Source organism: Poecile atricapillus, chromosome 8, assembly GCF_030490865.1.
Source record: "Poecile atricapillus isolate bPoeAtr1 chromosome 8, bPoeAtr1.hap1, whole genome shotgun sequence".
In the NCBI taxonomy this organism is placed as follows: Eukaryota; Metazoa; Chordata; class Aves; order Passeriformes; family Paridae; genus Poecile; species Poecile atricapillus.
Window position 1 is genome coordinate 3,019,478 of NC_081256.1, and position 65,261 is coordinate 3,084,738.

The 65,261-nt window shown below is 41.6% G+C and overlaps 1 protein-coding gene across 1 annotated transcript; it reads left to right on the forward strand.

Annotated features, from left to right (window-relative positions):
- Nucleotides 1–503: 503 nt before the first annotated feature.
- On the forward strand, nucleotides 504–42,027 carry CAB39 (calcium binding protein 39). The gene is made up of 9 exons (XM_058843861.1): nucleotides 504–639; nucleotides 21,604–21,760; nucleotides 29,160–29,324; nucleotides 33,126–33,244; nucleotides 35,235–35,403; nucleotides 36,108–36,167; nucleotides 37,566–37,631; nucleotides 38,454–38,597; nucleotides 39,421–42,027. Exons 2-9 carry the CDS (start codon nucleotides 21,647–21,649, stop codon nucleotides 39,607–39,609), a joined length of 1,026 nt encoding a protein of 341 aa, XP_058699844.1. The 5' UTR covers nucleotides 504–639; nucleotides 21,604–21,646; the 3' UTR covers nucleotides 39,610–42,027.
- The last annotated feature ends 23,234 nt before the right edge of the window (nucleotides 42,028–65,261 follow it).

Below are 65,261 nucleotides of genomic sequence, written 5' to 3' on the forward strand. Positions count from 1 at the left end.
TGTTTGGTCTCCAGGAGCTCAGGAGGGACCTCCTTGCTCTGTACAGCTCCCTGGCAGGAGGCTGTAGAGAGATGGGGCCAGTCTCTTCTGCCGTGTCTGCGGTGAAAGGACCAGAGGAAATGGCTTTAAGCTGAGGTGGGACATTCAGATTAAATATTAGAAACATATTTTTCCCTGTTCGGGAGGTCAGGCATCGGAGAGGCTCCAGGGAGGTGGTGGTGTCCCCTCCCTGGAGGTGCTCAGCAGGCATGCAGACCTGGGGCTGGCTGGTGATGGGGTTTAGTGGCTTAGCGGTACAGTGGCAGGGGGTGATGGTTGCACCGGATGATCTGAAAGGTCCGTTCCAACCTCGGTGACTCCACGGCTGTAACAACGCTAAAAAGCGCCGTGAACAATAAAAGGGGAGATGAGGAAATCGTGAGGGGGGCCCGGCGGCGCCCCCGGTCCTCCGGGCCGGCAGGGGGCGCTGTGGCGCGGGCGCGGGCGGAAGCGCGGGCGGGAGGGCCGGGCCGGTGCGACGCCGTGAGCGCGGGGCGGGGGGGACGGGCCGGGCGAGCCGGGGCCGCGCCGCCTCTGCCGCAGCCGCAGCGCCGGAGCCGAGAGCCGCCAGCGGGCCGGCGGGGCCCGCCGGACGCACAGGTACCGGGGCGGCCGGGGCTGTGCGGGGCGAGAGCCGCGGGCATTGTCCGGCGCGGGGCTGGGCCGTGCCCTGAGGGCCGCGGGTAGCGCGGCCCGGCCGGTGCCCGCCGCGCACCGGGCCCGTTTCTCCGCTCGGCGCTGGGAGGGACCGGCCGAGTCCCGGCGGCCCGGGCAGAGGGCAGGTCCGGGGATCGCAGCCGCCGCTCCGGGGGTGCCGTGCGGCACAGCCGGGCAGCCCGAGGGGAAGGGCACGGCCGGGGCCGCGCTTCCCGTGCGGCAGCGCCCCGGTCCCCGAGCTCCTGGAGCGTCGAGCCCGGGGAACGATCAACGTAAAGCGGCGCTCGGCTCGCCCCGGAGCGAACCGCAGCGGCCGGGCCGCCGCCGAGGAGGGCGGAGGGGCAGCGGCTGTCCCGTGGCAGGGCCCGGCCGGGCCGGGGGCGCTGCCGGCGCCCACCGCTCTTTGTTCGGGCCGCGGGCGCACGGAGCGGCCGGAGCTGCGGAGCCCGCACTGCCTTCGGCGGCCTCGCGGGGTCCGGCTCCCAGGCCTCTTCCTACAATTGTTGTTCCTGTAGGGAGCCCCGATAGGCCTCCGCAGCTGTGGCGGTGCGGGAGGGCTGCTCAGAGCCTGCTTGCTTTGCCGACTGCCCCACAGACAGCTAACGCAGCGTGATCTCTCTGTTCTGTGTGAAAAGAAAAGTTTTGACATTGGTTTTTTTTTTTTTTTTCCCTGAAAATCCTTGGACTGATACCGGTACTGCGACTAGGATGTATCCGGTTTTGGTGTTCTTTAAATTTTTTACATTTTAATTTCTGGTGAGGGATCATGTAGGTGCCCAGGATTTATTTAAAACCTATATGCTGTCTTGTGGGAATGGTGTGATTTAATTTGCATGATGAGTCAAAGATTAAATTACATGACCTAGGCTCTTCAGTTTCAGTGAGGCAAATAACAATGCGTGGAAGAACAGTTTCAATGTAGATCAGAAATGAAATTTGATTAACATCAAAATGTTGAGAAGTTTTGCCTGCACGCGGGTTTTTTTGAAACTCACCTGTCAGAAACTCTTTAATTCAAGATCCTCAGCAGTGTGGTTCATCAGGAAGTGAGTCTTACTTTCTAGCACCTAGGGTTCATGTAGTCAGAGGAAATTAAACATCCTGAGCTTGCACCTTTTTATCGAAGCTTTTAAATAATAGATTTTTTTACTATTTAAAACACTGTGTACCTTTAATTAATAGCGATTACCTAATACCTGTTGATGTGGCACATGTCTTTAACTGCAGAGATAAAAAAGAGGCCACGAAATATTTTGTGAAGTAGAATAATCATGGTTCCTGTAGTGGGTGCAGGAGTAACTTGATTTTTTTGTTGTTTTCAGTTGTCCTGTAGAAATTGGCAGCTAACGTGATCTGTAAGTGGCATGGTGATGTCTCGATAGGTTTCTGCCTGCCTGGACTGTTGTAAGAATATTGTATTTCACAGCTAGCTTCATGGCTTTCCTGTGGTGTGAGAAACTGTTGGGTTGGCCAGCTAGCATGCACTTGGCTTAAATTTATTTGTATTTAGCGTGGATCTCATTTGTGGTGTAATATCCCTGTTGTTGGGGCTTCCCTTGGTCAGACAGAAGCACCTTGGGACAGGAGGAGGTCGTGTCTGGTGGTGTTGGGACCAAGCAGAATAATCTTAGAACATGACTTTGTACATATGGACTAGCACGCTGCTGAATTTTTCTGAATGCTGACAGCATAGATTTATTTTTCTCCTAAGTTTAGTGACATTCTCTTCTATATGTTGACACATTGTTCTGAAATTTTGATATGCTCTGTGTGTGTTGAACGCACAGTTGTATAAAACAGAATTAATATTTTTAAAAATATATGTATTTATATAGAAAAGGAGACCAAATAAAAGTAGCAGTTGAGTAATACTTTTTGACAGTATGTCTTTGAGAGATAATTATGCTCTTTTGGGTATTATCAAACCCAGACAAATGAATATTCCCAGTGGGGTGTGATAATATTAAAACTGCACCTCTTGGAATTCCTTGATTGGTTTATTCAGGAGGGGATGGTATTTATTTTGCATTTTATCATGTAGCTCTTATTAATTAATGGCTGGTAGTTGAATGAGACTTCACTGTTGCCCTGTATGTGCTGAACTTCATAAGGTTTTTTATGGCATTTTGGTGAAAATGAGAATTACTGGCCAGTGTCTTCCCTTCTGAGTCATTTCTTTGTTCAGATTTTGCTGATTTTTTTACATTAATTGTTTGCAGGCTAATTTTTTATGTAAATTATGTCTGAAAACTCACCATTTCTGTATGTATTTTAGAGGCTTTAGACACTTGCTAAAATAATGATTTTTTTGGTGGAGTTTCAGAAAGGGGCTGTAATAGCTGGTGCTGCTTTGAAGCAGGGGGCAGGAAGAAGCCTGGTGGCCTTTTGAAATCCCTTCTGGCCCTGCTTTTCTATACTTGTGACACTGTGTAATATGGTTTAATGACAAGAGCAGCTATTAAAGTATGATTATCTTTGTCTAATTGGAGGCATCTTGCAGTTACCTATCAAAAATAAGGTTTGACTCATCTGCTCCTTCAAAATTAATAGTTCCACAACAGCCTGCAGCTATTTATGTAAATAATGCACAAAGCAAAAATGTGAGTTGAATATTTTTCAAATATTATCATTTTTGCATTGTACAGTTGAAATTTTGTGTGTTTAATTCTCTCTTTGCCCATGTTTTCTTTTGATACCATGCTTGTGGCAGCACGAGGTGCAGAGGTGTGAGCCAAAAGGAAGCTGAATGTGCAGTGAGAAGGTGAAACTTTATGCTAAGATCCCTCCCCACCCCCCAAGTGCAAACACAAAGGTTAAATTAGAAGATGAGGCTGTCTTGAATTATTTTAAAGGACTTGAGCTGGGCTGTTAAATGCACGATTGGGAGTACCTAAGGCTTACTGTGGTGTCATGTGAGTTTGGGCTTTCTTTAGCCTGAGCAGATTTATGTGCTTTCCTTATTGCACCTTGTGATAAAATAACACATTCATTTGCCCCTATTTAAATACTCCTTATAAAAGCTTGAATTCAGGACTGATCCAAGCTGGAAGCAGCCAAAATTCTGTGTGTTTATGGGAATAACTGTGGTCGTTCCTCAACAGCCTCTGTGGCCTCTTTTTTTTTCAGACAGTGTTAATTTAGGAAGTAAATGGCTTAGGTTAAATAAACAACTGCAATTTGCTTTCTAACTCCCTTGGTCTGAGTATTCTAGCTATGCTTGATATAATCAAAAGACACTACAAAAAGTTCCTGACTGTTGACTTCAAATTTGCTAAAAGGAAATAAATATTAATCCTATCCAGAAGGACATAAAATTCTGGGGGTATTACTGAATGTTGTAGCTAATCTTTCTGTTTATTGAAATTCTGATACTTGTAGTTAAATTCCAAGTTCCTTTCTAAAGATCCATTTCCTCTGTAATCCTTCCCTCCCCTTCAAACACTTAGAGAATTCATCACTAAAAAGTTAAATATAGCAAGACAGTTCAAAAACTGGCGAGTTATAATTTGTAGAGAACTGTAGTGTTAGTGTAAGATGTTTTTCTAAGTTCACAAACATCTTTGGATGAAGATATTTATGAGTTACTATGTAGATGTCTAAAACACTGGATATTTTAAAACATTCAGGTATACTGCCAAGTGTGGGAAATGGCTGCATCAGTGAAAAATTACACTGTGCTGCTTTTGATCCTTGCACTGTTGTGTATTTTTCAGTCAGTCTTTTATTGATAACAAATTGTTTTTTCTTACTAAGAGGATGTAACAAATTGTTTTAACTGCAAACCCTGCAAGATTTGAAACGTGAGATTTAAAAACAGCTGAGATAGAACTTGGCTATAAATTAAATAGAATTAATTTGTCAGCTTTTCAGGGAATTGAATGTATGCTGTAATGTAATCTGTGAGAGCAGTACTTATGTTCAGTCACTCATGTGAGAAATGCCTTATCTCCTTTGAAGTTTATCTGTGTTAAAACAGAATGAAAAAATGGAGAAGCATTTCCAGAAATGTGGAACGTGTGATCATTTTCTGGCTGCTAGAGCTGCCCAGACAAACAGCTTGACATCTGAAGAAACACCTTTCTGAAAAGTTTTCATTGTTTTATTTACTGACTTTTGAGTAAAGCATGGCAGTGCATAGATTTGGGAGGACAGGCAGCTGCACAGAGTTGGAGAAGGTCCCTGTGACACCCCAGCCATTTCTTGCAGCCAGTCTTGCTTTGACTGTGCAACTTTTCTCTGTCATTTTCTCTTTACTCTCCTGGCCACGTGTACCTGGGAAGCTCCTCATGGATATATTTAAATTTCGTTCAGAGCCACAGCAGCTTCTCAGCTCATCTGCTAAGGAGTTTGCTTTGAGAAAAAGTCTGTAGACCCCGAGTTAGGAGTGGTAAATGTGTGTGCTGCTCACACCCATTCAGAACACCCTGCTGCAGTGGAGCCTCTGGGCTCTTCCCCTGGCTAAGCAGTTTCAGGAGGTTTTGCTACACTTGTTGAAATGAGACAAAAGTTACTTGTGTCATCATATTTTACTTTTGACTGTTACATCTGAAGTTACTGCTCTGGCAGATGATACCCGTTTTAATAGATGTCAGAAGATTTTTATTTTTTTTTTAATGTATTGCAATAATTTATAAAATTACCCATCAAATTAACCACTACATAACATTATGAATTTATTGAATATCATGTCTATACAAAGAATAAGCAAAAGTAAAGTCTGTTCACAGAGACAAAATTTTAGCAGAGAAAATGTGGGGGATTTTATTGTAAAAGAGACCTTTTACAATAAAGAGTGATGCAGACATGCACTGAGTGTAACACAGGGATGTCTGAGAAGTCTCTCCCACATAGTTTATGAATGCATGGTTCTTCTAACCTGTCACACCTGCTATTCAAGTCCTAAGTTTCTTCTGACTGGAGTTTGATAGTGATGGAGAAACTTCGCAGGAGAATTTAAAGAGGTACCTTGAAGGAGGTCACTTGAGGCATTATTCTTGATGAAGACTTGGTATGTGCTTGGTACTACATTAGCTTTGCTTTCTCAACATTTGTCTAATTTTTCAAAAATCAGCAAATATCCCAAACTTTGCTTTGCTTGTGCTGATTTGGTACAAAAACCTTGCGTGATTGTTTTTCAGCTTGGTGCACGTAACATCCTTTGAATGCACTTGTTTAGTTGCAGTGTATTTGGTCTTTTGCTTTACTGCAAAAGAAGACAGGAGGATCCAGGTCCTTGGGGGTTTTTCTTTGGTTCACAGATACTCATGACAATACATTTCAGTGTTCTTCAGCAGCAGCTTCCCTTTTTTCAGGGAATGATGCTTACACACAGAGAATTTTGTCCACTCTTTGAGTATGTGATATTTGTTGTGCGTGTTGTCTGCTGGAGGACTTGACAAACACACACTTCATAAACATTTTTTTCCAGTGACACCCATTTGTGGTGTGCAGTTCAGTTGCCTAAACATAGATATCTAGTTTTATTTTAGATGCTCAAAGGCACCTGCCCTAGAGGTTTGTGATTTTCTGAAAGGGCAGGTGGAGACCAGCTGTGCTGTTTCAGAGCTTTCACAGTGGGGTTCATCCATCAGGTGCCTGAATTGATGCTGTGATTGGTTGTTAGCTGTGGAATCTCATTTTGGCCTTCCACAAGAGGATGAACACTCAAGCAGTGACCACGTTAGAGGTACCTGGGTTATGTGTTGCCTTATGAGAAAGGAAGATTTGGGATCAAATTCTGCTGCCCCAGTCTTGTCCAAGAGACCTGGTTTTGCTGCTGTGTTGCCTGCTTTCCAGCTTTAAAAAGGGAAAAGTTCATACAGAAATTTTCATTTCTGTAATCTAGTAATAGTTTACCAGTGGAATGAGTGAAGGCTTCTGTTAAGTATAACTGAGAAAACCTAAAATAATCAAAATAATTGGAAAACCTTAAGTGTTGGCTGTTGGATTTGAGGGTTCAAATATGAACTTGAGAAGTTCTGCTTGTCTTAAAATATGATTGAAAGCAAACACAAGCTCCAGTCACCAGGGCAAATCAGTCTTTTTCCATGAATTACAGAGGTAATGACTGACAGCAAAGACAGTTTATTGAAAATAGTCTATGTTGGCTAAACAAGCACTGTTCTTGATTATTTAGATTTGTAATCTCTACGAAAAGCAGTAGATTGACTCATCAGAATTGACTAACATAGTTCCGTTTTATGTCTGTAATTGACATTGAGCAATATCCAAACTACAAACTCTGTAATAGGGTGGAGCTGGAGTAAAGAGTTTTTCTCTGAGGAGCTGCATCCATTCACAGAGCATTTTGGGCAGTCCTGGCATAGCTGTGCTGTCTGACTGGCGTTACCCTTAACTCCTGTTATAGTGATGGATTTAACATCATTAGATCCAAAAGAGCCTCTTCATTGCAGGGTTATGGAATATTTTCCCAAAAAGTCACAAAAACTAAAGGGCATTTGTGCATGCTGAGAAACTTATGAATGTATTTAAGTTTTAAATTCTCTGAGAGAATTTTGTGTCAATTTTCTTCATTCTTTTAACCTGGAAAAACCAAACAACCTTCAACTCCCCAGCTTCTGAATTTGTGATTGTAGTTATTAGTTCCTGCCTGTATATACATTTTTTTTTCCTCTCAGAAAGATAAATAAACTCCATTTAGTGAGTTTTCCTTCTTGCTCGGGAACTTCTGTATGTGTGTGTATATGTAAAAATAAAAAAAATGTTAACAGCCATATGGGACTGGATTTATCTTTTACATCCAGCAAAGATGGATTAGATTTCTGCTCTGGGGCTGACCGTGCAGGGCTCTTTGCTTCCCTTAGGAATTGTACTGGGTAAGGTCTCAGAGTTGGTGGGGTTTGAAGAGTAGTTCTGCTCTCCCTTGAGCACTGGCAGTCACTCCCTGTGCTGATGCAGGCTGAGGACTTAAAACTATCAAATGTAGGAAGAGATGTCAAATCTGTGCTTCAGAAGTAGCTGTCCTTGAGCTCTTTAGTGAACTAGGAGAACAATTGTTGGCCAGAAATACAGAAGCTTTTCTCTTGAAATAGGATGTTTTTAATTTCAGAATTACTAGCAAGCATTGAGAAATGTTAGTAAGCACAACAGAAATTTCTACACCTTGTCTCTTGTATTCATTATGGTACTCTAATTTTCAGTGTTGTGGATTGATGCCTCTGAGATTTCTACCAAAACTCAGAAAATCCAGACTTTGAGCAAGTCCCTAAATTAGATAACCAAGCTAAACTAATTTCAAAATGACTGTGAAGGGAAAATTAAAATCTATATTTTAGGAGCTAAAAGGGATACCTTGAAAATCCATAAATTACAGTGTCTCTCACATTGTTTATTTAAATCTTGTTTGACTTAATAGTGAAGAATTTTTTTAATAGATTTCAATACATCTGAATTCTGTGAAATCCCCTTATTTACTTCTGTTTCTAATGGATGGTTGGTCAGGTTCCAAAATTCTCACTGCATGCTTTTTATTTTTGTAATTTTTGGGGAATGTAAAGGTTGGATTACAGTTTATGGGCTGCATCACAAGCGGTGAGGGAGGGAATTTTGATTTCTTGACCATTTCTTAATTTGATTTAAGAGCTCTTGTTCAGTTGAAGCCCCTTAGTGATACTGAAAGTGATGATACTCCTATTTAAGTAATTTTTGTAATCCCTAATTAAATAAAACTATGTTAAGCTCGTGCACCGATTAATAATTGCAAGGATTGTGGGGTTTTTGTTGTTTCTCCACATACCCCATAGGATACAGACACTTACCAACACAGCTGAAATAAGTGAAAATGCACAATGTTAGGAGTATAGATGTCAGCTAAAATGCAAGTAGTTTCACCTGAGCTTGGTGTCAGCCCTTTAGAAGAGCTACTGTCCTGCAGAATATTTTTTTCAGTCATTTCAGATATGATGTGTGATCATTCCTTGGGTAAACTTGTAGAGAGGGAAACTTCTTTTGCAGTGTTCAAATTTTTCTTGGTAGCATTGCAAAGTACTTGCATTAGAGGAGAATCAGGAGTGCTTATTTTAGTATTGTGAAACAATTTGTTAGTTCCCTTTTCCAGTCCAGTCTTATCAGATTAATTAAGGAAACTGTCCCTCAGAGGTGCTTCCCACCATAGTTGACCTAATATTAGTCCCCTTAGTCATTTCTTGTTCCAAACCTTGTTTTTCACGTGCTGTCTGTGGCCAGGTAGCTCCCAGCCAGTTTTTCACCCGTGGCCCTGTCTGTTTTAGGGGAGGTGCTGACTCCTGGATGGGACATATCAGCAGTGCTGGTTTGTTACATTTGTGAACCCTCAGGGCTCTGCTGCCTTGGACAGTCATATCCTCAGCAGCTATTGCGATTGCTTTGAAGTCAAATCAATTGGGAAGTGGTTCTTTTGGAAGGGTGGTTTTGTGCTGTGGTGTTCCCTCCAGCCTCCTTTTCCTTTAAATGCAAACATCCTTTTAGAAACTTTTGGTCAACAGCAAGCAGGAACTGTAAGGTACTGTCTTGTGAGTTTTGGCTGTAATAAATTTCAATGTTAAACGTTTTATGAAGACTTTTGGAAGAACCTGTCTGTTCCAAGGTTGTTATTTTCTTGTATTTGTTAGTCTCATCGAAGCAGAGAAGTTTGTTTAGCACAATGTGATCCACCTGGAAAGAGAACTTAGGTGTGCCTGAAAAGAGAAGGACAGATGGAAAGTAGCATGTATCAGCACAGACATCTGACACATTGTTTATCTTCTGTTTTCTTTAATATACAATAACTTTGTGCAACTGAAACTCTGGGGTGCTGTCAGGAGGGAAAAGGATTTTGATTTGACTGGGGTTTTTCGGGAATGGCTGGCTTTTCAGAGTGTGTATGCTGAAGTATCCTGCTGTAACAGAGATCTTGGGACTGGGTTCTTGTGAGTTATCAGAAGGACTCTTAATTAGGTTGCCATGGCAAGAGCTTGAGCACATTTTGGGAGCAATCTAGATCATTCCCCCTTTTTGATTCCTGTGCTGCAGAGCATTTCATAACATGGAGTTCATGGGTTAGCTGAACCTCTTCTCCCTCTGCCTCAAATCTATAAAAGTAAAGTAAAATGGCATGGTGTTAAATGTTATGACTCTCACCTCATCTCTCCTGAAGGTTTGTGACTTTGATAGTTCTCATAATCCTGGGATGCATCACCTCTGCCATTAAATCTCTTTTTCTATGCTCTGTGTTGCCCCAAAGGAGCACACCTATCTTGGCAGTTGAGATGTGGTGCAGTTTATGTACCAGGAATTGAATCCCATTAGTGACTTTGAAGATTTAGACCAAAATATTTAAACTGGCACTGGAAAGAGAGGTTATTTAGGGGAACTGTGCAAAGTACACTTTTCTACAGCCACTTAAGGTATATTGTGATGTTGAAATTATTTATGTGAAATTTCTGTATTGCAATGGCTTGTTCTTTTCTAGGGAGAACAAAGTGAATTATCCTTTAAGATCTAGGGGTTCTTGCTTGTTTGTTTATTATCTTGGCTCAAAATCTGATCACTTATTCATTAATGGTTTGCTGTTTAATTTTAAAGGGAGATAAATTTACCACAGAATCATTGAATAGTTTGGATTGGGAAAGGACCTTAGACTGTCCAGCTCCAGCCCCCTGCCATGAGCAGGGACAGATTTTACTGGATCAAGGTGCTCAGAGCCCCATCCAGGCTGGCCTGGGACACTTCCAGGGATGGGGCATCCAGAGCTCCTCTGGGCAGGCTGTGCCAGGGCCTCTCCACCCTCACATGGAGGAATTCATTCCTAATACCTTACTGCTCTTAGTTTGAAGCCATTCCCCCTTGTCAGAAGCCCTTCTGCAGCTCTCTTGTAGCCCCTTTGAGGACTGGAAGGTGCTTTAAGGTCCTCCCCCTTTCTCTTCTCCAGGCAGAACAGCTCCAGGTCTCTCATGCTGTCTCCATTGCAGAGGTGCTGATGACCTTTATGTCTGGGCTGGGCTCGCTGCAGCAGCAGGTCCATGTTCCTCACGTGCTGGGGGCCCAGAGCTGGTGCAGCACTGCAGGTGGCTCTCAGCAGGGTGGAGTAGAGGGGCAGAATCCTCTCCCTGTTTCCCACACCACTCGTGATGCAGCCCAGGACGTGGCTGGCTTTCTGGGCTACAGTGTACATTGCCACATCATGTTGGGCTTCTCATCAGTCACCATCCCCAAATCCTTCTGGGCAGGGATGCTCTCAGTCCGCTCTCTGCCCAGACTGTGTCTGTGCTCAGAGGACAGGGCAGGACCTTGCAGCTGCTGAGCTTGTTGGGCTTCATTAGGCTTCCACGAGCCCACATCTCACTCTGTGCAGAGCCATCTGAGCAGTGCCAGTCCAGCTGTGAGCCCTGAGGAACACCACTCCTTGTGGGGGATAACACATTATCAAAGTGTTGTCTCTTTCCTGAGCCTGGGGTGTCAGGGATAGAGCCAGCTGGTTTTCATTAGTTTATTTCTCACTCTGGTGTCTTGATAGCAGTGAGGTAGATGTGTACCTGAATATCACAGATGTGTTATGGCCTGTAATGCACTGACTTTTTTTTTTCTTTTATCTTTCAAGTGATGCCCATGAAATTAATTCTTGGTCATGAGTAACTAGGGAAAAATTTCTCCTGGCTAGCCTCTGATTTTGCTGTTCTCTGTGATGTGTTCCCCTTTGCTACACTGTCCTCAGTACAGCATACCCGAGAAGAGGCAGGGAGTTTCCTCTGAGAATGAGCTGAGTGAGAGTTCTGTACTAAAGGCACCTCCACACAGCTGACTTGGGGAGAATTGGACACTTGATTGCTGGTGTACTGATGGGTGCTGGCAGTGTGAAGGAAAGAGCACTCTTTATAAAAAGTACTTTCCCAGTAAAGCCCTAGCACAGCTGCAGTTATCATGCTCAGAGGTTGTGGTTTTACTAATCCAAGCTGTATCTGCACTGGTAGGATTTGCTAGCAGAGCTGTGTCAGTAAACCCTTTGTATTGTCATCAAAACTGTCTTTTAAGTGCCAGGGACCATGGCAAAAAAAAATAAAAATAGTGTGAGAGAAAGCAAATTTGTCAGATGGATAATGACCTGTGGATCAGCACAGATATTGCCTGTGCTTCAGCTGCTAATGCTGGATAAGAGACAATTTAAGGGAAAAAGCCCTGAACAGCTCTTTTCCTTTACTGGGTGAGGGTGTAATGAACTAGAGGGAGAAGATTCCCAGTAATGGTGGTGTCATGATTCTGTCATTTATTGATTGTCCTCTCCTGCTTTCTCTGTGAATCAGTACATAACTCCTGTAGGTTATTTGTCAGCAGCTCCCTTTTGTAGAGGAGGAATGTGTGGATCACTGGATCACACACCAAATTGTCTTGGTTTCCTGTAGCAAGAATCAGCTCGGATTCATGAGAACTGATCTCCCAGCGATTTACATTTTAATCTTTGTGTCACACTCCAGGGATGTCACAGCAGAGGTGACAGTTGCAGAACAGAGGTGTCAGCTGTGGTTTCAGCCACCTCTGTGGAGTGTGACTTGCTCTTTGTAGTGCAGCTTGCTGTGCTCCTTGGGTTTCAGTTTCAGCCCTGCCTCTGCCCAGCTGATGCCCAAAAGTGAACCCAAGTAGTTCCTGTCATGCCAGCTGGTTTGTAAAGCTTATGGAACTGAGGTGAACTCCACTAACATCAAGAGTCTTTAGTTGTGAGCTCCCAAATGGATTATTTTGGAGGGGAAGCCTCCACATGTGCAGTGTGGCAAAGCAGAGATGGATGGAGAGCGTGGGCCAGTTGTAATCACTATGGGGACAGGGATACTCCTTGCTGTGTCTTCCCAGTTCCTAGGCCAGTGTTTTCAGGATGTTCCTGAGCTATGTCAAGGTCACTGTTTTACTGATTAGAATCATAGTGCTTTAATGTTGTTGTTCTTTAAGTGATCTTATTCTTTTGTAAGTTATGTTTGTTAAAAATTTGTTGATCTTAAGGTAAATTAGATGAAATGTGTTGAACTTTGATAAACTTAGGTTGAGCATTAGAAGTTTTTAGCAGGCCACAAAATATGGTCTCCAAAGAGAGTAAGGAAACCATGGGAAAAATATTGTTGAATTTTTTTAAAGTTAGTTTTAGAAGTGATACATTTCTCATTGAAATTGTATTTAGGTAAATACTTCATTAATTTTGATTTTTTTTTTCCTAGCTTTGTTTTTTGTACTACTAGAGAATGGCTTTTCTGAGTGTAGGTTTTTGTTTGAGAGAATATTCTCTAAAGAAGATTGTGGCTGGAGCAGTCCCAGAGCCATCCTTGCAGTTTAATTGGTCTCAACTTGTGTTCAAAACAAAACACCCGAAAGCGCACACGCACTTCCCTTGTGCTGGTACTTGGAATTCTCATCCTCCTTCCTTACGTAACCAACTCGTGTTGAAGTGATGTTTTCCCCCTGCCCATTGCACCACCTTTCTGCTTCACTGCTGATGTTGTGGTGCTGGTGGGCTTTCCTGTCCTTCACCTGGGTGCTTTCTCACACTCAGCTGATTCGAGTTTCTGAAATGTGTGAACTCTAGGTCATATTTCACAATGTGAAATAAATCAGAAATGAAACTACGGTGTCCTTGTGCCTTCACTTTTGCCACTACTTCACTCTTAAAATTGACCTTTAGAAATATAACAGAAAATGTGGTATAAAGAGAACCTCTGGAAAGGAATGGGAATAATATATGCAAAGGACTAGGACTAGTTACAGAGGAGACTCCTGCTTTGCATTTTTGTTTCCGGGGTGGCTAGAATGGCACGTACAGAATTGCAGCATTTTTTGTCATGTAACAAATATTCTGAGGTTTGTGATGATGCAGTACAGGCAACTGAGCCAACAGGGGATTGACTGTAACACCAGGTCAGGAGCAAATGATTTCAGCTTCTGCCTGGGCACAAGTGGGCATATTGTCTCACAACTTTTCTTGAAGCTTCAGGTAAGTTCTCTGGTTTTTGGTGCACAGTGTGCTAGAGATAGTAGTTGCTTTTAGTGATGAAATTATTGTTGAAATAGTGATGATTATTATTGTTTTCATTAATTTTTAAGTATAGTTCCCAAGGAGTGGGTGAGGCACTCACATGCCTGTCTGTATACCATATTGCAGTAGAGCAGTAAGGTTTGTGGGGAAATGGATGGGTGGGGTAACTCTGAACAGCACACCAGGGAAAGAGGCTGAGTCAGAAGATTTCCTTCAACATGGAGACAGGCTGGGATCTCGCATTCTAAGCTTTGGTATTAGCAAGATTTCTGCTCATGCTGGATCTCTGAAGCCCCTTAAAAGCAGCTGTACTATTTAAAATCAATTTCTACTTAGTGTTTCTATAGCTGTGAGTTAAACTGCAGTTTCTGTAATAATGGACAAGTCACAGAGTACAATGTAGTTTTCTTTTCCAGTGTGGTTCAGGTGTCTGCTGGAGAAGGAGGCTCTTGAAGAGGCAGAAGGATCAGTAAATTGATTGAATGGCAAGAGAGAAGCCTGCTTAATGAATCAGATGGCATTTGGTGCTAACAAAACAAGCAGGGCTATGAACTGCCAGGCTTCTAATTGCTTGGAAATTTTCAGAAAGTAAGAAGCTATGTCACTATTAATTTCATTTTTATGTAGAAAATAATTTTCCAATTTTACCCTTTTTTGTTCTGAATCCAATGAATTAATTTTTTTTGTTCACTTCACTGTTCTTCTGTGTTACAGGAGGAATTTTTTTTCCTTCATGATTTTCATTTTTCCCTGAATTAAGTTGCCATTTTTAAGGAGGGGATTTTTTTAAAATTTTAATCATTGAGTGGGTCACACCACAATTCTGTGATGTGGAGTTGTGAAACTGCTTTTGAATCACATTAAAGCTTTTACATGCTGCAAACTTGATAGAACAAATTTATAGTGAATTTTAAGAAACATGCTAGTGTTCTGTGCTGGGTGGGTCATGTGAGGTTTGAGATAAACATGCCTGTCCTTCAAGAAAACTTGTATGTATGAATTATATTCCTCACAAAATCATCACAACAGATCCAAACAGATCATTGGTGTAATTCTTTTATCCCCATCTTAAAGTTACATTGAAAGAATTACTGAAAAGGTGTGTGGGAGTATTTAGAGGATAACAAAAATGCCCTAGACCTGGATTATACCTTTAAATTTTGCCAGTAATTACCATTTACAAGCACAGCCATGCTCTGCCACAGAGCCATGGTTACACTGAATAGTTCATGCTAGAGCCCTGAAATCCATTGTGGTGTATTGTGCTCTGTTGTGCTCTTTATCAGTCTCATTTCCTTTGTGATAGGAAAGGTTTGCAGGTGAGCTTGTGTTAATAAACCACACTACTTAGACACACATTTTGGATGAGAGGCTGCTGTGTTTCAGTTTGTTTAACGTATCCAAAAGAAAAATAAAGAACTGCTTTGGTACAATACTGAAGCTCTGGAAAATCTTTTAATCTAGTGAGAAGCCATATATCCAGAATGAGAATACTGACACAGCACACGAAAAATGTGCAAGAGTCTTTTAATGAGGACTGTGAGTACTCAGTTTAAAGAACACACTGAAGGAAATGATGGATGCTGCCCTTGGCCATTCTGTGTGTGCAGTCAGAAGGGGTAAGGCCTTTCAGGAAGATGTGCTGTAGGCAGGAATTTGCAGTGATGAGCTGGCAGCAATATTCCAGATGCTTCCCAGTGGCACCTGGCTGCTGTCCTGCCGTGCTGCAGCTGCTGCTCCACGTGTGTGGAACAAACCACGCTCACAGAAAGGACAGGCAGCAACTTCATCTGCCTAAATACTCTGGTAACTGGTGACATTTCAGAATCTTGTACAGGAGGGTTGAATAGCTAAGAAGGTGCCGCTTCTGGCTTTGAAGTACTCAAGTTCTGGGATTTTTTTTCCCAAGGAGCATGGTAGCTTGCATAAAAAATGATTCTTGGATCAAAGGCATGGCTGTCAGTCTTTCTTTGGGATGCTGGGCATGTCTGAGAGTGAGACAGTGCTTTTAAAAATGTATAATTTCTCAACCTGTTTCTGGTTTTATCATTCCAACCAGACTTCACAGTGGTGAATTCTAGCTGAGCTAACAGCCGCTTGTAGCAATTACACCTGAAGAAAACTGATTTATGTTATTGTTTTCATTACTGGCTTAATGGTCCCTGTTAATCCAAGAAGCATGAAGCAAAAGATTTCTGAGGGAAATCAGGTCTATCAAGACAAACATGAGCTTGCTGCATTATATCTTTTTAATAACAATATGCCCCTTTTTAGCAAGATGCAACATGTTGTGTCAGCAATAGGCTGATAAATTGTCAATTTAAAATTCAATAAAAAATGCAGTGCAGCCCCAATTGTTTATTTTGAAATTAGGTATTTTACCTTTGTAGACTCATTAGTTTATCTAAGTGTATTTGCCTAAGCCATTCTCCTAGGTGTCATTGGCACTGTGGAAGGTAATTGACACATGATATGATTTCAGGAGAGAAGTTGGCAGCTTCCCTCTACCTGGAGGAGGAGGAGAAGCTGGTGTGCCCTTCCCTCCTGACTGCCTCAGCCCTCTCCTCCTCCCTTCCTTGGGCTGGGTCTGGCTCACAACTCAGGGTGCCTTATTTAAGAACCTTTCAGAATTTTTTTTTTTATTTGTTGTCTCTCATTTTTGTTGGCTTTGTCTTCTACCATTTTGGTTGGTTCAGTCAGCTGGGCACTGGTACAAATATCAGGCTTCTCAAAATAACTGATGGAAAGTGACCTTGCCCCTCCCACCCTGCTGTTGGTTCAGCTCCAGCCTTACCATGAAGTGTTCTTCTGGAGACACCAGGAGCTGATTGAGAACTACTTGCTTCTCAAAGGGATGTTTTTTCTACATTCCCTATACTACTCATAGTTTATTTTCCTTTTATATGTTAGTTTACTGGTAGCTTGGTGAGTGGCTCAGCTCATGGATGGGTCAGCTGGTCCTGGCATAAAACAGGGGGAAGGGCTGTGGTGGTGCTGGGAGCAGAGGGACAATGGGACCTCCCCATCAGCAGTGGCCAGCTCTGGGGTTGGCTCATCCGCCCTGGGGAATCTTACTGGTAATTATTTGGCCTTACTAAAATTATGTTGGTTTTGTTTGATTTGCAGCAGTTTTCTTATGTGCACATTAAATGGATGTTACATGGGCTTTCTCACTGAGTTGGGATTCTTTTAACATGTGCAGTTGCAGCCAGGAAATAGCTGAAGGGCTTTTTCCTCCTCTTTTCCTCATTGGGAGCTTGCAAAAGCAGTCACCTTAAATTCTTGGTGTGTACAAACAGGGCAGCAAGATGCAGCTGAGGACTTAATGTAGTGCAATGAAATGGTGAGAGCCATAATAGAATAAGGATTAAGTTCATTGCTCCTGTTTGTTTCACAAAATTGGAAATGTAGGGATTTTGTGCATTGGTTTGCATGGGGATGGGTGGTGCTTTGCTCTCTGGAGCTGGAATAGTGTGAATACCTAAATTGTGCTTTATTTATGTATTATACTTCTGTGCAGAGAACAAAAAAGTTTAAACTATATGTTGTGGTAAATTCATGGTATGTCTAAAGTAGAAAGGCTTAAGTTTGCCTTTGTGTCCTTGTTTATGCTGCTGGTATGGCTTTCCATTCAATTTAATCCCTTTCCTTTCCTGCCTTTAGAAGTCTGTGCTGGTGAGACTTTGGTGCCACAAATTCATTTGTCAGTGGAATAACTCTACACATGTTAGTGCAGTCAGGAGTGTAATTGTACCATTTCTTGTACCAATTTTGTTCTGAAAACAGTAGTGAAGGCATCTCACAGTAACAAAAATGTACTTTCTTCAACAGAAAAAAACACTTTTACTAGTTAGAAATTAGGTTTTAAACTGTGGCACACACTTCTGTTTTAGAGGTAGCATTTTTCCTGACCCTTCAAATTAAAAAAACGCAGCTACATGAGAGACCATAGTCCAGGCTAGTGTATCGATTCTTTAGAGAATTTAAATTAATTAAAGGGAAGGAATTTGTGTATCATGCTTCTATACTTGTTCCTGTGTTTTGTTTTGTTTTGTTTTTTTCTGCAGGAGGGTTGTCCTCACAGAGAAATGCTGGGTTTCTTCTAACTCTGCATACACTTTAAAATCTTATACATGGAATGCATTAGATTTAAATTGGACATTATTGATTGTGCAGTCAATCCAGTGAATAAAAAAATACAAAGCCTTACAGATAAAGCAAACTGCATGGATGCCTGGTGCATTGACAGAAGTGGAAGTTATATATTGAAACAGGGAGGCTACTATCTGTGCTTATCTCAAAAGGCCAAATGTCCCAGTGTGCCTGAGTGTGTCAGTGGAACCTCAGTCTCTGGGTGTTTGGCCGTGTGCCACGTTGTTGTTTGATGGTCCAGTGGGATTGATAATGTCACTTCAGATTTCTCATTGTGCCTGTGACCCCAGTGCTTTGAGGACCTCACATTTTGTTACCTTTGGTCTCCCTGAATTCTAGTGAAATGAAATGCATACCTGAGAAAGGCCAGGGTTTGTATAATATTGTCCATGGCCTCTTTTAACAAATGGATGAACATGGGAGTTCTGGGGGGATAAAGCAAAGCAGAGCACAGAGCTGTCCATGTACTTGTTGCAGTTTAACTCTTGGGGAGTCCTGTGATCCTTTGTTTAGCCACAATCAGTGTTTTATCCGGAATTTGCAAGTCAACCAGGTGCTAGTATTGTGAATCAGTTATCATTTGACATGATGTAAGGCCTGTTCTTATTTACAGAGAATGTCATTTGATGTTGTTCCCTTTTTTCTTGTGTTGCAGATGTGGGTGGTGGCAGCTCTTTCCGATCCCACACAGATGTTGTCATTGTCCATTGTGCACAGAGTGCTGCTGGGGGTAGTTTTGCTGGGCTGAAAAAGGAACAGCCTGTCTATGTTCCCCTGCATGAAGTACAGCTTTGAGAGACAAAGTGCTGCTCCTCCTTTTTCTTTTTTCTTTTTTTTTTTTTGGCAGGATGTGGCACAGGTTTTTCAGTAACAGAATTTTGCTTCAGGGTTTGTGGGATCTTCAGTTTTGAGGCCCCAGATGATGTTCCCAGCAGTGCCATTGCATTCCTTCCAGTAATAAAATTGAAATGGCATAAACAGTGTATTTACTCCATTTTATATAAAAAAAGAAATACTTTGAAGCAAAATGTCACCTTCAGTAATCAAGGATGTAGATTTCCTTCTTAGAGGTGCTGACAGTCATTCCTGATTTTTCTAAATTGCTTATGAGAGGTTCATACAGGAACTTGCCTGAATTGGGAGAAAATGTTTGATATAAATGTATGCTAGTGAGCTGTTATTAATTGATTATTTTCTACTAGATATGCTAGTACATGGAGTGAAGCTTTGTATGACTTGAGTGTGAGTGAATGTGTAGCTGATTTCCACAGAACCTGCAAGGTTTCAGGAATGGATCAAAGCTACAGACTATTGTTAATTTAAAGAAAAAACTTGGCACTGTCCAGAGCAAAAGCAAATTTTGCAAACCTAGACCTTGGATGCACGTGAGAACAGTTGTTTATCAATCTCCTACATTTCCATAGGTTTTGTGTTGTCCATGTAGTCTTTTAGACTTTAGGAGTAGCATAGTTCTGATCCAAAATATGAGTGTGCAGAGCTTTTTTCTTTGGTTTTAATTATTTTCTTTGTATAATGCTGTCATACCAGATTTTGTGGTTCCATATGTTTTTGTTCTCTCAGCTGTTTTAATTCCTAATGGATTTGCTTCTGTTTTAATGGATTATGATCCAAGGAATTAGAACTGGCAATTTCTCGAGCCAGTCCTCTGTTACATGGGTATAGCCATCTTCCAGGATGAATAGGAAAAGTAGTTGTTAAATACTGTTATTATCAGTGATGATATGCAAACATGAAAGAATCCAGATTTGTTTTCAGGGCTCATCTTAATTTGGCAGAAGTAGTAATCAAAGGAAGAGATAAAGAGAACATTTAAAATGTTGCTGTGATGCTCGAGGTCTGTCATTTCTGTTGTGGGGAAATTGTGCTTATTTTCACACTGTCTCTTTCTAGGAAAAAAAAAATCCTGTGAGAAAATATCATACTTTTCCTTAAATATAATTTAAATGCCATTGTTATTTTCATTAAATAACAGTCAGTTAGTGGTGCTTTTCTTGGCTGTAGGTTTCTGTTCCACTAGATGTGATAAAGTTTGAGGCATAAAATTCTCTTGTCAAACAAATGACCTGTGGGCACTTTTTGATCTCTTTCTATCTCCTGCATTTGTAATTTCAGTGTTACAGCCCCTTCTTTGCACAGATTGTGAATGAGAGATTACTATAATGGCACATACTACAAAATAAATGCAGCAGAAAGTCCTTGTGATATATTAAGAATGGAAATGACTGGTGGAAGGTCTTGTTTCAGCCTTCCTGCTGATACTTTTGTCTGGAAGCAATGTAATTAAAAATTACCTACCTTATGCTGTGTTCCAGGCATGGAACAGTGAACGTATGATCTCTGTACTGCTTACCTGAAATCTCTATTTATGGAAATTTACTTGGCTAAAGATCCAACTTCTGTTCTTACCCTTTGAATTGTTGCCCTTGGGCCAGGCAAACTTCTTTGTTAAAAGAATAAAAATAACTCAGAAATAGCATTACATTGGGATTTTTCATCCCTGATCAAAACTCTGTTGAATGAGATCAGGAGTAATGTTCTGGAGTTCCTGGTGGATGAGCTGGCATTTTAACCAAGGAGCAAAGTGCATTGTGTCAGATAAGAAACTTCAACATGTACTGCTTAGAGTTGATTTATTACTCACTACACAGACACTGCAGGGAGACAGAAATTCAACTTTCAGTGTAATACCCCTTCTTTGAAATGACAATGCAGGCTCTGCTCTGCTCTGACAGTTTCAGCTGTCTTTTGTGTCCGGCAGAAGTAGCACTGTCAGCATTTTTAATGGAGGATTTCCTGTTCTTTTCTGTCTAGATTAGAGTTGTAGAAATATGCTTTATGGAATTCACTTATAAGGTTTTATTATTGTTTAAATGGGGGTGTATGTGTTTAGTAACAAAAGCTTCAGTACACTTGTTTATTCCAGTAGTACTTTTCTGGTTTGTACAAGAGAGTATATATATATATATATATATATATATATATATATATATGTGTGTGTGTGTAAAAGTAAATACATGTAAATATACAGAGGAATAAATGCATTTTGATTCAAGAGCCAGATATTTTTAGGGAAGAAAACTTTCTCCTTTAAGACATGTTTTATATTTTTGAGAAAGATACACATCAGGTGTTGTTTTTAATGTTTTCAAGTGTTGTATATATCCCTGCTAGGTGTCAAATTTTATTTCACATAAAATGTGTGAGGGTGAGACTGTATTTCAGTGTTGTTACAGATACAGAAGTGCCAGGTGTTGTGACAGGAATAGGCTGCTTTCTGTGTTTGTAGGTCCTGCAGTAAGGTGTAGGCTTTGGGGTCTCTTTGGCATTTATTCATTATGGAATGAATCTGGGTAAAGGCACGTACCTGGGCTGGGGAGCTCTGTGTCAAACACCTCATGTGGGAAGGCATTTTGCTTGACAGCATTAATTGGAATAATTAATCCTTGTAAGTCTTGCCCATATGGGGCATGTGTGGATTACGTGGTTTTGGATATAATTAATGTACTCTTTAATTTGCTCCTGAAATATGACAATTTTAATGTGAGTTCTTTGATTGTGTATCTTGTGTTTTAAAAGAAAAAGAAATATAAGAATTTATATTTGTCATGGCAGGCTCTAGTTCACCTGTCAAGGATCATTATTCCATGTATGAATACCTTGCTGCTCTCTCTTGATTTTTGTGTTTTGTTATACAGAGCTCAAGTTTCTATTCTTGATGTGCTTTCTTTCTCCTCCTTTTCCAGGTGAAGCAGGAGCCATAGAAGGAAGACCTTGTGGTTTGCAATCATGCCATTCCCCTTTGGCAAGTCCCACAAGTCTCCTGCAGACATAGTGAAAAACCTGAAGGAGAGCATGGCAGTTCTAGAAAAACAAGACATCTCTGACAAAAAGGCAGAAAAGGTACAGTTGTGATGTTCCAGTTGCTAAACTGTATTTGAAAGTGGGGGAGAGGGGAATTTACAGCCATTAAAACTGAATCAATTAGGAATTATTTTGGTGGTTTATACTCTGATAAAGGGTAATTTATGTACCTTTGAACAGGTGTGTGTGCTGTTGGTGGTTGGCTTAGGCCCTGGCAGCTGATAATGATATTTAAAATTATTTGGAACTGTAGGACAATGCATTCTTTTAATAAGCAGCTCACAGCTGTACAGTGTTCTGGTGCTTGTGACCATCAGAGTGCCTTCACTACTGCACAGGTAGTTCTGTCTCTGCTTGTCCATGCAAATCTTTACAGAGCAGAGTGTCTCTTATTGCAGCTGAAGAACTTTGCCTTCATAGATAGAGAATATATTATGGTTTTCCTGCCTCTTCTTCAGCCCACAGTAGATGTGGTAAGTTCCTGTGCTAGTGCAGTTTCCTTTAGATAGATGTCTTGCTACATCAGGCTCTGTATCTGTCCGCAATCATTTACGTCTCAGCTGGCACTCTTGATTTTACAGCTTTACAGGAACTGGCCTCAAAGTTCAGCCTGTGTGCAGCTGCATCCCACCTAGTGAATTGTGTGGCAGAGGTTTAGATGAGCACCCTCCTTGGAGCCTCTCCCAGCATTATTTTACTATTATATGCTATTTTTTAGCATCCATAGTCACAATCTATTCATGTTCACCAATATTTTTAAGCAGAGTATGGCCATCTCTTCTGCATTCAGCTTCACCTAGATTTGGCACTACTACTTCTAAGGGTCTTAATTAAATTGCCATCTTAATTCTGATATTTTGAATAATCAGCATCTTCTACCCCTTTGCCATCATGTGGTATGTTCCAGGTGTCTTGAAGTGTATGATCCTCTAATGCTTTTCCTCTCTTGTTGGAGAGGAAAATGTTACGTTCTGTTATGGAGGCTTGTGTGAAGGTTGGGAGGATTTTCATTTGCTGCTGCTTTTTTTCTTTCTCTAAAAGAGCCTTCCATCAGGAGAGGAGGGATAGGTGCATTCTGAAGAGTCTCTGATGAGACTTGGCACTGCCTCTTGTATCTCAGCCTCATTATTAGTAACTGGAGATGTGGCCTGATCTTAAAATGTGTGTTCTTTTGTGTCCTCTTTTTTTGCTGAGACCCCTAGTGGGGTCCAGAGCAGCCCATGCCATTGTGTGTAGCTGTGTACTGTAGCACATGCCTGTGTTCCTGGTGCTGTAGCTGAAGGTTGGTATGTACCATTTCTTCTTGCTGGCCTTTAATCCCACACCTCCATCTTTTTCAAAGACCTCATTTATGTGAGGCTGCTGCTGTGACAAGGAGTAATGTGCTAAGCCTGTGGAGTGGTTTTTCCTGTGTCATACAGAAGGTAACACATGGTGCCTGCAGGAGAGCAAAGGCAGCCCACATTCACTAGGTTAAGTGTGAGGGGGGCTAAATCCTGCCATGCAGGGGAATGAGCCTGGGTATGGTAGTTCTGTTCCCTGTCATCCTTGCTATTCACAAAGGAGCTGATGAATCTGAACTCACACCACCAGTGCCCACATCTCCATGCAGAGATTACCAGGAAGTATTTGTTTCCTTGGCAAGCCAAGATTTCAGGAAGGGGATTCTGGTTGTGACTGTTTAGCTCAGCTGGTTTGCTGGTTTTATAGAGAAAGTTCTTCAATATCTTATGGACCAATCATCAGATCTTTGAGGGCACAGCTCTGAGTAGACACCCTGAGTTTGTGCCCTCTTCCTGTCCAGGCTGTAGAAATGACTGGAGTGAAGTTGGAGTTAAAAGACAGGAGTCTGAGCAGTAGCCTTTATTGGAAAAGAAGAAACATTTCTTCATGCCCATATCTCTGTATTTAGGCATCTTTTTCTCTTTCATTGTCCCTTTTATTATGATGATCCTTTCTGCAAGGTAACTTTTTGGCCTTTGGAGAATTCTGTGCTGGTGGCAGGGTGGGTTCTGTGACTGGTAGTGGAACAGAAGTGGAAAAACTCACTCTCTACATGAAGCTGCACTTTACAAAAATTGCTCCCTGGTACTAAAAGGGGAGAAGGATGCAGAAGTTGTTCTTGTTTTTATGACTTCATTTTATTAGTGATCAGATGTGTATAAAATATGGTGTGTCTCAGTAATTTTGTCTTTGTTGCTGTTTGATGCAGGGGTATGCACGGTGTAATTTCAGTGCTGGGTCAGCATGCTAAATTCTCAATATTGCTTGTAAAAGTACCCATTTGGGTTAAGGGACTACCTACTTTTCTTACACTATTTTGTTTCTTTTGATATTGAGACTGCTACTACATTGAGAATGCTCTGTAATAATTTCGTTGCACAATTGGAAATACAGATTTATAGGAAAATTAGATAAATCATTTTCCCTGGAAGTTGTAAGTACAATTATGTTTGAACAGAAACACTTATTTTTTTTCAGTGCTTAGGCTGAAATTTAAAATCATTAATGTTTTGTGAGCAAAAATAAAAAAAATCAAAGGATGTAACAAAGATTTTTAAGTCTTGGACAGCATGTGTTCCTATCCATTCATTATAATCAAATGGAAGATATTCTTCAAAGTAAAAGATGTAAAACAATTGAAATATCTTGTTCAATTATGAAACATTTTGCCATGTAATACTGGAAAATTGGTTTTATAACCAAAAATCTGAAATTCAGGTATATCCTAGTTACATGTTAATCTACCTTTTAGAGCTCTGTGAAGATTGGGGAAAAATTAACCAGGTAGTTGTTTCTCCAGGTCATTTGAAATGTCCTTTAAGCGTGTGGTGCTCGTTTTGGAGCTGTGCTGGGGGAGCTGGGCTGTGGCTCACTGCTCCCATCTTTGTGTGCCACAGCTCTGCTGCTTGCTGGCTGCCATGCTCTGCTTAGCACAGTGGCTCGCTGTCTGTCAGTATTTTGGAAGGGAAATGAGATGTCAGGTGCTTTATAGCTGAAATGTTCATCATTGATGCTGTTTGTTCTCCATTGCTGGTGCTTTCTCCAAGGGGGGCTAAAGGGAAGGGAAAGGAAACCTCCTTTCCTGTAAGCTGGACCTACCCATGATCTAGTCCATTAGTTAGTCTTTATTCACATCCCTTCCTCCTCTTTGGCTGATCCCAGCATTTTTTTCATACTACAGTTCACTTGGTGTGTGGCACACATTTACTGTCATGCAGGTAAATATTTACTCATGCAATCAAGCTGTTCTTCCCTACCCTCTGACCTTGGGCTGAGCTGGTCCCAGCAGTTCCCTTGGGGCTGCTGGGTGATTGATTGATTGTTTGAGCCCTGTTGTTATCCCAGGCAGGTTGGCCTCTCTCCTTTACGTCACAGCACCTTGAGGAATGGGGCTGCACCGTGAGCTGCTTGGCTCAGCTGGCCCAGGGTGATGCTGTGCCATGTTGCCATAGGTCACATTTCATCCAGGGAGTTCATGCTGTCATTCATAAAGCAGTAGAATCTTAGATTTGTTACGCATGTGTGTGTACCATTAATCTGTGGTTGAAAGAAGGCTGAAGGTTAAGTAATCTGCCTGGCCTCCAGTGTGGGGCTGTTACTCAAGGGGTAAAGATTAGGCTTCTTCAGGAAATAGAAGGTGAGAGGACATGCTTCTCTTCTAATGGAACTTAACTCTTCTGTGGTGTCTGCGTGCTAAATGTTTACTGGAAACTCATACAGTCGTTTTTGGCCTTTAAATGTACTACTGCACTGATGTAGTTACTGATACATTTATGGAATTGTATGTTTTTGTAAGCATTCTGAAATCTGGCCAATTTAAATAGTCATTAAAATGATGCTTTTTACTTGTGATAGATACTGCTCTAGACTAGTAAAATTATTCAACCAGTACAGGCTCAAAGCTATGTCTGGTTTATCTTTTTGATGGATGTTTTCATTAATAGTGCAGTTTCTGTAACTGCATTATCCATGTGCAGAGAACCCCCAGCCACTGGGGTTCCGTAGGTCTGGAGACTGCCAAGCTCACTTGGAAATATTTCAGGACTGGCCATATGTTCTTTATCTTTTTCTACTGCTCATAAACCCCAAATAATGCAGCTGTACAACAAGATAGAGTATTTGGGGTTTGCACTGCTTACCATTAAAGGACCATATCTACTAAATTTTAGGGTATTTCACTGATCTTTCCAGAAACTGGAATAAACCATAGCTATAAAGACATTCAGCTATTCTGGTGTAACAATGATATGTGTGACTTCATGGTGTCTGCTTTTATTTTAAAATAGTATCTTCCTGTCCTTCTTCAACATAGAGAAGTGAGTACTTTATTTTCCTTGCTTTACATTTATAGTGTGGCTTGTCCTCAGATAGTATTGATTTTCCGGCACCATTGAATTTCAAATATGACTTGCCATGAAATTTTTCTCTAAAATTCAAGTTGCTCCTTCTCAGTTTTGAGAGCATATTAATAGAGATGTTAATACTTAACAAAATATAAATTTTAACATATATATACTTAGAGACTATAAAATATATAGAGAGTATAGATATTCTGTATATATAAAATACAGCAATCCTCATACATTGTAATGGGATATATTTTATGTATTGATACATATGGTGTCTGATTGTTAGTTCCACTTTTGATCACGGGTTTTTGGATGAACCTCATTGTGTATTTTGATCTTTATCTCTTGAGATTTTTTTCCCCTGTTTTAAAAGAAAGCAGTGCATTTAGATCTCAGTATCTTAGAAAATCTTGCAAGTGATGCTAGCCAACCTTCTCTTATCTTTCTTGTTTTTAGTGGTTTTTTTCTTAGCTCTTCACATCAATATTTAATTTAGCATTATATTTTTCAGTGTAACTATCTAAATTCCATTCTGCATCTGAAATGGCAAAAATAAGTCTGCACATCTTGTATTTGGAATATGTTTGAGAGTTCATGGAATACATAAGAGTAAGGAGGCTCTAGAAATTTGTCAGACAATTTCTAGTCCTTTTGATGTTGTATTTTAGATTAGAAGTATAAGGGTGTTGCATTTTATGAAAATAGTGCATCGAAAGACACTGGTTACTGATATAATACTTCCTGAAAACCTCATAGTTCTATTTCCAGAAGATCCCAGAGATGATAGCTGGAGTGAGGCAAGGCTTTGGTGCTGCAGGTGGTCAGCCCCTGGTACAGGTTGCCTGGAGAGGTGATGGAGTGTCCATCCACGGAGCTGCTGGGAGCAGGGCTGGCCATCAGCCTGCTCAGCTTGGCAGGACTGAGGTGGCCCTGCCTCCAGCAGGTGGTTGCATCCTGATGGTTTCCTGAGGTACCTTCCAGTCTGAGCTCTGCTCCTTCTTAAAGGTGTGGTTAGTGGCAGCCTTCAGCTGAAGGGTCCTTTCCAACCTCAGCAATTCCTTGTCTCTAACTGCTGCTTCCCACTAAAGCTTCATGCCATGCCAAGTTCAGTGAAGCACATTCAGGTGCTCTTGACAGTTGTGAAGAACACTGAAGTCCAACTGTCTCTTACTGAAGTTCTCTTATTGATGTTCATGCTGGGCTAGAAGGCTTTTTGGTTTTTTTAAAGCACTCGGTGTTTGGAAACACAGCATTATTTTCTGCCTGGTTTGCAAGCATTTCCATTACTGCTGGCTGTCTTGGGCTCGTGGTGAGGGAGAGTCCTCAAGTGTGGTTATTAAAGTTTTGGGGTTGGGAGGCTTGTTCTCTTTCCTGGGGTTTTGGTAGGACAGATTCTCCACTCACCTTTTAATTACAGGCATGTCCTCAATACTGCCATCTTTTAGCTAAAATAGTCACTCGAGCTGCCTTTCTTCCTCTTTCATCTTGCTTTCTACATTAGTGTGCGGGGACAGACTTTGCTTCCTCTTCCCTTGGCAGCCATGCATCAAGGATATCCCTTCGTATCTCTGTGCCTGACAGATGTTCCTGTTCTTCTCCTATGAAAGAGCTGTTTCTTGTGAATTTCAGAGAACAATTGTGTAATTCTGCTCTGGTATGGTGAGCTGCTGTTCCCATTTCACGTCTTCAGGAGCTGGCATGAATCGAAGTAGTCTTACCAAGCACCTGCTTCTTGCTGTCTCACTAACAGTGCACAGAAATCCTTTGGGATTTCGATTGAGGAGGAGACAACTGGGACTAGGAACTGGAGTTAGCAGGAAGAGGGAGGCAGCAGGGAGTGGAAAGTTGCGCAGGAGCTAAAAATGATACGGAGCCTCCTTAAAGGTCATGGAATCCTTGCTTGCATACCTAGCAAAGCTGGAATGGCTTTAGCTTGAATAGTGCATGGGTCATGCTGATCTTAAGCCTCTCTGGATAAAAAGCACAAATGAGAAATCTTTTTACATACCCTTTATAAGAATGGCAGTATTCAGAAAGTGATATTTTTTTCACTTTTGTTAATTTTCCGTGGTCCATCTATTAGAAATACTTTACATTAAAGTGTACGTACACTTTGTTGGCAGGTTCATCTAATTTCTAAAAATCAGTGCACTTACAAACCATTCAGACTTCTTAGGCATATGAAGAACCATTATAATTAAACCATCTATTTATGATGATTATTTTTAGCATTTTCCCCCCAAGTTCAGTAAACATACATATTGAAAGGAGTAGTTCTTTTTTGGTCCAATACAGCTAGGTTTTAAGATTTAGAAGTGGGTGTTTAGAAGTATTCTTGTTGATTTATATTTTTTTTTGTGAGATAACTGTGTTTCCACTGCTGAATGTTGCTCCAGCTCATCCTGGCAACTTAGGAATTCCTCACAAGTGACAAGTCAGACCTGTCTGTCTTCTATAGAGTGGACTTCAAGCAGGGAAGGATTTTTAGACCTTCAGTTTTGTCCTTTTGAATATATCTCTTTCTGGGTCTGTTGGCCAGGTTGTTCTTGTGTGCTGAGATAACCTGAAAATTAAAGTTGGTTCTTTCTTTGTTGGAAAAACTTCACCCACAGTAAGTGGAATGGGAGCCTACTGTTTGGCAAAACCTGCTGTGTGCAAAATCTACAGGAGGGATACATGTGGTGTCTCTGAGGCATGAGGCTCCATGTCATGCTTTCCAGTCTGACCCTGCACAACTCTTTTACAGAATGGAAATTTTGTCAGGGTCTTTTCATCCTATTGCTGTTCTTTAGGGGATTTTTGAATAGGAAATTAAAAGGCAGTAAAAAGGAAGAGTTTTTTACCTTTGGTAATTAAGTTGTGTATGTCTTGCCTGTGCTTTTCATTGTTTTGTTGTTTTTTTTTTAAATACCAGTCTCGTAACAGTCTTATTTGCAGAAAGAATATCTATTGTTTTTTTAGCAGATTGTCATTTCCTGATTATTCCCACCCCCAGTGGAAGTTTGTAGACGTTAAGAATAAAGGAGTGTGCAGTTAGAAAGACAAACAGCATTGTGCTCTAACTATTGTTTTCCAATTTTCTTTAGGCGACGGAGGAGGTCTCAAAAAACCTTGTTGCCATGAAAGAAATCTTGTATGGCACAAATGAAAAAGAACCCCAGACAGAAGCTGTGGCACAGCTTGCTCAGGAGCTGTACAACAGTGGTCTTCTTAGTACCCTAGTAGCTGACTTGCAGCTCATTGATTTTGAGGTAAGAAAGGAGGTTTGACAATTCTTCTATTCTGTCTGTTAAAATAAACACATCTGAATTCCTACCACTTCAATTGATTAAGATGTTTCAGTCTTCAGCTTTTATTTTGTGGTTATGACACATCCATTAGAAAGAGAACTCACTATTCCAAACTATATAGAAGATTGAGCAGCTATAGAATATGAAATCTGTGAGTTTAGGCATATAAACAACACAAATTTGAAGCAGATAAACCTCTAATGGTGGTACAGTTCTAAGGATTATGGAAGAATTCTGAATTGTTGTGTACACAGAAGGGTTAACATCTTGGTAGTAATCCCATAGTGAAGGCAAAGCTTAGTACTGCAAGATGTATCTATATGCTCATCTTGCTACATCAAATTACTAGGAGAAGTAATAGAATTATTGTAACATTTATGAAGAAGTTTAAATATATAATTTAAAGCTGTTAGTTTTATTAATAGTCCAGTATTTCTCTCTCTTTTTAAAAACAAGTGATGCAACCTTTTTGCTTTTCCTCGTCTTTTTTTCTGTTTATAAAAAAATACACCCAAATTTTCACTGATCAATTCAAAATAGCAAAACTTACTTATATTTAAAGGTATCTCTCTACAAGCCTCTGTGGCATTTGTCACCACGTCACATGGAATAATTGACCTTGCAAGCACCATAGAGAAAAATCCTATTTAGTTCTGAGATGTTGCAGTACAATTGGATTTTTGTCTTTTCCCTGAGGTCTCACAAGGAGCTTGTGGCTGTCTAGGGAAGGAGCCAGTCTCACTCCACAGCCTCAACCATAATGATCATCCCCCTTAAGATTGGTTAAAAATGGGACTGTTCATAAACAAGCTGCTCAGGATACAAACACAGCAGTTTAAAGTCCTATTGTAGTTTGACATTCCAAAAACAATGGCTTTCTTCCCTGTTCTTTCTTCTCTCCCCTCCACCCCACCCATAACTCCCTCTGATTTGTGTTTAATTGTAATACAGTGGTATTTTTCCCCTACCCACACGAGTGTTTATACCATACATAAAACATTCAGGTTGTTAAATAAGCAAGAGAACCTGGGAAAGCTGAGAGGGAATGCTGAAATGGGATGGCCTTTAATTGCTGAAGAAAGGAAATCATGAAACGTCAACTGAATTCTGCTGACCTCTAGATCGGTATCAGCCTGGTGTTTACTCAGCCCAGTTATTAGCAAAGGAAACCTTCATTATCTGCTGCTAATGAAGAATGATAACGATTTGCACAGGCTTGCTCTCATTAAGGAGAACTGTGCTTTTTATTCTAAGGGGACATGGAAGGATTGTGAGTTGTTTCCTGCCTGTGGCTCTTCTGCTGCTTTGTTTCACAAGGATGTGATGGTATTCCTTGGAGAGAGAACAAATCTTTCACTGCTTTCTAGGCTGGACCAGGGCTGCTTTTTATGGCTGGGAGCTGGCAGATTGTCCAGCTATTGTTGTTACCTAGAATTCATGTCAACACACCTGTGCTCCAGATGTGCTCCAGCTTCCCAGCTGTTAAAAAGCAAATTTGATATCTCAAATGTCTGTGTGGGTTTATTGCATTTTAAATGATTTTTCCATTACTGATGGAAATACGTATTTGATTTTCTGGTGGTTTTTAAACTTGAAGAGTGGGTCTAGAGTTTTTTCTTCCTGGTTTCCCACCACAGCTGGAGATTATTCACTGACAAACTAAACTTTTTTTTTTCCTTTCAGTCTCACTTCTGAGGGAGGTTTCCTCGTAGAACAGGAACAGCTTATTAATAGACAGGGACTGTTCATTGTGACTCTTAACTCATCTCAAACTGAATCTGAATTGCTATGGTAAAATCAACCCATAGAAGAGTAAGAAGTGCAAACTAGAAAAACAACAAATTTGATGTTTTAATGAAGAAAACTGTAATTGTCCAGCCCTTACCTTGTGCCCAGGCCTGTTTAAAGTGTTGCCCTTCTCTGGAAGCTTGCTTTCCAATAAAGCAGTCAACACAACCTTACCAATCTTAACACTTATCTCCTCGCTGGTTTGTACTGAAAGAGGTGGTATCCCTGGTGAAACTGGGGTTTTTGTTCTGTTTTGGGATTTTTCAAATAAAAAATAATAATAAAAAAAACAAAACCCCAAAGCAAAACTGGCTTTTGCCCAGGGGAGCTGAATCCTTCTGCTGAGAAGACAATACACAGTGTCCCTCTCACCTCTGGCTGTCGTGACTCTTGGCACAGAGTCGAGGGCTGTTGGGCCATGAGGTCACTTGGCAAGGCACAAAAAAGTGACAAAACCTGGCTGTGGAGTTGCTGTGTGCCACTGCAGCTCAGGGATGGGATAATAAGGAAATGCTGTTCTTGCTGAGGCAAACGCCACGACCCAGTGCAGCCCTGGCAGCGCTGGTGAATGGGAGTTGATGATTATATTATGTGGAGTTTGAGTAAAGCAATTCCTGCAAACAGTGCTCTACTCATGTCAGAACAAAGAGTTCTGGTGTTGCTTTGGGCTGGCTTTCAATGGAATTGTAATTGAGAAAACAAGCATTTACAAACAATCTCTTATATCCTGAAAACAACACTCCAGCAAAACAGTCTGTGGTAATTCACAAACATGCCATTTGTAAAACTCCAGTCCTCCTACGTTTTCATAAACATTTCATTTTTCTCTCACTCACTCTTTTCTACACTGATTAGAAAATGGAAAGAATTTTAAATAATTGATGTTGTTTTTAAAATCCTTGCTAGTTAAATACGCCCTGCATTTTACTCAAAAGCTTCCTGGTGCTACTCAGGAGATTTACAGAGCAGCTAGAGCTTGGCAAGAAACAGTAAATGCATCTAGATTTGGTGTGGAACATTCAGGGAACCTGTAGGTGGAGTTGCTCAACAGGCCTTTATTTGCAGGTCCAATCTTAGTACAAGCTGGCGTGGTCTTTTTCTGGAATAGATCTGATAACACATAAATCCTATAAGAGGTATCTTTGTGCAGTCCAGAATGGACAGTTAATTGCAGAAATCTGGCTTTTAAATGGTTCATATGAATTACAGTGAAAAGTGCTTATGTATATAATCAGCTTTTTGTTAGATGTCTGTACCAGTTTGTCATCTTCAGCTGTGGTCTGACAAGAAATAAACAGGAGATGTGTATTTATTCAACAAAGAACATTTCCAGTTCTTTTTACACTGTCTGGTGCTATGCTTATTTATTTTTTTTGTGTATAATTTGTGCTGAATTCCAGCATCCTGGTCTTATTTATATTTCTTTTGTGCATTGAAAAATGTGAGACTTGCATTTTTGGTCAATGGATGATTTCTGTGTGTATTATTCATTCAGTTATTTATTCATTCCACTGTGATAAGTTGCAGTTTTAAGTTGGATGTTAACACTGCAGTTAGAAATGCTCTGCACACTCTTAATGGTGGCATTGTGTGTCCCTAGACAAAGGGAAAGGATAATGGAATGTTGAAGAAATACACTTCCAGGCAAGAGCACAGTTAAAAACTGTTATATGTTGGCAAAATCAAATATCAAATAAGCCCAGGAGATTGATGCTACATAGAAATATCTGATGGTTTTACTTCTGAATGTAAATTCCCCATGGTCTGGCTGCAGTGTGCTGTCAAGTTTTGAGTGGTTTGGCATATTTGAAATGGGCAAAAATAAATACAATATTGAATCTGCTCAAGATCATGGAGGCTGCCTGAACTGCAGAACACCCCCAGTACAGCTGCACGAGGTGACAATAAATGTTTAATTGTTAACTTGCCTGTGGACTTCAATATTTTGTGTTTAACTGCTGATGTTTTTGACAGGGCAAGAAAGATGTTGCGCAAATTTTCAACAACATTCTCAGAAGACAAATTGGTACAAGAACTCCCACAGTTGAATACATCTGCACTCAACAGAATATCTTATTCATGCTATTAAAAGGGTATGTGCACTGTGAAGCATAAATATGTTGTTCCATGAAGTAAGGGCTTTTTAAATGCGTGGAAAAGCAGTGAGTTCTGACATGTTTATTCTTCCTTTGCAGTATGCTTGATTTTATTTTCTTTTTCTTTGGTTTTGGGGTCTGTAATCCTCCTAAGCAAAGGAAAAATTGAGAAACAGAACAGCAACCATCGACTTTTGCATGAAATAAAACTGAAAATTGAGAACTGTTAGTACTCTGAAATACTCTTACTGGGCTAGTAAGATGTTTTGCTTTCAGTATTGAAAGGAAATACTGATATTTAATACATTAAAAAGGCTCAAATAAAGATATTTGAGCCTTTTTAAACTATTCTCTTGTGAATTTACTCATAAAGAGTTGAAGGCTGTTCTTTTTCCTTTTAACCACAGTAATTTCCAGTTTGCAGGTCTATCTTAGACTTCTTATTCATAGTGATTTATATTCCTATATTAACACAAACACATCAACACAAACCTGACCAAAAAAAGAGAACAATTTTGGCATATTGTGCATGCCAAACAACTGCTTCTTCCTCTCTTCTTGTAGTGTCTGGTGTGCTGGATATTGGAGGGTCATGCCATACTGAATCCATGGTTGAGCATGGAGACCTGCAGCTCTCAGAACATGAAAGCAAAAAATAATTGCTTGCATTTCTAATAACATTAATTAAGAAAGTTCTGAAAATGTCAATTCCACTGTGTTATTTTGGGACAGAAAAGCTCATCAAACATTAATAAACAATTTAAAAAAACACAGCTATTTATAAATCTGGCTGCAGTTTCTGGGTGAGCTTGCTGTGGTTGAGGAGTACTTATTCCACCTACTGGGATAACTCAAGGGTGCATGAAAGAGCCACTCATCTCAGTGGGATATTTGCCTGTTGGTAGCATTACTTGCCTGTAATGTCATTTAAAGGTTAGAGGGACAAAAAAAAATATTAATTGTGGCATAATGCAAAAAATATTATTGACTCAGTGCATCTTCAAAACAATTTACAAAAGAAGGCAAGGATATTGGAGGTGCAGAGGGATAAAACTGCTTTTTCAGCTTGTTCTCATGGTAAGTGGTTTATGAGGGCTGCAGCACATTGGTGGTCACTTTTAGTCTGTGTTGTCACACTTTAGAGAGCTTTATTCTCACAGGGGTTATTGAAACTCCTATTTATAAGTCAAGATGTTTGAAACTGGCATTTAGCAAGTTACATGTTATGTCTGGTATCCAACTGAGACAAATTTATGTGAATTTAAACTGTGGCATGAATTGCAAAAAGTTCAGTAGATTTCAAATCTCCACAACAGGTTAAATGGGAGAATATTGCAGGATTTCATGAAAATTATTTCAGCTTTTTGGTAGGGTAATACAGTTCATGCAGTTTGCACAATGACACTCTTCTCCTGAAATTTTGGGGAATTTCAATTAGCTTCCACTTGTTTAGGAGGGAGGATTCTGGAGGTGTGAGGCAGGAAGGCATGTGAGAGGCTGTGACTGCTCCAGAAGCTGGAACCCCATGATGTGCAGATCAGCCAGTGATGCTGAAAAATAGTTCAGTGAAAGAGGAGATCTGAATTTATGTCCAGTATTGTTAACCCCTCATGATCATATGGAACATTTTATGGAAATTGCTGTCATGTTTAAGGCAAATGATTTACTGCTTTTCCAGATGTCTGCAATCCCACCAATAAGGAACAAGAAAACTGATTTTGAGAGCAAAGAAAATATTTTTATTTAGTCTTGTTTTCCAGTTTGTGAAGATCCTTTGAATTTGCTATAATTGTAACTGTTGGCTATTTCAGTAGTATTTTGTAGGAATATTTTAAAATGGAGTTTAATGCAGCAATAAGTACCTCTAATTTTTATGGGTTTATTTACTTGATAGAACAGAACACTGTAATTAGCAATGTGGTGCTGCAGTGTTAACTTGTGAAAGTTTATAAATTTATAAAGAATCTCTGTTGGGTTTTTGTAATAGGTACGAATCTCCAGAAATTGCTCTAAATTGTGGGATAATGCTTAGAGAATGCATCCGGCATGAGCCACTAGCTAAAATCATCTTGTGGTCAGAACAATTCTACGACTTCTTCAGATACGTGGAAATGTCAACGTTTGACATCGCTTCCGATGCTTTTGCCACGTTCAAGGTAGTTTCCTTGGAATTGTTACTGCTGCAGTCCTCTGCTTTGGGAGTGCTGTGTGTGATGCTCCTGGCAAAACAAGCCTTGGGAGAGGGGAATAAAATAGGTGTGATGCAGATGGGTGAGCTGGACACTGTTCTTCCTTATTTCTCAGAATGCCAGACACACCTGTAAATACATGTAGTGCATTTGCTCCCCAAAATTTTGTTCTGGAGAGCAAGCTGTATCATGCATTACCTGAATGCAGCTGTACTCCCATGCCAGGGGCTTTAAATCTGTGTCTGCAACTCCTCTGCTCCTCCTGAGGATATTTGATGCTGTTGCTTGGTCTGGGGAAATTTTTTGTGGCCCAATTTTTGTGTCTCTAAACCAATCAGTTATGGGGACAATAAGAATAATATTAATCAATACTAAATGGTGAGTCTTAACCTCAGTTGTGTGTAGTGTGCAGAGTATAGCCTTGATCCATAAATAGCACTCTTCAGTGATAATTTCACAGTCTGTTTCTCTGTGAATTAAAGTAACTCAACACAGATCTTTCCTAAGTGATGCCAAGATCCTGAGCAGTGTCCAGGTAATTGCATTCATGTCCTAAATTACTGTGTTTAATGAAATAGCAGAATTTTGGATTAAATGTCTTATGTGTGTGAGAATGACTTTGTACTTTTAAATCTTTTTAGTGACAGTACTGGGTTTGTGCTTTTTTACAGGATTTGCTTACAAGACACAAGTTGTTAAGTGCAGAATTTTTGGAACAACATTACGATAGGGTGAGCAGACACCTTTTCATATTTAGAGCTCTCTGGTGCTGTGTACCTTATTTGAAGAAATTGGTGGTTTTATTCCTTGTTTAGCTCTGGTTTTGGGGATTTCCACAGAATATTAAATCAACTGAACTTAGGGTTCAGTTTTCCCATTCAGTGCCAAAACAAATAGTGTTAGAGGGTTTCATTTATCCCGACATTTTCAGCAACATGACTCCAATCCTTTTGCCTTCCAGCAGATTATTCAGAACAAGTTCCACAAAGATACTTAAATGTTTAAATCTTATTCTGATTAAAACTCCCAGACTTCCCAAGCAGTTAAAAAAAAACAACAAAAACACCCCAAAACCAACAAACAAACTTGGAATTCACTTTATTTTTAAAGGTTTGTCTCCAGGCACGTTCACTAAATCACAAATATGTCCTCTGAGTGACTGAGCTTTATCCAGGAGACAACAAGCATTATTCCCTTTTGACTAGTTGCTTTAGCCCTGAAATATCTACTGAATAATGCTTTAGGCACTGTTTGGGAATTAAGAGGCTCTGAGAAATTAGGTATGCAGGGTCAATACTTAGCTGACCTCTTCATCTACTTCAGAGAAAAGTTCTTGCTGTGACATTGTATCTGAAACATGAAGAGATTTGATAAATGCATTTCTAAGAAAAGTCACAGTGAAACTGTATTTAACAGTGTTACAGCTGTGAAACTTAGACTGGTCATGAATAGTAAAACTTGGCAATATTAAAAAACCTGAAGAGTGTGCAAGGTAAATGTTTATTTTAGTCCTGCTTGACTCAGTGACATCCCCACATTTTGACACCCTGAATGGCAACTCCAGTTGGTCACTTGGGAATTTGTAAAAAACCCTCCACAAATGAAAATGTTTGATCTGGTGAGTGCAAGACATCGAAGCCTTGCACTGAATGTGGTCCTGTGGGAGCCAGGCCTGGTTCCTCCTCCAGAGGGAGCCCGTGCTGCGCTTCCCAGGATATCCCTGGGATTGGGGAATTGGGGAGCAGTGGCCAGGCTGGAGCTGTCACCTCAAACACCCCCTGCTCCCAACCCCTGCCGTGGGCACGTGGACAGCAGAGTGCTCACAGCCCCAGGGATGGGGCAGCCACAGCTGCTCTGCCAATGAAATGAGAAACTCTTCCCACTACCCTGTCATCCAAACATTAAAGTCTCTTGAAAGGGTAAATACGTATTTTTTAAAGCATGTTCAGTGTTTGACTTTGTATATGCTTTAAAAGCATAAATAGTGACTTACAGGAATCTACTGAGATTGCAGATTTAGTTTGGTTTTATTAGGGTTTTGAATCTCCTCCACTTTGTTGCAATAATTTGGAAGAAGATGCCTGTGACACTTGGAAAAGTCCTAACCCTTCTCTTTATTCTGTGTTTAGTTCTTCAGTGAATATGAGAAGTTGCTTCATTCAGAAAATTATGTGACAAAGAGACAGTCACTTAAGGTAAGGCAATTTTCTTTTCTTCTTAACTGCAAAGAGATTCCCTTTATTTTCAAGGTGAGTTAACTTTATTTGAAATTACTTTTGTAACAGCCTTGAATAGTATTTATTTTAATTCTCTGTACATTTTAATTCTTGGGATCAGCTACTTTTATTAAGTCTAGTTCTTACATTATTTAGTGTCCAGCACAGACCAAAGTAATTTCTCTTCCTATGAAGAAATGGCTCCTCAAGTTTCTTTATTTTTGTTGATTTTTTTCCTTCCACAAGTCTGGTTACACTTAAATAGTTTAACAAAGATTCACATGATGTGCCTAAAGCAATGCTGATCTTAAATTCATATAGGTTAGAAATAATGAACATAAATGTAATACAGAGCTTGCAGCAGAGGTGATCCTTGTGGGAAAAATCCTTTTAAACCCTTTAGGTAGCAAAAGAAGTGTCAATATTTCATTTGATGTGCTAACCTGTTTTATTGGGTTTTTGGGTTCTTTTACAAAGGTATTCTTTCTATGCTGAATAGCTTCTGTATAAGTGGAAAAAAAAAATGAAGTCATGCAGGAAAAAATGAAAGACTTCTCTTTCCAATTCATAAGAAAGGGGAACAAGTGTGATTTTTCACTTTCTGAGGAAAAGGAGAAATGCTTTTGTTGAAATAAGGGGAAAATGCACCTGCACTTTAAAATTCAGGGCACTTAATTTTACTGACCCCTGGTACTGCATTGACAGAGCACCACCCCAGGGGGTTGAAAGCATCTATAAACAAACTGATTCTTATGTCCAGTGGTAGTAATTTTTTCATTTGGGCTTCTTTTCTGCCTTCAGCTTCTTGGTGAATTGTTACTGGACAGACACAACTTCACAATTATGACGAAGTACATCAGTAAACCTGAAAATCTCAAACTAATGATGAACCTTCTTCGAGACAAGAGTCGTAACATTCAGTTTGAGGCCTTCCATGTGTTCAAGGTATGTTACAAAACCCCACCATGAAACAGAAAGAATCTGACCAGAAGTTGTTTAATTGAGTAAACTGTTTAGCTGAGCCTAAATTATCTTAACATCTTAACATCTGCTAAGTGACTAAATAAAGGGAGCACTGCTGTTTGCTTTATTATGATCCATCTTTACAAATAGATATCTTAGTTATCTTTTGAAAACCATTTAGAAATGTCTTAGGCACTTCCATGTGATTGTCAGAGTAATGTCTCTTAAAAACTTGTGGAATTAAATACAGTAAGATCAGGAGGAATGCATGATTCCATATAAAATCATGGAGTTCAAAAGTGGTTTTATCACACTGCATGATCTCTGAAGGACATCAGTATTTCACTCAAGTCACCTGAATTGTAATTTGAACATTATAACAGATGGCTTCTGACTTTGCAGCAGACAGGCAGCTAAGAGTTATAACTTGAGATCTAAAAATCTGCAGTGAAGTGTGAGATACCCATCAGATGCTGCACATGATATGAAACCACGCATTTGCCATAGAATTTAACTATGAAGTGTCTTCAGTGGTTTCTGCAGAGGCTGTTTTGGCTGGTCACCTCCCACAAACTAAATTTACTCTGGTACTGCTGCTCAGGTTATGTCCAGATTAAAAAAAAAAAAAGTAATTTTATTTAAAAACTTTCATTTACCCCATTATTCTTTTTTGTGGGATACTGGAATAGTTAAAACACAGTTTTAATTTATCATCATCATCATCATATTTTGTTAGATTTTTTTTTTTTTAACTTAACCTTTTGTTTCTTACTATTGTGCTCAATGCCTCTTTATTTTCTTGCAGGTGTTTGTAGCCAATCCTAACAAGACACAGCCTATATTAGACATCCTTCTAAAGAACCAGACCAAACTTATTGAATTCCTCAGCAAGTTTCAGAATGACAGGACCGAGGATGAACAATTTAATGATGAGAAGACCTATTTAGTTAAACAGATCAGGGATTTGAAGAGACCAGCACAGCAAGAAGCTTAAACTCCAATAAACCTTTAAAATATTAAACCCAAATTCAGCATTTGCTGTTAGATATTCAGCATCAGGCACTCTTATCGATTCATGAGGAACATTACTGCTAATCTGCTGTTCAGTGAACGGTTTTTGTTTTTCTCTTTTCATTTTTAGTCCAAGTTGAGAAACATAGCTGCTGCTTTCTTGCACAATGTGGACTTTCTTGATATTTGTGTCATTTCAGAATTCAAAGACACTGCTTGTTTTAGGAGTCCTGAAAAGAAAGATTCTAGGTCCGTGAAAGCAAACATATAGATTCTAGTTTGGTCTAGGAGAGAAGGTATTCATGTAGTTAAGTAACAGGTTGCATGCTTGCAAATCTGAATAAATCTGTATGTTTGCACTTACCTTGTTTGAGATAATGAGCACAACGTGACCTGTGCATACCTGGCACCATAGTATAAGATTATATGCCTTGATTTAAAAAAAAAAAATGTGCAGTGCTTTATTTGTAATCAAAGGGGAAATGTATCTAAGATGTGAGCTTATTGGGATAAACAGTTGTCTTGCAAATAAACTGATATTGAAACTTAGCAACTTTTAAAAGAGTGAAATCTCAAGGTTCATAAGGAAAATGTATATATGCCTTTCACTGCTTTATAGAATTTTTTTTGACATGATTTGATTTTTCTGAGACTTGACTTGTAAACTTGGAAATATGTTCTAAGGGTTTTTGTTAATTTTACTTTAAAGGTATTTCAGACAGTAGACCTGGCAATGACATTTTGCATTTCATTTCAACAATGCTTGCTGGTTTCTTTTGTATATAACTCCTAGGCTGCTCATTTCTTTAAAATATGATTTAATTTGTACAGCAGAGGAATGTTATTGTATTAGTCTGTAACTATTACCTAATATTGAATTTTGCAAAATGAATGCTCATATGTAATTGAATAATTCAGATCACATGGAAATGCTGATTTAACAATCTTAAGTACCACAGCATTTAAAAGGAAACAAAAACCCAAACCCAAACAAATTCTTTGTATTCACTTATCCAGTGGGGTGCCATCAATTAGGGTAGGCTGAAACAGAGAACTGGAACCCTTTCTGCTGTGTTCTTACCAGATGATACTGGCCTTATTTAATTAAGCTAGCATTGTGCTCACCAGCTCTGCAAATGGCAAGGATTATGCTAAATTAATATCGATTCCTCTGACTTCTGGGGAGCCTGCAGTGCGTCACTTCTTACAGTAAATAACTCAGTACAGTAGCTGTGTAAGTGAATGATTTAATTCCCTCCAACCTCAAGAAACAATTTCATAGGTGTCCTAGGATAACGAAATGATCTAATTTTTTTGTTGATTTTCTTCTTTAATGCTGCAAACTATCAGTATTTATAAAAACAGAAAAACCCAACTGATTTTGCACCATGTTTTTGTTACTGTGACCATACAAAAGGAATCTACTAAATATAGCTAAATGATGTTATTAAAATTGTATTTATCCATCATATAGTAACGCTAAGATCGCAACCAAGCCAAAACTCGTGGATTGGGGTGTGAGAGTTCCAATTCTGCATGGCTGAAAGATTGGGAGTGCTGCAGAAAATGTTCGTTGTTTCCCGTCCTCTTCCCACTTGGAATATTTCACAATCAGTGACGTTTGAGCTGATTTGAAAACCTTCACAGGGGAAATCCGAGAGCTCAAGAAAATTGAGTGTTTTCACTCGGTTGTTTAAAACTGCTCTTAGCATTAAAATTGGTCTTTTAAAGGTTCTCGACGTGTCCTTTGCAAACAGAATCATTTTGATTACAGGAAAGAAAAGAGCTGACTCTTCTGGAGATGGCAGGCAGAGCTGGCACTGAGGTGGTGTTGTAGTTGAGTACTAACAGTCTGTTATATTTTGGTTTATCATAGCTGAGTGGAAGAAAACATTATTTGCAAAGTTACCATCACATGTAAGGCTTCCTCTTTAGAAAGATGTAGATGTGCTAAAGATTTCTGTGTGTAAAGAAGTGAAAGCATTTGGACTGGGATGGAGGTTCCTCTATATTAGGCCTTGGAATCCATGGCTATGGTGACTTTTTTAATATGTGGAAACATTTGAATGTTGGATTTCGGAAAGAAGTTGTATTTAAATTAAAGCTCCTTCGATGTGCTGTTCATATTAAACTTGTTCTGGAAGTGGTTTCTTATCTGCTTGAAGGCTTAAGGGTATTACTAAAACACATTTAAATGCAAGCAATATTTTGTTTGACTTTTTTTTTTTTTTTTTTTTTTTTTTTTTTTTTTTTTTTTTTTTTTTGTTAATAAGAGGTGTATACAATTGTAATTCTGTTTCCATGGTAGTATTTCATGTCTCTTGAGGAAAATGCGTTTGGTATCCAAAAAAAAAATCTGGCTGGCCCCATAATTTAAATTAAAATAAAATTTTGAAGAAAATTGTGTGTTCCTTACTGTGTTACTGAAGAGAATCCATTTCTTGTGGATGTGTGTCAGGTCTCCCTTACTGCCTTAGAGTGGCTCAGCTTTCTCCCTTTTAAATATGAAATCATTTTAAATCATGAAGAACTCTGGCTTGCACAGACATTTTTAAAGAATTAAGACAAAATGCTGTATTAAAAATGCAATCAATTTTAATTAATTACTGGTAGCCTCCCTTGCCTCGTTGTATTTTTATTGGCATGAGCAAGGGCAAAGAGGAGATGCTGTTTCCTGCATCGTGGCTGGAGACAGGACCTGATAGGGTTGGTTGATAAATTTTTGGCCCTTCACTTCTCTCTGATTTTCAGGAGCTGAGTCTGTAATTGGTCACCAGGGTCTCCTCGCTGCCTCTGAAGCTGCTGTCACAGGTAACCCCCCAGCTGATGCTGTGTGGCAAACATCAGGAGAGTATCATGTTTTAAACAGCATTAAGGAGCTTTTTATGCAGATTCTGAAGGTTGTTTTGTTCAGCAACATTGCTGAACAAAAAGCTGCCCTTCAAGAGCATAATTATTTTGCAGACAGAAATATTTGGTCTTTGGTAGCCCCCACTAGAGACCACACTTCTCTGAGCCTCTAGAAAATGTTGACATTTCTTTTCCTCACAGACAGGAAGATCACAGATTACAGGGGAAAGGAGTAATTTGTACTCGTAGTCAGACAAATGGCAAATTTTAATTGAGTGGACAAGTTGGGCACTTGACAAGGTGTTTGAAACATGTCCAGTGGGAGGGAGCACACAAAATGCAAGGAGGTGTTGCCCTGACTTCTTAAAATGTGCTTTCCCCACAGGGCTGATGAGCAGGACCTGCCTCCTGAGCTGCCACCTCCAGGAACCCCAGCAGGAGCTGTCCTTGGAGCCGTGGGATCAGCTTGTGGACAAAACTGCTGTCAGTAAGTCTTGCTCTGTTTGTGTCCTGCCAGGTCATTCCCAGCACCCAACTTCAACCTTTAGCTTCTTCCCCTTTTTTCCCCTCTTTGTTTTAGATTTTTGCTGGCTGCTGTGTTGAATTATTTCCTTGTCTCTGCTGCTTTTCTTCCCGTGGCTGTTCACTGGTGCCATCTCTGGATGCAGTGCCTTTATTTTCTGTCACCTTAGTGGTTATTTCTTATGATACATCTGTATTCCTTTCTCCAAAGGTTTTGGCCTTCATTATGCAGTCTTTAAGTGCTGTTTCTTTTACCTTTTCAGCACATTGCAGTTTAAGGTGATGGTTAGTATCCTGAGAAAAACATTACTTGGTTCTTTTACATGTTACCTCTTTAAATCAGTGTTCAGCTTAATCTGAGCACACTGAACTTGTGAGTTGTTGTTTCTGGCATATATCATCTATATTTACAAGTGTACCAGGGGAGATCCAGTTTAAATCTCATGTCACTAGAGGCAGGTCAAAACATCCAAAAAATCACAACCTGGAAAAAAGCTGAAAGGAGGGAGCAGTGGTATGCATCAATAATATTGCATTCTTTGAAGGAAATTGATTATTTCTTGAGAGAGGAATGATGGAGAGAGGCTACTTGCAAGAGCATGGAGTGACAGGACAAAGGGGAATAGCTTTGAACTGAGAGAGAGAGCAGGTTTGGATTAGATAGCAGGAAGAAATTTTTTATTGTAGGGGTGGTGAGGCAGTGGAACAGGTTTCCCAGAGAAGTTGTGGATTCCCCATCCCTGGATGGGGCCCTGAGTAACCTGGACTAATGGAAGGTGTCCCTGCCTAGGTGGGGGGCTGGAATGAGGTGATCTTTAAATTCCCTTCCAACTCACACCATTCTGTGATCCTGTGTTCTGCTTCCTATTTTGAAATATCTGTTGATGCACCTCTGTTTAAAAAATGCCACCACAAAGCCCAAGTTACACAGCCAACTAGATTTTTGTGAGTGTATTGTATCCACAAAGAAAATAAAGGCAAGGTCTATTTTAGAGGGCTCCTACTAGAGATTCTGATATGCACAAGTAAGGGTGTTTTGTTTCCCTGCTCAGAAATGCCCTGGCCAGAACTGATGCTCTCACTTTCCATAGAGGAACCCTTAAGGTTAAAGGTTTTCCACTGCAGGGGAGTTTTCCAGCTGTGTTGTGGTGGGGCTGTGCAGTTCCAGTATGCAGGATTATGTCCGCCAAGGCAGAGTGTCCCACTGCTGGAGGTGACACCACCTGGGTGACACTGGCCTGAGGTGTTCCTTATGTTGGCAACACTGCAGAATTTATCAAGAGGGAATGCTTGGAATGAAGGAACATAAACAGTGTGCAGTAATACAAAGATACAATTTAGTTATGTTTTAGTGTGAGTTGATCTGTTTGGAAAAAACAAGATACATGACTGCAGTTGTCTGTTCTCCTTGCCTAAAATTAAATCATCAGTAGGTGGTTTTCCATTTCTTCCCTAGCAAATTCCTTGTACTGAGCTGTCATGGTGGATCCCATTAAGACTTGTTTCTTTCTCTTGTGGAAGCCTTTGGGATTGTGCCTCACATCCCACCAAGGAGAAACTCAGTGTCATAAAAATGTGAGTGTTGCTTAACAAGGTTCTACAATTAAAAGATGAACTGAATTTAATATGCTTAGTGTTATTCAGAGACTTGAGGGAAAGATTTGCATTTATTTGAGCATAAAACAAGAATAAAAGCTGTATAGATTTCTTAGATCTGTTTTAAGAATGTTGTATATTGTAACATTAATAAATAAGCCTTTGTAACTATAATTCAGGGCATCTGAATAAGGCATGCAGTGTTGAACAGTGTTAAAACAATTGAGGTGTGAGCCAGCCAGGCTTGTGGCCTCAGGTCTTCAACAGCATTTCCAGATTGTATGGAATTAAAAGAAGTGTCACTTTGAGAAATCAGATTGTAATTCAGGTTTCTGGGCATCTAGACAGATTGAGAAATCCAGTCTGGAGAGACTAAAAGGTGCAAATGTTCACCTGGCTATGAAACTTCAGATTGCAGCTGCTGAGTTTCCTCACCTTCTGTCTCTGGAATTAACAGAGTCATGCCAGCTCATATCCAAATTACATGAAAACAACATTTAAGGATTTACAATAATACTCCTTTTGTAAAACATACTTTTCCCTAGAAATTGTGTGTCCTGGGGTGACTATGATGCAGGAGATTAAAGAGGACCTTCTCCAAATCTTGGCAGTACAGATCAGAAGCTCTGGTACCAAGTGCAGAAGTTCCTCAGATAGGGAGGGAAAGTACACCCCACGAGCTGAGCTGTGGTTCCTCCTGCATGGCTGTGGAGAAGACATGAGGAGATGGGATGGAAAATCTGCTGCGGCTCTGGCACTGTGGGTGCATGAATTGGAAGACAGCAAGACTCAGAGGGGAAGTTACTCCAGAAAGAAAGCAGCTCCAGTAGCCAAACTGCCAGGTATGATGATGATGGCACCACATCTGATCCCCTTGAAGAAACCTCCAAGACATATACCCAAGGAAAGAAGGATAACCAGGCTTAGAGGGGCCCTGGCTCTAGCCAGGTAGAGGCCAGGGAAAATCGTGTTTTTTGGACTCTGTGGATTCGTTGGATTTGTTGTTCTGGCACATCTGAGCCACAAAAATATGAGGCCTTGATTGACACTGGTGCACAATGCACACTAATCCCATCAAGACATGTGGGGACAGAATCTGTTTCTATTGCTGGTGTGACAGGGGGATCACAGGATTTTACTGGAAGCTGATGTGAGCCTGACTGGAAATGAGTGGCAGAAACACCCCATTGTGACTGGCCCAGAGGCCCCATGCATTTTGGGCATAGACTACCTCCAAAGCAGGTATTTCAAAGACCCAGAGGGACTCAGGTGGGCTTTTGGAATAGCTGCTGTGGAGGCAGAGGACATTAAGCAATTGAACACCTTGCCTGGACTATCAGAGAACCCATCTGCAGTAAGACTCCTGAAGGTGGAAGAACAGCGAGTGCCAATTGCCACCTCGACGGTGCACCGGCGACAGTATAGGACAAATCGAGATGCTGTGATCCCCATCCACAAGATGATCCGAGAACTGGAGAGCCAAGGGGTGGTCAGCAAAACCCACTGACCCTTCAACAGCCCCATCTGGCCTGTGCGCAAGTCTGACAGAGAATGGAGATTAACTGTGGACTATCGTGCATTGAATGAAGTGACTCCACCGCTGAGCGCTGCCGTGCCGGACATGCTGGAGCTCCAGTACGAGCTGGAGTCCAAAGCAGTGAAGTGGTACACCACTATTGACATTGCCAATGCATTTTTCTCCATTCCCTTGGCAGCAGAATGCAGGCCTCAGTTTGCCTTCACGTGGAGGGGAGTGCAGTACACCTGGAACTGACTGCCCCAGGGGTGGAAGCACAGCCCCACCATCTGCCATGGACTGATCCAGGCTGCACTGGAAAAGGGTGAGGCTCCAGAACATCTGCAGTACATTGATGACATCATTGTGTGGGGGAACACGGCATTAGAAGTGTTTGAGAAAGGAGAGAAAATCATCCAGATCCTCCTGGAAGCTGGCTTTGCCATCAAGAAGAACAAAGTCAAAGGACCTGCTGGAGAGATCCAGTTCCTGGGGGTGAAGTGGCAAGATGGACGGCGTCAGATTCCCACTGAGGTCGTCAATAAGATCACTGCAATGTCTCCACCAGCCAACAAGAAGGAAACACAAGCTTTCCTAGGTGCCATAGGTTTTTGGAAGATGCACATTCCTGAGTACAGCCAGATCGTGAGCCCTCTCTACCTGGTTACCCGAAAAAAGAATGATTTCCACTGGGGCCCTGAACAGCAGCAAGCCTTTGCTCAGATCAAACAGGAGATTGCTCATGCTGTAGCCCTTGGCCCAGTCAGGACAGGACCAGATGTGAAGAACGTGCTCTACTCTGCAGCCAGGAACAATGGTTTGTCCTGGAGCCTTTGGCAGAAAGTGCCTGGGGAGACTCGAGGCCGACCACTGGAATTCTGGAGCCGAAGCTACAGAGGGTCCGAAGCCAACTACACTCCCACAGAGAAGGAAATCTTAGCTGCCTATGAAGGAGTCCAAGCCGCCTCAGAAGTGATTGGCACAGAAGCACAACTCCTCCTGGCACCCCGACTGCCAGTGCTGGGGTGGATGTTTAAAGGAAAAGTTCCTGCTACCCACCACGCCACCGACGCTACATGGAGCAAGTGGATCGCCCTCATCACGCAGCGCGCCCGTATTGGCAACCCAAATCACCCTGGGATTTTGGAGATAATTACAAACTGGCCTGAAGGTGAAAACTTTGGTCTCACTGATGAAGAGGAGCAGGAACAAGTGACACAGGCTGAAGAAGCTCCACCATATAACCAGCTGCCAGCAGAAGAAACACGCTACGCTCTGTTCACTGATGGTTCCTGTCGCATCGTAGGGATGAACCAGAAGTGGAAAGCAGCCGTATGGAGCCCCACACGACAGGTCGCAGAGGCCACTGAAGGAGAAGGTGGATCAAGCCAACTTGCTGAACTCAAAGCTGTTCAACTGGCCCTGGACATTGCTGAAAGAGAGAGGTGGCCAAAGCTCTACCTCTACACAGATTCATGGATGGTAGCCAATGCTCTGTGGGGATGGCTGGAAAGGTGGAAAAAGGCCAACTGGCAACGCAGAGGAAAGCCAATCTGGGCTGCTGATGAGTGGAAAGACATCGCCACCAGAGTAGAGAAACTGTCTGTGAGGGTCCGTCATGTAGATGCCCATGTCCCCAAGAGTAGGGCTAATGAAGAGCACCGAAACAATGAGCAGGTGGATCAGGCTGCAAAGATAGAGGTGTCAAAGACAGACTTAAATTGGCAACACAAGGGAGAGTTGTTCCTAGCCCGATGGGCTCATGATGCCTCAGGTCACCAGGGCAGAGATGCCACCTATAAGTGAGCACGAGACCGAGGGGTGGATCTAACCATGGACAGCATTTCTCAGTTTATTCATGACTATGAGACGTGCTATGATCAAGCAGGCCAAGCAGTTGAAGTATGAAGTATGGTGGGGATACACCTATAAATAGAAATATGGGGAGGCCTGGCAGATTGACTACATCACACTGCCCCAAACCCGCCAAGGCAAGCGCTATGTGCTCACCATGGTAGAAGCCACCACAGGATGGTTGGAAACCTACCCTGTGCCTCATGCCACTGCCCGGAACACCATCCTGGGACTTGAAAAGCAGGTCCTTTGGAAGCATGGCACCCCTGAGAGGATTGAGTCAGACAATGGGACTCATTTCAAGAACAGCCTTATAAACAGCTGAGCTAGGGAACATGGCATTGAGTGGGTGTACCATATCCCCTACCATGCACCCGCTGCTGGGAAAGTGGAGAGATACAATGGACTGTTAAAAACCACACTGAAAGCATTGGGTGGGGGATCTCTCAAACATTGGGAGCAGCATCTAGCAAAGGCCACATGGATAGTTAACACCCAAGGTTCCACCAACCGAGCAGGCCCTGCCCAATCTGAGCCCCAGCATACAGTAAACAGAGACAAAGCCCCAGTGGTACATGTCAGAGGTTTGTTAGGAAAGAAAGTTTGGATCAATTCTGCTTTGAGTACAGACAAACCCATTTGTGGAGTTGTCTTTGCTCAGGAACCAGGCTGTACATGGTGGATAATGCAGAAAGATGGAACTACACAATGTGTACCTCAGGGAGATCTGATTGTTGGGTGAGAACCATGGGTAAATATCACTGTTTGCTGAATGTCACTGCCCTTGTCTGTCTATCTGGATATATATGTGTATGTATATAATGTATGTGTTGTAGATTTAGAATATGTATTAGTTTTGGTAATAAGTTGACAATATGGGGATAAGGGGTGGAATGTCCTGGGGTGACTTTATGATGTTTGTATCCCCCATTGCCTTGTTTATGTTCCACATTAAGTTCTGCACCTTGAAGACTGGCTCTGAGAGCGAAGGGGGGAAGAAGAAGCCGCAGTTTGTGTTCAGAAACTGCACTCACTGCCCCACATCCTGCTCCTGGACTGTGGTGTCTGCACCATGGACAGACAGAGGGACAGAGCTCTCCTTTGCTTTCAATTACTTTTAGCTAGCTGAGGCAGAGGAGTTCCCTGGACTTTTTTTCCTTTTTTCTTGGATCTGTGCAAGCCTGCTCTGGACTGAACACCCAGCCAAACCCCGGGAGCTCAGGCCTGTGGCCCACCGGGGCCTGGGCCTCGGCACTTTCCAGCACCAGAGTGAGCTGAGCTGCACCACATGAAAAGGACTTTTCTGGATTTGCCATCTCACTGAACAGCGAGAGGTCTTATTGTTTAATATTATTCAATTTCTGTTAAATAAACAGGTTTTTTCCCACTTTTCTCCAAGGAAATATTTTTCCCAAACTGGTTGGGGGAGGGGCAGCTTACATTTTCTTTCTGGAGGGACCCTCTGTTGGAGGTTTTCTTCCAAATTTGCCCTAAACCAGGACATCATGTTTTGAAGTAGGAGAACAATCTCACAAACCCAGTGTATGGGCAAAGCAGGGTTTTTATGTTTCTTCAGGCTGTTGGAGCAGCAGGGAAATCCTTTGGGCTGAGGTTGGTGATGCTGCTCGTGCTGCAGGTTTGAGGAGCCCTTAGAACACACAGACTTGCAGGTTAGGATTGAGTCTTGGCTCTAAGTTGTATCAGAGGGGTGTTCTAGAAGGAAAAAAAGCAAACACAGCAGGAATAGGTACAGACCTATGGAAAAGTGTAAGATCAGTTCACTCAAGCTTGTGAATAGAAAATATCTATTATGTAATTTAAAAGGTGATTTTTTTTTCATGCCATGCTGTGTTTTTGACCATCAGAATGTAATAAATGGTAATATGCTACACACTATACAGGCAGGCTTGGAATTTTAGCTTCAGTTTATCTAATATGAAAAACCAGGTACTTGACAAGGACCAAAGTGTGAAAAAGCTATGATGGGCAGATGCTGAAAGTGTTCTTGCTTGTTGGTGTTACTTGGGAAGCAGGAACCCAGCTCTCACATTTCTACTGCCAGTCTGTCTCTTGTGTGTTCACCAAGTTTGGGTGAAACCTGCAGGTGGAAGGGGAGAGACATGGTGACAAAAATGAACATATTAAAATACTACACAAGTCATTCCCTACTGCTGATTTGCAATTTTGAAAGATTTTCCCTTTATGTTTTTGATACAAGAATAACCTGAAAGCTAAGATTGGGATAATTTAAATTTTTGTGCAGAAACTTGTAAGAGAGCATTAAGTTATGATTTATTTCTTTTAGCTGAATGTTTCTTCTGAGCAATGCTTTTTCTTTCAGCCTTGACTGGTGTAAATTAAATTTCCCTTGATGTACATGTCAGGTTGGTAATTAGTAACACATGACTGCAGTGCACAGTTGGTGTCACATTTGTGGGGTACTCTGGTGTAAAGTTCACGTGGGAAAAATTCAAGTAGATTAAATTCATTCCTACAGTGAGTTATTGTCAATTTTAAACATCCCAGTTTCAAAAAGGAAGTCTTAACTTTACTAATAAAGGCATGCAGAAGCTAGGAATTGATAATGATTGCATTGATGATTCTCACAAGGAGCAGTAAACTCGAGTCTAGTTGTCATGGGTTAGCTTCACCTTTAAGACCGAGTAAAAAAAGAGGAAATTGAAGCTACTGGTGACTGATGGGAGTTTTTCTTCCTGACCAATTATCAGTCATTTCCAAGAATTGACAGCAGATCTGACCATTAAAAAGTGAATTCAACTTGTAAACACCCCCTTAAGAAGTACACTCAGAGCTCTCTCGCTCTCTTTTGTTTCTGGCTCTGGAGAGGTAACAAGCTCTGTCTTGGCTTTTCCCCCCCCTCCCAGGCCCGGGACAAGGCCGCAGGGAGGGGGGGGAAGGAGAGAAAAGCAGAGTTTAGCAGTTTAGTTTAGTTTTCAAAGTCTGCTGCTAGACTGAAACCGGACACTATGAACTTTTGTAGCTTTCTTCTTTTAATTCCTTTACTACCTAGATAAACAACAAATTACTCCTTTTTCTTAGAACAGACAGAGAAAGAGAGACAATTAACATGTAAGACATCATAAAACTACCAAAAACAGTGAAGAAAAGAGTTAAGTTTAAATAAGAAAGAGAGAAAAAAGAAGATGCTTGTTGCTGAAAAGTCTTTCTGTTACAGCTATAGAGATGGACAGTAGTTTAAAGACTCCTTTAATTCATGACTAGAGTATGGGAGGAATAGAGTATTCAAAGTGTGGACTTTAAAGGTGGTTATGATACTGTGAGTTGCTGGAACTTGCGAGTGAAGTGAAGATTTTAAAGTCTTAAAGGAGCCAGGGAGATGGCTGTTTTCCAGGAGGGCTCACAGAAACAACTGAAGGGGATTTCTACCTTTGAATCACTTATCCTTAAAAATAACATCCCTAGATTTAATTTGACCCATTGCACACCTCAGAATAGTGTGAGATGGGAGGAGTGGACTCCAGAAACTCCATGGATTAGCAGGAAGAGACTTCTGTTTCTCTACGAGGACTGATGAGAAGACTCTAGAAATTGAGACTGTTTTTGACCACCAAGATTATAAAACTATTTTTTTTGTCTCTATGTTGTTATGTGTACAAAGAAATAGTCAAGTAGTGAAAAGAAAAAGAGTTTTCTGAAAGTTTATTTTGGTATTCTTATTCTAATAGTTTGTTAATAAACTGTCTTTATTCCTTTTAAGTTTTAAGCCTGTTTTGCTCTTATTTTAATCCATATCTCACAACAAAAAAATAAGTAATTTTTGTTACTAGTTTAAAACCACAACACTAGTGAAGAATCGCTGTCAGGCAGATCCCAGCCCAGGTTCCACACTGCTGTGTGCCCTGGGGTTCTGCCTCTTTCCCAGCGGCTGGGGAGGCTCTGCCAGCTCCCAGGAGGAGAATGTTGGCTCTGCTGCTGCCTTGCTGTGGAGGCAGCTTTCTGCAGGCTCCTGGCTGACCTGATGGCTCTTGCCTCACCCCACAGATCAGCTTAAAACCTCCAGGAGAAAGAGCCTGGAGCAGGATAGGCAGTGAAGCACAGGTTCAGAAAAGATGCTGAGCTGTTGGTGACCCAGCAGCTTTGTGTTACCTGTCCTTACTCAGGTGTGTGCTCAGCCTCATGAGCCATTTCTGCATCTGTAAGGTGATGTAAATCTTTATCTCTTTTGGTGCTCCCACTCCTTGCTTCTGAAATTCCAAGTTCATAAAGGGTATTTTCTGCACTTCTGTTTTGTATTAGTTAATTTCTCTCTAAGTCTGATTCTACACGTAAAAAACCCAATCCTCTTGGCAAATCACATCTTTCACTCTTGCCTTTCCCTGATTTCTGCCAGTTGTCTTTTCAGCTCATTTTTCAAGGGGCTCTTTGTATTTTGGGGGAACTATTTTGTAATTGGATGCAAGAAGTGCAGTCAGTTGTCTGAAAATTTTTATTCTGGGTGTAAAGAGTTCATCATCCAGTATCATTGCTGCAAGTAACATGATTTCCTGTGGGAAATAGTGGTTGTGTATTATCAGAAAATAGAGAATGGAGTGAGAGTCATCACAGGTACTGCACACAGGGGGCTCAGCACTGGCTGGCACAGGAGGATGTTGCTGGGGATGTGGAGAGGGATGGGAGCAGCAGTAGCACAGTGTGACCAGAGTGACTTGGAGAGGCCACAGGTTTGGTGTGTGCTTGGTGGCCAGGTGTTCCCAACACCCACACACAGCTCTGTGGGCTCGCAGTACCTGCAGCTGAGAACAGATTTATAAAGCAGCTGGTGCTTCAGAAACCTCTGCTTTCAAAACCTGCCCTGTTTGCATGAACACTCAGCTTTGGGTTTCTGCTGGCAGGGATGGGCTCTGCCAGTGAGATCTGCAGTCTGTCCTGTCCCTCCTGGGCTGGAGGTGGTGCCTGGGACACTCCCCTGATCTCAGGCAGGGTCAGACACTGCCAGGGCCACCCTGTGACACGATGAGCAGCAGAGATCAGAGCTTTGCTTCTGTTCTCTCAGTCCATTTGTCCTAAAAGCCTTTCTGCTGCAGCTGTTTGATGCACTGTGCTGCCACCAGGAGTGACAGTGACCTCTGCCCCTCGTGCCCCCTGCAATCTCCATGCAGCACCAGTATCAGGCAGACCCTGCACCCTGCAGTGCTGTGTGCCTGACTGACCAGTGCTCCAGAGAGAGAAAAGGCAACTGCAAATCCAACAGCGTTTCAGCTGGTCCAGCACAAGGACAAATGAGCCCCAGGAGTTACCCAAACAGTGACTTCATGGCCTGCCACAAAGGCTGTTCCCAGGACTGGCCTGCAGCCTCTCCTGGAGAGCATCTGGGGATGATAGCTGTGTCATTGTCATCTGCTGCTTGATACAAACTGGTTTTGTGCCAACATGTCCACACCTCTCCAGCCTTACCCTCTGGCACAGCTCAGAGCTGCCTGAAGGCTGCTGGAAATAAGTGCTGCCCGGAAAACTCTTCCCTCAGGTCCTTCCTGAACTTCTGGACATGTGTGGTGTTCTTCTGACAGGTCTGCAGTGTCTACAGGGTTACATCCATGGTACAGGGAGGTTTTGCATTATTTGGAGGGGGCTGAAGAAAGTTCAAAGATCAAAGGACAAAAGTCTGTGACAGCCAGAAGATATTAATTTGAATGTTCTTGTCTTACTGTGTGGCCTTTAATTTCTGGAGGCAGAAGGTAAGTGAGAAGGTCTCTACCCAAACAGAGCACTGGTAGCTCTGAGGTTTTCCACACTTCAGAGAAGGCTCCAAAGTGGGCAGTTTTCCATTCCTTGTTGCCCTTCCAGCAGCAAAGCCACAGAACCAGATCTGGGCCACACACTGGTTGTTGATGGTGACATCAGTTTCAGGTTTGGGATCTGGTTTCCTTGGTGTTTATCTGCATTTTTGGCCTGACCCAGAGCCCACTGAAAAAGGAAAGAAAGATTATTGCTGGCTTGACAGTCCAGCCACTCCAGACCTCAGGACATTCCTGATGAGTACTGAGGGCAGAGGAGAGGCCTCCTTTTAGACAAGTACCAGAGGTTGTGGGGTTTTGTTTTTAGAACAAAAAGAAACACAAATGAAAACCAGGCTTTGGGAGCATTTTCAGCTGCAGGAGAAACTTCTGCTGGAGGGGCAAAGGACTGGAGAACATCAATGGATTTGTCTCCCATTCATGTTCCTGCTGGGAAGCAGCATGGAGGTGGCCCCTGGAGCTCTGGAGTGTGACTGGCAGAGTTTGTGCCCCAGCCAGGGAGGTGGGGTGGGGTGGGGTGGGGTGGGAAGGAGGAGAGAGCTCCAGGGATTCCCAGTGTGGAGCTGCTGAGGGGCAGCAGGGGTGATACTGTGCAGTGGCACTTGGGATTTGAGGGGTGAGGAAGCAAGAATGGGAGCTGACAGAGAATAGGGATGGAAGAGTGGAGAGAAGTGGTTCCAGCAGAGAGGAAAGGATGTGGAGATGGCAATGGTAGCTCAGGAAACATTTGGGGATTACTGGGATTACTGGGATTACTGGAGAGCCTGTCTGTGTCTTGCTGCAGGAGGTGCCTGTGTGTAACCCTGCTGTATAACTGGGGCTGTTGATCCCCAGCCCTGCCCAGCAGCCACCCCTGACACTCGTGGCTGTCAGAAATGAGCACTCACACTCAGCCATGTGAGAACTGTACTCACAGCCCCTGCTTTGCCTGAGGCTGGGCTCTGGCTGGACTGAATCCATCAGAAAGAATCCAAAATTCACACAGATCATCTGGGCCCTTGTGCAGTTTGGTTTGTCCAGTTCAAAATGAAATACTATTTTTTGATCCTCTTTGCAAACAAACCTTTCAATCTTTTTTGGCAGAAACAACCTTTGATTTTTTTTTCCCCTCATGGAAAATTCCCATTTTCTCAGAAACAGAAAATCTCCCCTATGGAAAATTTCCAGTGAGCTCCAATTCTAAACCTTGGTGCCAGAAAACATCTAGGAGGCATTAGCAGAGGGTGACTCAGGGTGTAATGTATCATTTAATTCTGACTAGGGCAACATAGCCACAGGAATTTGAGAACACGAGCAGGCTCTTAGCATCCCTAACTCAATATCCAGTAGGCAATCCACCAAAACCCCACATGCAGAACAGGGAAAAAGTGTTCCAATAACACTTCAGTTTTGAAAGCTCAGATCTGCCCTGAGAAAGAAACTGGGAAAATGTCATCAGATGCACCATCTCTGCTTCCTCTCTCTGACTTCAAAATCCATCATGTTCATGTTCCAAGGAGTTGCTTTTATTTTGTATTTTAGCAATTATTTATTATTTTTATTTATTATTAATTATTTTTATTATTAAATTTTTTTATTATTATTTATTATAATTATTATTTATTTATTTTTTAGCAGATATTTTCACTACCCTACGGTCTGGGAGGTTTCCTGCTCTTACAAGCAGTGGGGAAAATTATCTGGCATTTTGTAGGTACAAGAGGCTTGAAGTTTGTTCTGTTGCACAAGAAAGAGTCTCCAGTCCTTCTCCAACAGCTCTGCTGCTGCTTTCCTCCTCAGAAAAGAGACCAGCTGGCTGAGAAAGTATTTTTCCCTTCAGCAGAAAAGGGGTGTGGGATACAAGTCTGTTTCAAAAGGTAACTTAGAGCCTATTCACCACGACACAGAGGCAATGAAAAGGCATTTTATTTATCAGTAGTTTTACTTTGTGTACGAAGGACAGGTTTCTTCTGCTCAAACACAGCTGTGAATTTTTGGGGGCACATAATTTTATTTTATTTTTTTTTTTTAAAGTTAAACTATTAGTAATTTAAAGATGTTAATTTTTCACTATTCTAAAAGTATTTGTTGCAGCTGAAATAAATTTGGTTTGGTTTTTGAATCTTCAAATTTGTTGACTTTTATCTGCATCCCTAAGAATCCAATGTCAGACAGGCACTAACCAAATGTCCTTACCAATGTACTTGATCCTGACTTGTGCCTGTCTTTGATGCTGTTTGCCTCAGAGCCTTCTATTCAAGGCAAGACTTGAATTTTTAATGTAAAAGAGAAGCAAGAACCAAAAAAAATCCTTTTAGAATAAGAAAGAACTACTGAAAAACCTCTTTCGTATCCTTTATGCATTATAAAAAGAGTAATCCAAAGGTTCTTTGCCCTGTGCCTTTGAAGGTCTCCTTTCATGGTATCTTCAAGCAGTTCTCTCCTGGATTTTTTTGGGTTTTCTCTACTGTGAGCCTTCCCCCCAAAGAAACAGATGAATAAAATTTCTCTTGTCATTATATAAAATACAAATCTCAGCATTCCTGGCTCTCAGGTGCCATCTTGAGCTGCTCTTTGCACTTTGCAACAACAGACAAAATCCTACCGCCTTCTCCTGTTGTGATCTTGGTTTTTAGAGTGATAAAAATGGAAGTCAGGATGGGATTACAGCATTTAGGACCCATTTCATTTCTCAGAGGCGTGGAGTTGGAAACACTGAGCATTTCTTTGCTCCTCCAGGAAAGACCAACGAGATGTTTCATGGAGGAATTTTTGTTTCTGCACAGTTGAGCACGGTTTCAACCTCATAATGGCAAGATTTCCACCTGACCAGCTGTTGGCAGTTCTGCAGTGTTCACTTAGCCTGTTATCTTTTCTAAATATATAAATATAAATAGGAATTGAGAAAGAGAAAAGGTAAAAAGTAATAGGAAGTTAAGTCATGCAGGATGATACACAAGCTCAGAGTGTTCCTTGTTTATCTTGTATCTCTACACTGAGTGCACTATTGCATAATGTCACAAGGGCTGGACATTTCCTCCAGTGTAGTGATGCATTTTAATTAAATTCACTGCTTAAAGTGCAGTTATTCATTAAAGGTACCGAGTTGTCCTGAAAGACACGCTGACCTTGGATATCCAGTGCTCTGAAGAGGACTGTTAGGGATATGAACTAATTAAACATTATTTCATATAATTAACAGACAAAAAATATGGAGAGTTTCCTCAGCAGCTGTCTACATCCATGTGTTCACCTTGCTAGTCCCTCTGAAAGTTTCCAGTCAAGGCAGGTGTGTCCTCCTCTCCCCGAATCCTGACTTTGGCTCTTGCACCAGGGCTGAACCTGAGCTCCCCAGGCAGCTCCAGCCTCGCTGGGACAGGGTGGGAGCCCTTGGGCACTCCTGGATCACCTCTGAAGGGCATCTCCACGAGGGAAGCAAGCAGATACAAAAGCTCTGCAAAATTCAAGCTGCATTTGTCAACAACAAAGAATGTACAGTTCTCATCTAACAATAAAACATTTATTCATTTCCATGCTCCTATTTTTTTGTTTTCCGCTGCTCAAGTGTTCTCTGTGTGGAGGTTGAATCTTTCAGGCCCCAATAGATGCCTTCCCTGGAACAGAGGCCCTGTTTTTTCCTAAAATCTTCTGCCCTTGTCTAGCCTCATTGTAAAATATCCTTTGCTGCAGAAATGTGTTTCTTATTTCTCTCATCTGCCCGAGGTTCCTTTCTTGCTGAAATTTTTTCTTTTATCTTCTCAGATCCAGCACTATGACTTTGATCTTGTTTTCTTCTGCTGGTGTTATCCCATCATCAGCCAGCGAGAGACAGACAAGAAAACTGGCTTTATCAGGAAGACAGTTATTCTTTTGTTCTCCAGGATTACAAAGGGCTTGGCTTTAATGGTCTTTACTCAACCTGTGCATGGATAAGCAGCTCAGAGACTCCACTGTCTTTACTGAGCACAAGGAACAGAGGGAAATAGGGCAGTGAAAGATGGTGGGAAGACAAGGAAGCAAACAATTAATTTTCAAACAAATACATTTGATTGAAGAAGTTTCCCCACCTCCTGAAGTGTCAAAGAAGCTGTAACAACTCAGTCTACGTCAAAAATTTAAACTGCAACCCCAAATCTGAGTGTGCTTCAGTGAGGGTAAAAGCTTGGACAGGTATGACATGATTTTCAGCACTGCCAAGATTTTCCTGCTGCCCAGGAAGTGGTGATGAAGGAAAGGCTGTCCCAGGGGGTGCAAGTGTCTGCTGGGTGAGTGAAGTGAGGGATGTGTGAAGGTCAGAGCGCTCTGTTGATAAGGGGATGCACTGAAAGGGCAGAAGAACCACAGAGGACTTCCTGTGTCATTACAGCAGGTGCTGGAGGAAGCTGAGAGAATAGCTGAACAAAGCAAACCACAAGGATGACAGGATATTTAAAGCAAAATGAGGAAATAATGAGTCATCCCTATTTATCAAAGTGCAGGAAAGAGATTTCTGTCTCAGTTAATTTCTCCATGGGATATAAAGGCAGCCTTTAACAAAACGGGGGAAAAAATCAAATCTAAATTCCATTTAATTTCCTTTAGCCCAAGCAACCAAAATCCCTTTAGACTACAGAAGCTACCAATTATGTAACATTACAAAAAAGTATTTTCCAGGAGTCTGGAGCTGGATCTGTCCCTGTAATCAGAGTGATGTGTTACTTGGTTGTAAACAAACACTTCTGTACTCAGGAGTGTCCTCAGATACCCAGAGTTAAACAGCATCAGTGAAACATTACAGAAGCATCTTATTTGGCCTTATTTGGAACAGGTCATTCCCATGGAATAGGTAAGGTAATGATTCGGGAATTCACTGGATTTGGTGTTCCTTGTTCAAAGTTTGGCTTCCCAAAAATAATGGTTCATTAGGGGGAGATCTTGCCAATGCCTCACGACATTCTCTCTGCTTTGTGTGGATTAATGCTTCAGACCCTCTGCTTTGTTAAATGGATTCTTTGGCCATCAGAAGCTTTTCCAAAGAGCTTTCAGGCAAGTTGCTGCTTACTGTTCTGGTAGTAAATCAGGTTATATGTGTTGGTTGCCTCAAGTGCCCAGCACTTCCACAGGTGGTGCTGTCGGAAATAATCCTCCTTAGCAAGGCAGCCTGGTGCTGTGAGGAGAGCTCACCCCTCCTGGAGACTGCCCACATGCTCTGTTCCTGTCCATCTGCTGCTATGAAGAGAAACTTCCAAGAAATGCAAGGCTGATAATGTGCACAGTGTGAGGTTGTGTGGAGGGATAGGTTAATGTTGATATTGCTGGTGCTTGGTCACCTAGGTGATGGATCTGGCTGCCATAGTAACCTGCAGGCTGCACTGCTCATCAAATACAAATTTTTACAAATAGAATTGTTTTAAGGTGCTGTTGCCCTGTCTGTTGCCCTTGTAAAAAATTGATGTGAGTTGTAAGATGAGACTTTGGAGTACAGGTTTTATTCTCAATTTTTTCCTTGAAATTGTGTCCTGAAAAACACATCATGCTAATGCCCAAACTTAGAATAATACGAATAGAATAAGAATAAGAATAAGAATAAGAATAAGAATAAGAATAAGAATAAGAATAAGAATAAGAATAAGAATAAGAATAAGAATAAGAATAAGAATAAGAATAAGAATAAGAATAAGAATAAGAATAATGCTGCCTTGAACTTAGGATAGAGATGTTTGAAAAAAAAATACCAACCATGCTGTTGTTTTTCACCTTCAGAAGTTTTGCCTCTGAGGCCCATCTTCACCATGGAAGATAATGTTTTAGAGGAGTTAGTTAATTCAATATATGTGGCCTGGGCATCCACGTGGGCTTCTCACATTCTTGTGCCATCATGCAAGCTTGGAGCCACGTGCAGTGCCAGGGTCATGTCTGGAACCTGGATATTCTGCTTGTGTGCATTGTGAGGCACTGCAACGTCTCTCTTGACCCAGAAAAGAAGGATTTTTAATCCATACAGTGCTTTCAGCTCATGAATAGTGCAGTATGTTCATCCAGGGATCCACCTGATACGCTGCTGTGGGGGAGATTTTCATGGGTTCATACAGCAGCACGTTATGGGCTGTGGGTCACAGTCACAAGGGCACAGAGTGGGAGAGCAGCTCCTAAGAGTAGGGATTTTTCTTTTTTGTCACTATAAAAGAGTTGACTGTGTGTTTTCAGGAGTCCAACAGTGTGTTTTCTTTTCCACTTGGACAATATTGGTAGTAGGAGATATTTTAATTCCTATATATTTTATATATAGGAATTAAAAAAATATATATAATATATATATTTAATTTGTATATCTTTTTAATTCCTTAAATCAAGAGATTTTTCAGTTCCTCTTGGCAGAGCAGGATGGGACAAGGGGGAGTATGTCATGATGACTTGTGGAGGGACAAACTGGTATCCTTCACAATGTGACCTGACTGAACAGATTTTCTGCTTTCTGGAAAATTTTACAAGGCATAAATAAAAATCTGGGAAAACACTGATGAACTCAAGCCCACAAGTGATTAAAAATGAGGCTGCCAGCTTTCTCAGCCTCACACAGGGCACTGCAGGTTTACCATGAAGGCAGAGCAGGGCCAACATGTCCACCCCAGGACTGCACCAAGACAAATCTCAATATAAATTGGAACCACAGCACACAGCAGCCCATTTCTTAGAAGCAAATTTGTGGCAATACCCCAAAGAGTAACCCCAGTTACACTTGAAGCATTCAGGAGAGTGTTCTGGTGTCCCACCCTACCGTACTGAAACTGCTTTGCCTGCCCTTGGCACAACCAGCTGTGCAGCTGTTGATGCAGCTGTGCTGGGTGTTTTGAAAAAGCACGAGAGGAGTTTATGTTCATGGCACTCCAGCTGTAATATCTGTAATATCAACCTGAAAATATTGCCTCTGGGCAATGACAGGACTTCAGCTGCTCTACAGACCAGCACCTTTGCTGGCAGAACAGGCACAAGCCGTGTCCACATGATCTGCCAGCTGATGGTTTCTCATGTGTGGGATGGGAGTAGAATACACATTCCCAGGAACAGGGGTGGTTGGTGGGCAGGGATACAGTTTGGTAGGGCTTGAAGATAATAAAAGAGGGGAATGGAAGCTGCAGTTAAAGGATGCTCTGTGCATGAAGTCATCTGGATTTGCTGTGCCTACGCTCCAAAGAGAGGGTGGCTAGAGAAAAATTGTGCTGTAGTTTGGGCATTTACTGGTGAACTGGGGCATCTACTTCTGATCTGGATTGCCCTCATTCCTGGGCAGAAAGGTGTCAAGCAGTGTAGGGGACAAGAAGAGAGTGTAGGGAGCTTGTTTCAGCTGTGTCAATATTGGGCCCATGTAATCAGCTGCAGAACTAATCCAAGTGTATTTTTTCATTGCTTGTCCATTTGCACTATTGACTTCTAAATGTGCTGGAGTCCAACTGACTCCATGAGCCTCTTCTGGTGGGCAGCTCTCCTCCAAGTCACATCCTTGAACATCATCACAGATGTCATCTTCATTCCCTTGTCCCTGGCACCTTCTGAACAGGAGCATGGCAATTACTGGATGCAGTTTTATTTGTTTGCTTTGGTTTTTATTTCATTTGGGCTGTGAAGCAGAGGATTCTTACACAGCAAGGTTAGATCAATTCTGCCAGCTGCTGACTCCAAGCTTGCTTGAATTTGTATTATGATGTGCTGATGCTGCAAACAAAAGTGGTTCTGTCTTTCTCTGAAACTCTTTGTCAGCCGTGCAATACTCAGATTTTGTTTGGTATTAGCTGAGTTATGGGTATGATAGGATGTCACAAGTTACTGGGGGGGTGGCAGGTTCCTTCCCTGTGACCTGATTGCAGCAGTTTTGGGTGTGACAAACCAGGTGTCTGAACAAAAGGCTTGTTCACCGAGTCCCCCTCCTAAAGAAGAAGCCAAAACTGAGGATGTCCAAGCAGGAGTTTGCAGTCTGCCCCTCTGTTTAATGTGCTGGCTGTGCGTTTGTTGTTCTTGTTTTTTCTCATCTTCCTGGTGTGTATTTTCAGGAGTGCATTTGGGCAAAGCACTGAAGTACCAAATCAAAGGTGCCAGGGCAAGCAGGAGGGTGCCTGCTGTGCAAATATTTTGGGCAATCATGGAGCATCACACAGAAATTTCAACAGAGATAGAAGAAGCGAAAGAGGGCAGAGGAGATTCAGGCTTTTCCTTTCACAGTCCTGCACCTGGTTAACATGTAGGTCTCCATCTCCTAGGGATTATTAGTATTGTTACACTGTCCTGTGATACTCATTCCTCTTGGGTTCAAGGTAATGATAGTTCTCTAGGAGTGTAACATTAAATCCTGACATGTTCATGGAGGCGTGCTAATTAAAAGAGACAGCAGACTCGCTCAGAGAATGTGGCTGTCATGGAACACCAGTTATTATATCTGAGCTTTCAAAGCAGTTCTTCAACACTCAAACTGCTGGCAAGAGATGACACTTTCTTTCCTTCTTCCCAGCCCAAACTCTGCTGGAGAGCTGGTGCTGGTTTCCAGTGTCATGTTCCTTTCTCTTCAGTGTGTTCTGCTCTTGTCAGAAAGCATTTTATTCAGGCTGAGTGTCATCACTCACTCTTAACAAATCCTGACTCACAGGGTGGTGTTGGTTGGAAGGGACCTTAAACATCATCTTATTCCAACCCCCTTTTCATGGCAGGGACACCTTCCACTGGACAACAGCTTCCTCCAACCTGGCCTTAAACACTGCCAGGGATGGCTCATCCAGAGTTCCTCTGAGCAATCTGTTCCAATGCCTTACCATCCTCACAGTAAAAATGTCTTCTTAATACCTAGTCTAAACCTGCCCTCTGTCTGTTTGAAGCCATGTCCTGTAATTCCATACACTTGTAAACAGTCCCTATTGAAGAAGAGGAACGCTGAGAAATGAGAAAAAGGTGGGGCCTTTGCTCACGATCGCTTGTTTGCATGATGGATGGGCATGAGCTGGTGAAAACTGGGGCCTGCTGGTGTAAGCCAATCCTCCTCAAACTCCCTGGCTTTTCTGACTGGAACACGCATTGTGCTCAGGACTGTAATTGTAGGCACATTTTCTCGGGGCTGGGCACCCAACACCACAGAAAGGAGCCCGTGGTGCTTCACTCCCCACGTCTGAGGCTGGTGCTGTGCTGCCTCTGCACCAAGCAGCCTCCCACGATGATTCTGCTGGTTCAGACACTGCTCTGGCAGAGCTCATGGTGAGGGAACACTTCCCTGCACCTGCCACAAGATGGATTTTGCCAAGCCTAATGACTTTGAGATAACAGTCCTTATGGTGAGGGGAACACAAGCCAGCCTCCCCAGATCCCCTCCCAGCTTTCTGGTCTGCAGGCCCCTGGCAGGCAGGATGGGGGCTTTGATTCAGTCTGTGGTTTTCCACATCCTTTGGCCTCTTTCAACGTCAGAATATTTCAAGGTTGGTGCAAGTACAGCAAAAAGCCCAGTTCCTGAGTACAGAACTAGAAATGAGGTGACGGAAGGGAAAGGGGCAGGGAGAGCTCGGGTTCCATCTTCTCGTGTCCCTGGGGCTCTGTCCCTCGCTGGGGCCCTCGGGCAATGGGCCAAGGATGCAGCTGAATTCCGTGGGGCTCAGACCTCACTCCCACTTTCTCCAGCCCCAGCCTTTTATCCTAAACCAGCATCTCCCCTACATTCCCTTTCTCCCCTTGTGCCGAAGCTGTGTTTTAACATTTGCATTCATATGTAAAGGTAGGAAATAGGGCCCTTCCCACTTATTGGGTTTTCTTGGCTTTTTAGGCTGGTAACCTGTTCTTCTCACTAGTGCTTCCCCACCAACTCGAATGCCCTCCCTGCTGGTTCCAGAAATTATATAAAGTTGAAGTATTTTGATTCGTGGAACCCCTAACAAGTTTGCAGGTAAATTTTGGATACTTCTATAGAAAATCTCCCTCTAAATAAAAAAATCAATAAAAAGGTATAAACTGCACAACAGTCCTGTTAATTTTGCTGTCTTGGGTATGCTCCCTTCTTATCCCATGACATAAAAATCCAGCTTGGGTATTTTGGGTGCTGTCTCCAAGCCTCATTTTCCTTTCCTGTTCTCACCATCCCTCCCCACTTTCTGGCACATGGTGTGAAGGTGCCACAACAGGCACCCAAATGTTAACAAGCCCCTGGCTCTGGCTTTCAGCAGTCCTGTCACCAGTGACGTTGTTCAGGTCAAAGCCATTGTACATCTGGTCTGTGCACACCTTTTGAAATGTGAATGCTTTTTATCAGCTACTGACTGAAGGATGCCAAGTGTTGGCCTTTTATACACCAGAGTTTGTAAAAGAGAGAAAACCAAGATACCTGGAGCTTGCTAGTTTCCAGGAGGGAGACTAATCCAGGATAATTTCTACTATTAGGAGAAAATTACTCTCTTGTTTCTGAAGTACATAATGGTAATAGTTTTCCATTTACCCTCCTGGGTAGCCCAAGGCTTCCTGCTGCTGCTGAATCATCAGGGCTTTTTTTCAAAGCAAGACAAAGAAGGAACAAAAGAAGTGGTCCCTGATAGCTGTTCCAGGGATTGACACATTGCCCTGGCTGGTGTGGCAGGTGCCCAGGAGTGACAAGAAATTCAGCTCAGTTCAGCTGCAGATGAAAGTTGTAACTTTCCATGGAAACCACTGGATTGATTCTCTACCTTTGGCTACAGGTAATTGCTTTACCTCATGCAATTATGTGTGGTAATTAGAAGTAGATTGTGTAAGGAATAGCAAAAACCATGACTACATCCTCTGCGTTTGTGGTCTGTCTCTTTAAGAGTGATTATGATTTTTTTAACAGTTTCTTTTTTTTAGCCCAACCTGTCTCTTTCTTTCTGTTTAGTTGATGAAGCATAAGAACGAAAAAATAAAAGTATATTTTCAGCACATTACAGAGTTCTGTTCATTTTTAGGCACGCTCTCTAGTACAAGACCTTATTGGAACTGCAGTGGAAAAGCAGAATGATTTAAGGACTCTGAAATTCTCATTTCCTTGCAGTCTGATACAATGAGGAATGACAGCTAAGACACCAGGCAGACCTCAGAAATAGATGCAGCTTAATACATGACAAACACATTTTGGTTGGCTCAGAAAATATTAAAGCAGTTATCTTGTGCTCTCTCTTTAATATTTGTTTGTTTGTGTTTTTTTCACCTAAGTGCTTTTTTGAAAAGTGAGAAGTGGCAAGACAGAGGGCAGTTTAATAAAGGTTTATAGAGGTCCCACTTCTTCATTACTTGAGAAGTGCTATCACACTGCTATTCTTAATGAAAGGTCAGTCAACTAAATTGTCCCTGGGATTCCACTTAATTACATTCAGAGATGGAAGCTTTGTTATCACAGACTAATAAAGCAGCAGATGGCTTTAAGGAAGTCGGTAAGGTGGCAGTTTTAAATAGAAACCTGCTTGCTTAAAAATAGAAAAGACAGTAGATTTGAGCGAGATGTTCTGTAAGCAGCATGTCAGTTCTCCACTGCAGGGCAAGAGAGATGGTTTTAAGCTGTGTTAGAAACGTTGAGTTCATTGTCAG

Excerpts from the sequence above, each read along its gene's own strand:
- CAB39 (XM_058843861.1), top strand. The coding sequence starts at position 21,647 with ATGCCATTCCCCTTTGGCAAGTCCCACAAGTCTCCTGCAGACATAGTG. Across the intron at positions 29,325-33,125 it reads TGCAGCTCATTGATTTTGAG|GGCAAGAAAGATGTTGCGCA; the intron begins GTAAGAAAGGAG and ends TGTTTTTGACAG. Across the intron at positions 38,598-39,420 it reads AGGCCTTCCATGTGTTCAAG|GTGTTTGTAGCCAATCCTAA; the intron begins GTATGTTACAAA and ends ATTTTCTTGCAG.